Raw genomic sequence first — 72,089 nt, 5'->3', positions numbered from 1 at the left:
ATTGAATTTCGTGCTGTTTTACTTAATTTCCCGGGTCAGAACGTCTGCATTTGGTAGTTTCAGCAGTGTATAGTGTAAAGCAAAAATCGGATATGGGTCACTTTTAAAAGATGATGTAAGCGGTTCGTCAAAAAAATCGGATATAGTCAGAAAATCGGATTTGGGCATCAAGACCTGCAGGGTAAATGCAGCCTTAGTGAGTTAGGAGTCCTCTCGACTTCTTTTAAGCTGTCCCAGACTTGAAAAGTGAAAAAGACGCCCATTATTTTTAGGAGTTGCTCCTAAATTCGCCAGTTAGGAGCTACTTTTAGCCTTAAAATTCTTTGTGAATACGGCCCGAGGTCAATATACAACAAGTTAAATTTGAGTAACTTACATTTTTGAAACGATATTGGCAGTTATTTTTATTTCTGTTCTTGCTCTGCCAACGGAAATATTTCCAAACAATCAATGAATCTGTGTTTTTGAACAAATCGGGTGAGTGAGTGATTCAGTGACTCGCTAATCTTCACCACTAATGCACAAGCTGTCAGCGAGTGATACAAACATGTGAAAGCTCCAAATAATTGCAGTAAATTAATCAGCATTTCATGGAATTAATTTGTTTTACACTTTAATGGTCGCCCTGATTTAAAGCCAAGAGTGTTGTTGTTGTTGTTGATGAATTCAGTTAGTCTCATTGGTGACAATTTTACTGAGGTTTCATTATGCCAAGATAGCACTTATAAATCTGAGCACAAACATATGTAAGAGGAGTAGGTTGAGTGAGAGAGCGGAAGCAGATTTAAACAGCAGATAGAGATGAATGGATTGCGTGTGTGGTGAGAGAGGAGGGAGAGATGGATAGCAGCTGGAGAGGGAGGGAGATGACTTGAACTGAACTAAAGAGCGATTGAGGAAGAGAAATGGCCTGATGTAATTCACTTTATGTATCACTCCATCAAACCCTGCACTGCCGTCTAATCAGATCCAATCAAATTCTGTCAAGATGAGTTACATCCAATAAGAAGCTGTGTTTGGGCATCTTATGAAGTGCCAATGTCGTACATAACTAGAGAGGCTGTATAACTATGCATTTATTTTAGTGGTCAGCTGATATTGATTTTACAGTGGCAGATGCTGATATCTAGACTCAAGGGTTAGAGATGTATATATGAAGAGTTCAGATGCAAAAGTCTCTAAGTGCCATTTGAAATTTTGTTTTAGAATGACCATTTTTATCAAGCTTGTGTATTTAAGTTCAGTAATTTCACTTAAATGACAATTAATAGGTAATCTTCATTGCAATTTAAGTGAAATTACTGAACTTAAATATACAAGCTTGATAAAAATGATTATTTTAGAATAAAATTTCAAATGGCACTTAGAGGCTTTTGCATCTGAACTCTTCATATACAAATGTAAATATATACTATACTGCCATTAAAAGATTCGGAAACACTATTTTTATGTTGTAGACACAGAAACTAGCTTAAATAAACATAATTTCATACAGTTTAATGAACTCAGTTAAAGAAAAGAAACTATAAATGTTTAAAAACTGCCAATTAATCAGCTTGGACCTAGATATCAGTGAACAATTAATGTCTTAGCAGTTGTGTAGAATATGCAATGACATGTATGTTTCATAAAGTCCATTTCTTTTTGTTTTATACATTCACAGGTATTACTGTGCTACTCTCATTAACAGTCTTCATGTTGTTGGTGGCAGAGATCATGCCAGCAACCTCAGACTCCATCCCGCTAATAGGTAAAGCATGCATGTCCATTTTTTTGCATATCTTAACATATTTTTAATGCACATATTTTTCCTCGGTATATTTTCGAATGTCTGCCCCACTTAGTTCGTTTGCCAATAAAAACACCGTGCTTTGAATATATTAGTCTTTATGCGAGTCTTTGAACTTAATGATATGTAAAATTTAGTGCACAAGGATGTATAGTTTGTGTGTGCTCAGATCCACACACTGCACCACTGAATAATAAATTGATCACTACTCTGTATCATGGCCAAAAGCCCTGGTCTTGGCATCCGTATGCTTGGCTTCTCATAGTAATTTGCAACATGAATCGTAAAAGATTGTTAACTGGAAATGATGGGCAGGTCAGGGGAGAGAAGCAGGAGAAACATAAAAATGAAACAGACCTGGACATAGAGATGATCCTCCATGAAAAAAAAAAAAAGCAATTCACCCCACATTCTCTTTTCCCATCCTCTGGTTTATAGGCCCTCGGAAGCCGCAAAGATGTAATCTTCAGAAATGCGTTTGCTGGAAGAGTGTTCACCCACCGCGCTTTGTCTCTCCTGTCTGCTTCCCCCTCTCCTTTATGATTGAGTTTTTATGGTTCACTCATCTGTTCCTCATTCTCCCTTTCTTCCCTGCGCCACTGTTTTATAATCAATGCCCTTTTTTTGTTACATTTGCCCTGGTTTTTGCTAGTATGACTGGATGATAAAAGTTATAATAAATGAAAGGTTTATGCATACCATATTCCCTTCCTTTCTCTCTTTGTCTCTCTCTTAGGGCAGTATTTTGCCAGTATAATGATCATCGTTGGAATGTCAGTTATTGCGACTGTGGTCGTGCTCCAATATCATCATCATGACCCCAATGGAGGAAACATGCCAAAATGGGTATGTCTACACACACACACACAACAAACACATACTGTACATACACTGTGCCTGAATTCACAAATGCTTTTTTTCCCTTTAAGCAAGTATCAATGTCAGTTGCCCTGAAAGCAGTAATTTACTTATTCAGTGATAATAGAGATAAAGCCAACAGAAGGGGACTAAATGAGTAATTGGATGCAGATGGATATAGATCTGCAATCTGTCTGCGCTGATGAATGACCGTATTTGATCGTATTCTGGAAGCCAATTAGCAGCTCAGCTGATGTGCCCCGGTCCCACTGATCGAACCCCATTCACTTACAAAGCCAAATGCCACAACAAGAGGAAGCTGACAGGTGTATTTACTCGATGAGACTAACATCAATTCTGCATCAAAACTAGATTTTACATGTTTCTGAAGGAAATGTGAGTCTCAAGTGCCTATAAGCACCTACCGTTCAAAAGTTTGGGGTCGGTATATTTTTTAAATGTTTTTTTTTTAAAGTCTCTCATGTTCACCAAGGCTGCATTTATTTGATTAAAACAGCAATATAGTGAAATATTATTACAATATAAAAGTTTTATTTTAAAGGGGTGATGTAAAATAAATATCTGATGTTCCCAGAGTGTGTATGTGAAGTTTTATCTCAAAATACCCCACAAAGTTGTTAAAGTTGTTAAACCCTCACTTTTTGAGGGTTAGCAAAAACGCACCGTTTTTTGTCTGGCCCTTTAAATGCAAATGAGCTGCAGCTTCCGACACAGTGGGCGGAGCTTCAAGAGCTTGTGTGTGTTAGCAGCTCTGATTACATCACGCAGACACAAGCTAAAATGTCAAAAACTGTTCTGCCTTTTATGTTTAAACTGGGTCAGACAAAGATGGAGAGGCTAAGAAGAAGTGACAACATGTAGGATGCAACAGGGCATCTCTGAATGGTTAGTTGATGAATTTATGTTGCTTATATGGAGTTAACGTAGACTCACTGTATTCCGGACACTTTGCACAGTACAACGTACTTTAAAATATCAACCCACTAAAAGATAAACCTGATTGCTCGTCTGTCTCTGGGGACACGCCTTCCACATGTTTCAAAGTTTGTTTGACACATTTTAAGCTAATCATTTTAGAAAAATTTTGAAAAAACTGCCGGGAGACGCAGTGTCCGGACTACCATGAGGACTCACGGTGTTCCGGACAGCTGAAAATTACTACTCGCTGTGTTTCGGACAGTCATTTCTAATATAAAACGCATACATTTTAACAACTATAAGTTGGTAAAGTAATCATATTAATCTTCATAACTTTGTTGTATAAGCGGCTATACACTCTTTTAATCGACAATTGCTCATTTGAGCATTTATATTCTAAAGTTATATTTAATAATTTTAAATATGATTTTTTTAATCCCTTAAAAGTACAAATATTTGCAAATTGTAACTCATAATTATTTTATAAGACCATAATAATTTTCTGCAATTTTCTTGTGGGTGATCGTGTTTTAAGAGCCGTTTTCTATTGAGGTATATTATCCCCTCGTCCATTTGTCCTGCCGGAAAACCTTCCCCTCGTCATTTTCTGAACAGTCAATGGTATACGTTAGAAACTCGCGTTGATTTCTATGAAACGACTGGCTCTGGAAGCATAAGGTTGGTCGGAATCGAAAGAGGAGGAGGAAAAGATGACACGGATATGTATATATGCCGTGACCTGAAAGTGTTTATTTATAAAATTTGCGAAAAAATGTCAAGTGTCCGGAATACCGTGATGTCCAGAATACAGTGAGTCTACGTTAACTATCTTCAATTAGCATATTTTGTCAATTAGCATATGTTTGACTACAACAGCTCTTCCTCTTCTGAACATGGACTGCATGTTTCCGGGGGCGGGGTTTATGTAAATTGCAGGGTTAATGATGTCACTAACCCGGGATGAAGTTCGTGTAGTCCCTAGGAGCCGTTTGCTGTAGTCCTTATAAAATGATTTCTTTAAAAGCAAATATCTCCCTTTGCTTTGAACTTTGAGCGTTGTAACTTTGCAGATGTTGTTTATGCTCAAACAGCAACATTACACACTAACTCAAGTTAGAAAAGTGAAATCATAATCAACCACCCCTTTAATATATTTTAAACTGATTGCAAAGCTGATTTTTCAGCAGCTGTTACTCCAGTCCCTCCTGCGTAACACTATGCTTCAGATATCATTATAATATGCAAATTTGATGCTTAAGAAACAATGTTTTACTGCTTAATATTTTTTGTGGACACCATTATACTTTTTTTCAGGATTACAGGATGAACGGAAAGTTCAAAAGAACAGTTTGCAACATCTTTATTGTCACTTTCATGGCTCGTTTCCACCAAACGCGGTACAGTACAGTACTACAGTATACAATTATATCCATTTCAATTGTCAGAAGTTGTGAATGGTACGTACTAAAATACCTTACTGTACCGTACCTCTGTTTTTTTAACCCTTCTGTTGGGTCACCTTAGGTGTCCGGTACCTAAAGGGTGGAGCTAGACTCACTGCAGAACGTTGATTGTTTGACAGAGAATCCTAACTTGTGCGTGCTACAAGAGGTGCCATTTTTTTTAGCTGTGTTTTTCCTTGCAGCCTTTGCTCAAAGAAAGCTTGTCTTCTTGTGACAAACAGCCACATGCCGCGAAGCGAGAACAAGATCTGCTGTACGTCCTCTATTGTTGTTTACTGTGCCGCTTTCTTCTTCATGCGAAAATGATGTCGCTACTTTCGGGCATACACCACGCCTATCAAGTAAGGGTACTGTTGCCATTTGAAACGCAAGCTGGATCAGGGTTTACCGTCCCGAATCGTACTGTGCCTCTTGGTGGAAACGAGCCATTAAAAAAAAAATTATACCGACCTCAAACTCCCCAAAAGGCTATGGAATTTTTCCAGCAGCAGACAAAAATTACATGCCTCATTGCTTAGAAAAGTAATAGCACATTCTTTGCCACATGAGTTGAGGAGTAATACTGGAGATTAGAGGTTTATTTAAACCCTAACTCCAGGTATGAGCAATAATAATAGTGATGTGCTTTCCATAGCATAACTTCCCAGGATCCTCTCCTGGGATCAGCTTTTAACAATATTCACACCCAATACTTGTCATGTGTAGCTATTTAAAATATCCATACTTATATAAAATGCTTATATAACAGCAATGGTTTAATCTTACAATGTACAGAACTAAAAGAGATACAGTTCAGAAGAAGATGCTAATAAGGCTAAGGTGGATACTGATCGGGGAAAGATGTTTTTGATACACTTGTCAAACCCTCAAGGGCTTCTAGACTTATATTTATAGAAGAAAATAAAAGAGAAACTCATTCGAGACTGTCTAGACTTGAGTGTGTTAGTAATACCTGTTCTTTCATTACATATATTCTGCAAGGTATTTAATACTGCACGAGTGGCACTAATTTTGTTGATGTTGCCAAACATGCATTGGGTGATCTTTTAATACACCAAAATATGTGTGAAGATGCCAAAGAAGGACCTATTTGCTTAAAGTGCAGTTTTTATGCAAATGATAGCAGTGCCAACCCCTGTAGTTGTACATTTTGCCATGCTTAATGCATCACCTTAGCCAGGACTTGGCAGTACAACTGAATAATTCCAGCTTGTCACCTCTTTATCTCCCTCTGTGTCATAGACCTTGCTGTCATATGTTGCTGTTTTACTACAACTTTCTGTCCAAAACTTCTCTTCTCTTGACTCAGCAGACACTAAAAATTTGCATGGATTTGCTTTATTTTATGCGCAGACTGTGCTGTATTCTTTTGTTTAGACTGTACGTGTAGAGCATATGTAATATATAGTTAAAAATGGCTTGACGCACTGCTGTGAAATTCATGCTTTCTCATACATGCATAAAATTGCCAGCTTACAGTTTGCTGGAGGGGATTTTACTTTTAATATTCAAAGCTAATTTTGTTTACCGAGAAAAAAGGAAATGGGGGAAATCTGATTTGGTTTTAAAAGTTGGTACCATAGGGGAATAAGTAAGATTGGAGATTTATATAAAGATAATATTCTTTTAGCTTCAGGGAAAAAATGTGGTATCTCCCAATCACATTTTTTAAAAAATATCTCCAATTATAGTTGTATTAACTCAGCATTGATTAAATAATCCTTACAGTATCCACAACTAACAACAATGAAACTAGTAGCACTAAGAAACCCATATGGTAGATGGCTTTTATTTTATTTATTATCAATTTTAACGCATTAAACTCTTAAAAGGATACTCCACTTTTTTTGGAAATAGGCTCATTTCACCTCTCCCCCAGAGTTAAACAGTTTGGTTTTACCATTTTTTAATCCATTCAGCTGATTTTCTGATATTTAGAAGAATATCAGTAACCAGACAGTTTCTGGTCTCATTGACTTTCATTGTAGGAAAAAAATATACTATGGAAGTCAATGAGACCAGAAACTGTCTGGTTACTGATATTCTTCTAAATAGGGATGCACCGATATGAAAATTTTGGCCGATACCGATAACCGATAATTCTTTATATTCGAAAGCCGGTAACCGATATATCGGCCGATAAACTTAAATCCAAATTTTTATATAATTTTGAGAGCCTGATTACAAAAACAAAAGTCTCACAATTAAATTCATGTCCCAAGCGCACAATTATAGTGTTGTATAGCCGATATGACAGATTTGCGTTGCACATGTTGTCCCGAACCAGATTTTCATTTTTTGAAGAGATTTCAATCATATTTCAAGAAATTCATAAACAGTTCTCAACAAGTGTCTCAGCTGAAGGGAATAATAAATTATTTATCGGCTTTAATATATCGGCCAAATTTTCTTACCAGGCCGATAACGATAACATTAAAAATGAACATACTGTATATCGGCCGATACCGATATGCTGGCCGATATATCGTGCATCCCTACTTCTAAATATCAGAAAATCGGCTGAATGCATTCAAAAACGGTAAAACCAAAGTGTTTAACTCTGGGGGAGTGGTAAAATGAGCCTATTTCCAAAAAAAGTGGAGTATCCCTTTAATTGCATGCGGTAATGCGTTCATTTTGATAGCGCTAATAAATATATAAGAAAATGTGTTGTATGTTTGTATTTGTACAAATCAATGTACAAATGTGTGTAAAATGTTTATACAACACCATTCTCTTTTACACATTTCTTCATCTTCCTTCTCTTAGGTTCAGGTAGTTTTGCTCCAGTGGGTGGCCTGGTTTTTACGCATGAAGCGTCCAGGCGAGGGCGAAGACCCTGAGCGGCCTCCTTGTGCCCCCCACTTACGACGTTGCTCTTCAGGTTCCCAGAGCGGCAGCCTGCCAAACGCACCCGGTTCCGCCTCTGCAGATCTCCATCACCACCACACGTCCTCAACGCTCCACCCGCTCCATCCCCAGAGCCTCCTTCAAGCCGCTGCTGCCGCCGGGCACACCCACCATCTCCACAACCAGACCAACAGCGCCAACAACAACGGCAACCTGCTCTACATCGGATTCTCCAGTCTGGACGAAGCTTCGCCGCCATCCTTGCTCGTCGAGTCCGTGCAGAGAAACAGCATGTCAGGCGTCCCGCGATCTGCGGTGGTGTCGCCCCCAGCGGTAGGCTCCAGTCCGCCACCTCACCTGCCCTCGCAGTTCTGCAGCCCTCCACCGCCTCCCACGCCCAATCTGGAGGCCACGGGATGTCCGAGCACGGTGTCCGGCGGTGGCGGAGGCTGTTCTTGCTCGGGGACCAGTGGCGGAGGAGACCCACAGCTTCAGGCTATTTTAGAAGAGGTGCGCTTTGTTGCAGATAGGTTTCGCGGACAGGACGAGAACGACAGCGTGGCCGAACAGTGGAAGTTTGCTGCGGCTGTAATTGACCGACTTTGTCTGGTGGCGTTCAGCGTTTTCAACATCATCTGCACCATCTCCATTCTTATGTCGGCACCTAACTTTGTGGAGGCCGTTTCTAAGGACTTCATCTGATTGCTGTGTCGAAAGAGAGAACGTGCAATCGGGAAACTTGGGTTTGACCGTAATTGGGAAGTATTCTTCTCCTCAAAACAGTGACTGAGCTTTTTTTTCTTCCAAGACTGTGATTGGAATAATGCAAGATCCCAAGGTCTGAATTGAGAATGCTTCTGATTGGCTAATGTCCTGGAGATTTAAGGCCCACTCAGACATCTCAGACTGAACTTAGTTGTTGGAACGCTAACGATCTTCACCGAAAAGGTGTTTTGTAAATGACAAAGGGGTTGGTTCGCTGTATGGTAAAAAGTGTTCGGCTATGGAATGAATGAAAAACGAAACATAAAAAAGTCAAAATACTGCTTAATGACCTTTCAACTGTGTCAGACGCCTCATAACCGGACATGAACCGCTGAGGAATGGCCAGTCGTGTGACTCAAACTTGTGTGACATTGTACATCTAACATTAGCACAGTACAAAACTTCAAAATATATTTTGGTAACGCTCATCCATGAGTAGGCGAGGAGAGAGGGAGGAAAAGAGCAGACAAGACAGAGAGAAATATTGATACTAGTGGCAGACGTGCAGTGAATGAGTGTATGAACCCAGATCAAAAATTCTCTTGTTTCAAGGACAGATGAGAGATTTGGGGAACTGCTGGAGGATTTGAGTGGTTCAGTTAATGGAGAGATACAGAAGAAGTGAGAGATGGAATCCCCTCCTGACGTGGACAGAGATGTAGACCGATGGAGAGATTAGGGCCTCACAAGAAGATGAGGCACGAGCAGAACAAGGGTAATGAAAGACAAAATGAGACCGAGTGTATTAGAGAAAGAGACACAGTCAGCGCAAAACGAAAGAAGGATGGGCTGAAGAAGTGGATCTGACAAGTGGATAAGAAAATGAAAGAGTGATAGGGGAATTAGAGAGGGATGGACAGAAACAGACAGAGAAGGCGGTCGGTGGTAAGTGAGACTCAGCAACATTTACTGGCAAGAGAAAGTAAGGTTTCACTGTTGGAGAGAAATAGCACATCAAGCCCCAAAAAGCCAAACAGTGAGTGCATCTGTCACAAAACAGATAAGAGAAAAACACAATGCAGAAAGGAAGTGGGGGAGAGAGTGTGGGAAGAAAGAGTGATAATCCTCTGAGACATACCGGAGAAATGGCACAAAGACAGTGGAGACATGGGTAGAATCTTATACCTTCCTTCCTCTTTCCCATCGTCTCTGTGAAATGAGTTGACAGACGGTGTGAGGTGTTCTCAAACAGCAGAGATGATCTTCTGAATATCTAAGTGGGTGTAGAGCCACAACCATAGTAACTGTGCCCTGATTCTCCACTGTCCCTTAAAGATACAGTAAGCGATTTTTGAAAAACGCTGTTGAAAAGTGGATCGGCCTGAGCACCAAAACACACTTTTAGTCAATTAGCAATTAGCATACACACATAGGATGTGGGTGGACAGAGAGCACAGTATGTAAGACGACGACTTTAGAAAAAACATTATAGAGGAAAAGGCCAGGGCAATATAACTTTAAAAAGAAAGGTTACATTCAGGCAAGAGGAAAGACATATTAATATTGGATAAGCTTTCCAGCGCCGGAGAGATCTAAGGTGGAAGGCCTGAAAATGGAAGAAGAGTTTGCTTTATTTCTTCTCGATACGTAAGTAATGTTGGTTTTGCTGTGTTTCACAGAAGTACACTGTAAAAATATATTGTTGGTTTAACTTAAAAATGTAAGCTGGTTGATTGAACTGGAAAAAGTGAGTTAATACAATGAAGGAGATTGATTTAATAATCAGAAACTCAAAATAATAAGTTATCTGAACTAAATAAATTATTTAATTTGATTTGACAAAAGAAAAAAAAATTGTGATAATCTTGAAAATGTTTTTTTTGGTTGAATATACTCGTGTCATCTTCGCTGGTTTGTTTATTTGCATTAATATTATTATTATTATTTGCCTGGAACTTCCTCCACCGTCCGTTTCAAGCATCGGCTTCCAAAGTGTGTCTGAAAAGTGATATAACATACTCCTAATTTCTTTTGGTTTCCCTTTTAGTGATCGCTATAACCTGTTCATGAAAATGTTGTTTTTTGGGATGGAAGGGTTGACTTGGGATGGAGGGAAGAGCTAAATTACAATTAGACATTCGAGCTGAATTTTCATTACACAAAGCGTGTACGTGAATGTGGGGGTGGAGGCATCAAGTAAGGGGTGTGATCCTTTTGGGTAGGGGCGTGTTTGTTTTGCTGATTTCAGATATCAATAGCTTTTAATTACCAGAAATCGCTTGCTGCACCTTTAGAATAAGTGTGTGAGGTAAATCTATTCTTGCTTGTTGCTGCTTACACTTACAGTGTCCTACAAATGTTTCGAAATGTCTTGGGTAAAATGGGGGTTTGCACAATATTAGCGTAAATCTAGGTATAGGTATGTTAGGTATGTTTACAAGCTCTAATTTTTGGACTGAATCTTCATATCTGATGACATACCTGATTTCCAAAGTTCTTCAGTAAAAATTGACAGTGACTACATTTACATGCAGCCAATTTTCGGGTTATGGTCGGGTTAAGGTCACTATTCGGGTTTCTGAAACATTAGGAATAACCCGTTTACATGCGTGAGCAGAGAGAGTTTCTCCTGTATGGAACTGCAATATCCCGATGTAAACGGCGACGCGCGGTTAGCGCCTAGACGTACGGACAACCTTACGATTCTTCTTCCTGTATCCAAAAGACAACAAGAGCAGCAGCTGCACGCGGATAATGAATAGTTCAGGGCAGATTCGCCGATCGCCTTTGTTTGCGTTTTGATTTTTGTTTTGCTGGTAACGTTACTGAGCTCGCTCCAAAAGTATGCTGTGCTGTGTCTCGCCTGGTCTCGCTATGTTTACTTCCGGTATACTCTACTCGGATTTTTGTATGCGCCGAGAAGTTTCTCTACTCAAAAGACCAAGATTCCTTGCGAATAGAACATGCGCAGAACACAAATCACTATGGGGATATGCCGATACGCGTTTACATGACCAAAAATTCGGGTTAGAAAAGGGGTACCCCAGGTATAATATCCCGGTTTTTAAAATCCGGGATATGAGCATATTCAGGTTTTTGCCGGGGTTTACATGGCCGTTCGCGACCGGGTTATTGTGGAATTCTTGAGGTTTGGCTAACTGCTACAATGGCGGCTCCCACGAGGCTTCAACTTCCGGCTGATGGATTACCCCCTTGGTTAACCACCACAACCAATTATTGTAATGTGTAAATTAAAGTGCTCAACATGTATATATTTAAACATTTCTGTCTTAAAATGTGTCAAAATAACATTTATTGGGGTTTCTTCAAAGGTAGCATGTTTTCCCAAGGCGTCATATACTGACTCTTTTGCCAATGCGTATACATCCAACACACATGGCACCCTTTAGTCTCTGTGACCCCATGGGACCATTCACAGAGATGATGTTTTGAAACTTTTGGAGGGCACTGTATGAGGGCAAGGTGACTCAGTGGGTAGCACTGTTGGCTCACAGCAAGAAGGTCCCCAGATAGAGTCCAGACTGAGCCTTTTGTCTGGAGTTTGCATGTTCTCCCCGTGTCTGTGTGGACTTCCTCTGGATGCTCTGGTTTCTCCCACAATCCAAAAACAAACAGGATAGGTGGATTTAAATGTCCGTAGGTGTGAATGAGAGTTCAGATGTTTCTGTGTGAACCCTGTGATGGACTGGCCATCTCTCCAGGGTTTCATCACCCCGTAGCCATAGGTTCCAGCACAGGGGTTAAAAACCAAGAAAGCAGTTTAGAGAATTGATGGATGTATGAACAAGGCAGAATATTATTATTAGCTATATTAAGCTTTTAGTTGGTTTGTCAATATTTTTTGGCTATATTTACAACTTGACTATATTGCCATTACAGAGATGGGAAGAGCTAGGATATTTTTAATATAACTCTGATTGTGTTTGTATGAAAGAAGAAGTCATATACACCGAGGATGTCTGAGACAGTTTTAATTTTTGGGTGAACTATCCCTTCAGAGCTGTTGAGTGTAATTTCTGCAGCACCAAACACAACTGTAAAAAAGAGACTTGAGACTTGGTTTCTTGAACATTCCCCTCATCTGCCATTGTTTGGGTGAACAAGTAATGGGTTTGGGTAAAACCCATACCATTAAGCCATTCTTGATATTTGAGTCCTCTGCAAATGCATTTCAAAGTTAGCCCTAAGTTAGCACATACTAAATGGGCAAAGACCAAAATCTCCCAATTTTTTGGTCAAAATTATATTTAAATAAAAGTCTGGTTTAATAAATTGATCTTCTTTTGCTCAAATCATGCAAAACGTATTTTTTCAAATTTACAGGTTCGTATTCGAGAGTAATCAAACGGGAGATGCCCCTAAAAAACTGATCGGCTGTTTTAACTGTGAGGTAAGATGTGAGTACGTTCACACTCTGTCCAAATCTTTTGGGTTTTTGTGTATATCCATGAAATGTGATTTTTACAAGTCAGTTTCAAGCTACAGGCATACATATATGCTTTGAAATCCTATTCAAATTACATTTCTGGAAATCCTTTTCAGTCTGACCGCTCTGAGAGGATTTTGCGTGGTTTATGTGACTTTCCAACGCATTCTCATCCTTTAGCGTCATATAGAATGCTATATGACAAAACGACGCTATACTACGCACATGGCACCCTTTATCGTTAATATAACACGCGCTGTGATGGTTAGGTTTAGGTAAAGGATTTATGATGCCTTGGGTTCGCGTGAATATTAATGATAACGGGTGCCATGTGCGTAGTATAGCGCCGTTTTGTCATATAGCGTTCTATGTGACGCTAAAGGATGAGAACGGGCTGGACTTTCTCACGCCACGTAAAATGTAAACGTCAAACATTAAAGAAAATATGCTGAAAGTCGCTGCTGAAACAATGCTGTGTTGAAGCAAAGTGCTTGACAAGCAGAAAATGACAATATAACGGATAAATATTTTGAAACCGGCGGAGCTACAGCACGAAATAAAGCCACGCATACCAACCCCCTACGATTCTGTCGCTGCCTCATAAGACACAGTAGTCCAGCGCTACAGCTACACATCAGATTGTAAAATTTAACACAAAAAAAAGACTATCTCTATTGCAAACCCCTCCATGTTGCGCATGTTGTTGTTTGCCGTACCTACTAACGCAACGTCATTGCCATAGACACCAATGCAGATATTCCGCAAAACGAAAGAGCTGCATGGAAACACAAATTGGAAACAATTGCGATACACAGTGTGGACATCAATCATTTTAGATCAGATTCTAATAGGATACACAAATAATCGAATTTGGACTGGCAGTGTGAACATACTTTGATTCCTCCAGTACATTTGAAAGCAGTCTAAGATGCAGTACGTGTTTAGGGAAACCGTTTTTTTGCAATTGTGTTTGGTGATGCTGGTGGTGTAGAAATGACATTCTGCACCAAGTTGTAAATAAAGTGTCTATAGTTGAGTTTGATAGAAAAATGGCTATTTGAGACTTGTTAAGTGTTACTTATTCGGCCAGGAAATTTACAGAAAAATAGAAAAAGAGTTGCAGATAAACAATTCACAGTGAAGGTGAAGTAATGACTGAAGTATATTGTCATTTTTGCAGTGAACGGACTGTATACTGTTCCAAATCCGCCTCTGGGGCCCGTACATCTTTCAGGTACATTTTCCTGCTAAACATTTCTGGTGACTACACATATCTGGTCCTCACAAACACTTCTGTTTCTCATTGCAAGTACCACTAAGGTTTATTGCTAAAGTCATTATAGCAATTAGTGGTTCTTATGGAATTAATTAAAATTCATTCAAAAAACAAGCTGCCAAAAGATTGCTGCTGTTCGCTGTGCTCATGAAATGCCAGCCATCTCGTCTTAATGGGGGACCAAGCAAATTACTTTCAAATCTCTCTTTCTCTCTCTCTCTCTCTCTCTCTCTCTCTCTCTCAGATGCAGACACAAATCATTTCCCATCTTTGAATAAAGTATTCTTTAATAATATGCAGTCTGTGCTTCGTCATTTAATGGCTGGCTGTTGCTTACATTAGGAATAAGTGTGGGAAACGTGACGGCACTGATTAAGAATGAGAGACGAGTAGGGCTGTGCATGTACAGTCATTTTAAAGGGGTCCTATTATATTTTTTTTTTTTGTTACTTTTCCAACTTCCCTCAAATTTCTGTGTAATTTTACTGTTTGAGGAGCATGAACATGTCTACAAAGTTACAAAGCACAAAGTCCTTATGAACTCCTTTAAACACCGTCTTCAGTTCTTCTGGGAATATACACGTCACAATATTCCTAATTTAAATAATTCTCGCCCAAGTGTGGTGAGGCCTGGTTGAATTGCGTTAGCAGTAGCGATGGGTATCCATTTTAGAACCGGTAGTATATGTCCAAGAACCCTGTGATTCGATAAGAAACGCGCATTTCGATTCCGCTTATCCTGTGTTTCTGTGTGTGCATTTTAATGTGATTTTAAACCACTCAAGTGCAAAAGACTCATGCGCTGTTATCTTCTGCACACACATCCAAAGAAAAAGGGATTTGAATATGATTTTAAATCATTTAAGGCGCAAGAAGTTTTGTTTTCTGTGCTGCGCACACGTGTAAAAGTACATTGGGTCTGTGCAGCTCTTAAAGTGGCAGTAGCCTAATATTCCTGCTGCCGTCTCCATAATAACGTTAATCAAACAACAAAAGACAAAGAAAAAATTCAGGCATTGTTCTTGACCGAATAACCTTTGTAACTATATTTGTAATGTTTTTTTTTTTTTCATAAAGTGAAGTGTTATTTTACATTTGATTACAGTTTCTGTACCTGAATACCTGAAAATCTTTTAACACTGTTAAATTTCAATTTGTTCAGTTGTATTCATTTGAGCGATTGCTCATTTTTTTATTTTTTATTTTTAATGTTTACTTGTCTTATATAATGCTTGAAATTTATATTTGTTAGGCTAGTTGTTTTTGCGATAGTATTTTTAAGTGTGTGATGGTATTTTTAAGTGTGCGATGGTATTTTTTAAGTGTAAGTGTTCTTTAGCGTTTATTTTTGTTCATGGTATTCAGCCACAATGAAATGTTCTGCAATAAGACTTAGAATAAATTTGAATGATATCTACGTTTTTTTTTTTTACCTTATTGGAATCAAAATTAGGAATCGATAAGAATCTGAATCGATGAGCGGAATGGAAATTTTTCAAGTTTTAACAATACCCAACCCTAGTATGTTGTTGCCATGTCCAAGAAACACTGTTTTCTCCACCTCTGTACAATTTGTGCTTGCAAAGGTCGTTCGGCTTGATCAGTTTGTTCTTGACTGTCGGACTCGGGCTCAAACTGATACGGCAAAACTGATTCCATTGTTAGCATAGTTACAGTAGGGTTTACAGTGCCTCGGGAAGCTGATACTCACCAATTATGGCAAGCGCATTACAGTTCCCATACACTTTAAGCGGAAAACCAATCGGTCTAAAGGTCGGCTGACCAATCAGAGCAGAGCAGTTCCGATGAGGGTAAAAACTGGTGCTGCACAAAACGTATTCTAGTAGACCCCATAAACAAAATTCTGAACCTGTAAATGTGCATAATAATATGATCATTTGATGTATTTTTGTGTTCATATTTCCTACAATTCGATTACAGGTTCTCTAAGCGATCATGGGTGACGTCACTTCTTGTTGACGATCTCATCTCCAACCCCTCCCTTCTGTGCTTCCTGAAACAGTTGTGAACGTGCATTTCTTAAAGGGAAAGTAGCTCACGTGCTAATGCTACTGCTGTAATGATGGCTCAACCAACTCCTTCATGCTCTGTGTGAGTATTTGAATATGTTTTGTTCTTTAAAAATTTTAAGTCTTAATAAGGATAGATATGGGAACCACTGGGTTAGCAAGTGATTTCTGTGAGCATAAAGGAAAGTCTAAGTAGTCACTACAAACAAAGTAGAGTTTTATTGATACTTCAGTCAATGTGTAATGTCACCAAGTTAGCTAAGTGCTTTTATAAATTGCAGAACAGAATACAGAAAACGAGAAGGTACTTTCCTGTTATCCGGACCCCACCATATACCATTTCGGAACAATAGTCATCCCTGATTGGTCTTAACCCCAGTGACGGGTAGGTTTAGGGGCGGGGTTAGGGGTAGGCCATCGTCCCTGATTGGTCTTAACCCCAGTCACGGGTAGGTTTAGGGGCGGGGTTAGGGGTAGGCCATCGTCCCTGATTGGTCTCAACCCCAGTCACGGGTAGGTTTAGGGGCGGGGTTATGGGTAGGCCATCGTCCCTGATTGGTCTTAACCCCAGTGACGGGTAGGTTTAGGGGCGGGGGTTAGGGGTAGGCCATCGTGGGGTCCGGATAACAGGAAAGTACCGAAGAGAAACATTATTTGAAAATCGTTTCGCCACCAGAGGTTATAATTATAGCTTCCATACAAGGACACAATAATAGTAAGATAACGTTAGCTTCGCGTTTCCCAACAACGTGGGCATAAACAAATTTAGTCAAAGTTGTCAATACTCTATAAATTAACATTCAAATTCATAACAAACAATGGATGAAAACAATCAGTCACATAAATTGTCGCCCTACTATTAATTTGATTGATCATTTTCAATACAGATTGATCACTAGCTGCTACAAACATGTTGTATTCACCAAAGTTAACGCTGACTGCATATTTTTATCTAATTATATCCTTGTGTGGGTTTGGCGAACATAAGCGTCAATTTAGAAAAGAAAAAAAAAGAATTTAACGTTAATGTTACCCACCTGTCCAGCAAAAACAGAGCAACCTGAATGTCGAACTGGAAGCCCTTCTGCCGGCGGAGTTCTCGCCATCTTTCGAATGCTTTACCGATGTAAATTCGGTACTTTGTGCGTTCTTTATTCTTTTCCCTCTTCTTTGTTAGTTGATCATCGGAACGTCGTCTTTTGTCGGCCATTATTCAAACTTCCCTCTTGATGCTTCTCTCTCCTTCACGCACCCCCTTTATGTGGACGTGCACTAACCCCCCACACCCATCCTTAAATACGTCTTGCCAGTGATTGGCTGGAACACTGTTTGTTATGTTTCGTGGTGCGGGTGAGCCAAGTTTGTTCTTGTTGCCGTTTGTGGAGCCTGTGGTGTTTACAGAGACCACGTTTTTTTTACAGTGTGTTTAGGGGACAGCTATCGGTTAGTGAAGAGATGTTTGCTGTATGTGACAAAAAAAATATTTTGGCCTGACATCACTTAGAGCACCTTTAATATAATAGCAGGTCATTTAAAGAAGAAATTACAAAAAAACTTTTTCAGTTAGCTTTAACGAGATGCAGCACTAGACAAAAGTGAAGTGAACCTTATGCGAGAGATTGAATATACTAAATCCTGCGCCGATTGTAGTATGGTAGTGTGCTAGGGACTAAAGCAGACCGATAGGAAATCTACTCTGAACAGACAGAGATGGGGAAATGCTGACGTGTGGTCCCGGCTGGACAAAGTTTCAATTGATCACTCGTTCATGAAGGATGGATGGAGCAGTTAATGGTGGGGAGAGAGGACAGCGTCTCAGGCCTTGGGTGGATTTACCAGGGAAAGGAGCTGCTCATTGCGCATGCCAAAACACTACAAACAACACAAAATGTTATACTAACTACATTTGTTACTGACCTGTAATTTAATACGGGATTATTAGATTTAAAGGGCATATTGCAGGTTAGAGGACCCATGAGTCAATGTATAGAAAAATAATGTAGGAACTAGATTTTCTTTAAAATATACTTATAAATACGCTACAGAAGCATCTGGAGTCGTTTTTGTGAGAAAATCTTTACTTCCGCGTCTGAAAATGGGCGTGGCGGGCGTGACGTAACGGGCGGGAGAGCGGATGATTCAAACAACAGGAAAACAATGGATCGCAATGGCATTTCGGACGCTGAGGAAATACTCTGAATTAAAAATTATGAGCCTGCCATGCTAAAGAGAGCAGGACAGGCCAGGATAATGTTAGCCAGAACGGTCAGAGACAAATTGTGTTGTGGTGTGAGCAGAACCAGTGGAGAACAGGACAGGTGTCTTTTGGTGAGAGACGTGCTTATAGAAATACACGTTCGCTAACGATATACACTGTGCTCACAATATTGTTCAGATTATTATGATCCTATAAAAGGCCAGCAGACATTAGTATGTTTAGGGTAGATTTATACTATTAAATGTATAAAAACTATACTTGAATATATTTCTATTGTACTAATAACATACTAAGGTACATTTTAATGCATATTTTTCACCTGGGTTATAACATAAACACAACATTAACGATTTGAGTATTAACATGTGGACTCGATCTTGAAGTCTTTTTTGCAACCTCCACAAACACTATCATTTACCATGACTGTGAATACCAGCCTACTCTGCACTGAGCCGAGGCTGAGGCTCCCTAACGCGACGTAAAATGACGAGATGTTGAAAAAAAAAGCAGTTTTTACGAGCAGTCCAAGAAACGCTCACTTTATCTACTAAATTAGTGCCCTTATGTTGTTTTAAAACATTTTATATCCTGCATTAACTTTTCATATGTTATTTTCATGCAAGGTTATCTATTGATTTAGATTTTTTTTTTTACCTGCAATATGCTCATTAATGTAATTGTATTAAAATTCTACATATAAATCAAGTGCGATCAAGCAATACATTTTGATTGATTGAGTTCAAAGGTACACTATGTAACTTTTGGCCCTCTAGTGGTTAAAAAACAAAACTGCATACATTTTGCAGAAGAACATTGTTTCGGTTGTGCTTCGGCTCTGCGTGACTTTGTGAATGAATATGGTTCTTATAACAAAAAAATCTGAGATTATCCAACGCAATCTCACGACCAATTCATATACGAATTCGTACAAGTGATTAAAAAGTGGCTAATTCGTACTAATTCATACGACATCACTCGTACGAAGTTTAGGGGCGGGGTCAGGGGTAGGTCATTCATACGAATTGGCCAACTCGTAAAATATGTACAATTTAGCAAAAATCGTACGAGTGAGGTCGTATGAATTGTTACGAATTAGCCACCTGGTAAAATTGCCGTGAGATCGGGTTGGATTATCCTACTGCTCTTAAAACATTTACTACAAGGCTTAAGAGACATAACCAGTTCAGATGAGATGGAAACGATCTAAACCCATTAATAGACACAGTACTTCCTTTCCTGAAAATAAATTCCAGCACAGAGCTACAACAACTCTGTTGAACTCTGTTAGAGAGCTACATATGGCAATTTATCTGTTCAATATAATACCTTTCTCACCTGAGTAATACAAATGCCACATCCGGATCGCTTTACAACATTTCAAATCCCTCAGTTCTTCGCCATCCCTAGAAACCCAAGCCAATGTTGATTCTCATTTTATCACGAGCTTTGTCATGTTCTCTTTTTGTTAGATCCTCCTCTGTTTGCTCAATGTAGCACTCCCACATCTCACATCGCGAGTGACGCATGCAAAATTTTCCAGAAAAAAACAAAAAACATCCAAATATAAACACTTATAATATGGCTTAGACCATAGTGAATAAGGGTAAGACAAAAACATGTTTGGGAAACATTGATGATATATTATTTAAATGAGTCAATACAAAAAAGTTACATATTGTACCTTTAATATTTTATGAAAGCTTTAGAACATCCTTATTTGATGACAATATTCATACAATAATTAAAATGTTAATTTATGAATGAATTATAGTAAAGTGTTAAAGAATCTCTTTAATCACTAAATTAACTTTAAGATTATCACATTGGGAATTTCAATTAAACTTGCTTTGTGACAGTAGAAGTAAAATTAAGTTAGTAAATTAAGCTCTAGTATGATTTGGCCACTTTTCATCCACAAATGTCTATTTAGTACAGCTTCTAACTCCAAAATTCTTATGCTTTGACACCATTTTCAGGATGTTGGGCCAAAAAATGCCAGGTTAGATAAGTGAATGTCCACTTTGATTGCTATTATTGACAACATTATGATGATGCAAGCCACAATATCCCCACAGAGTTCAGCATTTAAGAAATTCTATATAGCTCAATTTCCTATCCCAACATGCACTATGGCACTCAGTCAATGCATCAATGAATAAAGATTGCGTGTGTCTACCATTACTGCGGCAGCCATGGCTCGTCTGCCAGAGTAATTCACTCGCCTCTCTCCGTGAATGTGCTGTGCTGGCACATTGACTTGTCCAGATTTACCGTGCTCACTCAGATGGAGAAAAAGAGGATATAGGGGAATAAGAGTGGGTGTGTGTGTGGCAAATAAAGGTGATCATGGCACACATGTTTTTGCAGAGATATGGCTGAGATGATGCTGGAACTAGGATTGTGTGAAGGTGAAACTTATGTGTGGATTTGAGCATGAATGAGGGAACTGTGGGTAGAAGATTGATAGATTGGTCTCTCAGTGTGTGAAAAAGATAAAGACAGGAATGTAACAGTAAAGATTGATATGATTTATGAATGTATAAGATGTGTTAATGGCAATGAAGGTACAACTAAGTGTGAAATTACATCTTGAGACTCCTTAATGAAGTCAGTTTAAAATCCGATTGATAGGCAAGAGAACAAGCTGATAACAAGGATTCTGGTCCTATGAAAGGATATTTGAAGGTGCACTAACATTTAGACTCTAAATGACTCTTTTTTTTTCCCAGTTGTCATTCAACGTCCCTCTTAAAGTCACTGACATACAAACACATATCGGCTGATCTCTGAATGACTCCTGTGACGCCGTCCACGATATTGCTGGCATGTAGCCGGCGATCAATGGCTTTTAATTAACAGGGTAAGATGGGCATGATCGATAATAATGACGAGGGAGAGAGTGATTGAGGTAAAGGGATGGGCTGTTTTGGGATATAAAGATGCAGGTCTGTAAATGAAATTGGAAGAAATGCATAAAGATAGAGATGTAGAAAGACAGAAATTAAGTGTACTGTAAATCAAGGGGTTTCAAGATTTTTAATGTCCAAATATGACATATGATTGACACATTTTAAAATTTATGATATAAATATATCCACTCTTGCATTGTGTGATTATGCATTTTTGGGGCAAAGCAAGGTGAAACTATATTTTTGGTCTTAAATAAAATAATAGAATATAGAATACATATTTATTTTATTCATTTAATAGAATAAAATGCCACAATGATGAGTAAAAAAAACAACATTAATGACAAATTTGGTAGTTTAAATTTTAAGCGTATTTTTGTATTTTATTTTACATTTATTATTAAAAATACTTAAATCCTTTTACATGTTATTTATTATTATTTTATACTACAATATTATATTGTTATTACGGATGTCAAACCATTAATCGTGATTAATTGCATCCAAAATAAAAGTTTGTGTTTACATAATATATGTGGGTGCACGGTGTATAATTATTTTATATATATAAATACACACACATGCTTGTATATATTTAAGAAATATTTTCATGTATATAGATTTATATATATTTTATTTATTTATTGTATATATATATATATATATTATTTATTAAATATTTTATATATAAATAATATTTTTTTCTTAAATATGTATGCATGTGTGTGTGTTTATATATATATATATATATACATACAAAATAATTATACAAAGTGCACTCACATATATTATGTAAACACTTTTATTTTGGATGTGATTAATCGTTTGACAGCCCTAATTGTTATTAATTTACAGTTTCATTATATTAACAATAGTATTAATACTATAAAATGTAAACCTTGTACTTATTTTATTATTATTAATGTTTATCATATAAAAACAAACACCACTACTGTAGCAGGCAAAAGTAATAGAATAAAGATGCTGTCAGAATGCTTCTTGGATCAGATTGATGAGTGTTTTCTCATGGGAGCATTCGTTAGCACTGATTTGGCTCACTGAGACACCTTCACCGGATTGACCACAAGTGGCCCTCTGAGACCACTGAGGTCTCTCAAACAGAGTCCCCTACTCTTTAAGCATCAACCACTTACAGGCATAGACGCACAAGCACTCTTCAGACAGCTGAGATCTGAGGTAAAGTGGTCTGACACTTCATCCAGTTTGACCTCTGCAGATCGTTGCAGTTTAGAGCGGTATTGATTGCCTCTAACCCCATGGACAGCTTCATCCTCTGAGCCTGCAATCGCAATTTATTACATTCTCGATCCCTCTAAGCTTTACAGTGCTTTTATGATGATGTAATTATGTATGTAAATAGAGGGCGGAGCGTGCTAAAACTTTTAAGCGCCTATGTTTATGTGCAGACCATGGGTTACAGTGTAAAAAGTCATGTAATGCTGAAGATGCAGCTATTTACTCCATACTAGTATCACTGTGACTGACTATATTGTCAATAAACTTTATACCAGTGTTGTAGTCGAGACCACCTCACTCAAGTCCGAGTCGAAACCGAGACCAGAGAGAGTCGAGTCCGAGTCAAGACCGAGTCCATAGAGAGTCGAGTCCGAGACCAGAGACCAGTGAGGGTTGATTACCTAATTTACTTTTATTTACTTAGAGAAATCCTTTATTTTTACTGAATTTACTTAGAGTTTAAAAAATATGATCAGTTTAGGGTAAAAAGGCCACATAGTAGGTGGTGTTAAAAGTAATTTTATTACAATTTGTCATGCGCAGTTGTGCACTAGAAAATCACCAATCACTGGGCGTGTCAATCAATTTAAAGAAATATTTTATTAACATACATTAATAATCATGAAAAATATTTTGAATTGAACTCGAGTGGACTCGGGAATAAGTCCGAGTCCTAAAAAAAAAATGTTCGAGTACGAGTCAATTCCGAGTCCAAATGCACACGAGTCCATGACAAGACCAAGACCATTAAAATATGGTCTCGAGACCGAGACGAGTCCGAGTCTTGAGTACTACAACACTGCTTTATACAGTTGTAATTGAAATAGCTCAACACAACAAATGTTTCCCCCAAATTTGGTTCGCCCAAATTCAACTGAAACTGCACCTTTTAACGACTTGTGCAGTCTTAGAATCGTTCAACCCCTTGGCAAGCATGGCAAGAATCTTCAATACTTAGTAGAGCACCCTTTTTCTGTTATGGCCTTCGGCAAACGAGATGTATAACCAGACACCAGCTTCTGGCAGCGTTTCTGAGGAATCTTAACCCATTCCTCATGAGCAATGGCCTCCAGTTCAGCAATATTCTTGGGTTTGCTTGCTGCAAACACCTTCTTTAAAACCCACCAGAGATTTTCTATGGGGTTCAAGTCAGGGGACTGAAGAATCTTTCAGGACTTCTTCTGCAACCAAGCCTTGGTGGAATTTGAGGTATGATTGGGATCATTATCCTGTTGGAAGGTCCAATGTTGCCAAAGCTTCAGCTTCCTCACTGATGATGGCATAACGTTTTCTTCTAGAATTTCCTGATCCTTCCACACGCTGCAGGTTTCCAGTGCCAGAGGATGCAAAGCAGCCCCTGAGGATCACCGAGCCCCACCATGGTTAAAGGATTAGTTCACTTTTGAAAAAACTTTTGCTGATAATTTACTCACAGCCATGTCATCCAAGATGTCCATGTCTTTCTTTCCTCAGTCGAAAAGAAATTTAGGTTTTTGATGAAAGCATTCCAGGATTTTTCTCCATATAATGGACTTCAATGGGAACCGGATGGTTCAAGTATCAAAAGACGGTTAATAACAGTTTCAGATGCAGCTTCAAATGTCTTTAAACGACACCAGAAGATGAATAAGGGTCTTATCATGCAAAACGATCGGTTATTTCAAAACTTATTCCAAAAATGTAACTTTTATAAGGACAAATGCTAGCCTTGCTATGTTCTCTGAGGCGCGTTTGTAACGTCACGTAGTACGTAATTACGTTCAAAAGGTCACGGGCGACGTAGCCGGAAGTACAGAATCAAAATCGTCCGACATCGTTGTTTTTCCTTTTAATTCCTTTTTTTGTAAACGTGTTTGAGCTAGTTTGCACGTTCAACCTATGCGTTCAACTTGTAAACACTGACTCTGTACTTTCGGCTACGTCGCCCGTGACCTTTTGAACGTAATTACGTATTACGTGACGTTGCAAACGCGCCTCACAGAATATAGCAAGGCTAGCATTTGTCCTTATAAAAGTTACATTTTTGGAATAAGTTTTGAAATAACCGATCGTTTCGCAAGATAAGACCCTTATTCATCGTCTGATATTGTTTAAAGACATTTGAAGCTGCATCTGAAACAGTTTTTAACCATCTTTTGATACTTGAACCATCCGGTTCCCATTGAAGTCCATTATATGGAGAAAAATCCTGGAATGTTTTCATCAAAAACCTAAATTTCTTTTCGACTGAGGAAAGAAAGACATGGACATCTTGGATGACATGGGGGTGAGTAAATTATCAGCAAAAGTTTTTTTCAAAAGTGAACTAATCCTTTAACTGTTGGCAGAGCGTTCTTTTCAGTATTCCTCAGACATACCGCTGATCCATAGGAAGTTCTAGAAGTTCTGAATCAACTGAATCCCAAAACTTCTGTGGCTCATTTATATGATTTTGAGCACTTGTCATGTGCTTTTGGGTTAGTAATGGTGTACGTCGGGGTGCCCAACCCTGCTCCTGCCAATCGACTGTCCTGCACAGTTCATTTCCAACCTTAATCAAACACACCTGCCTTTAATTTTCAAGTGACCCTGAAGACCTTAATTGGTTGCTTCAGGTGTGTTTGATTAGGGTTGGAGATAAACTGTGTAGGACAGGTTTGGGCACCCCTGGTGTATGTCTTGGAGTTCTGGCCTGGAAACTGCATGCGTTTAGTACACCACTTGCCACCAAGTCTTGCCGCAGGTCTTTTCCAGTCACTCGAGAGATTTTCTGAACCTGCCTTCTCAGAAATCTGGTTGCAGCCATTCATAGCTTCATGTTCTGCACCATCCAGGTAGTGTAACCACTGTTCCTTTAACTTTGAACTTGCAAACTTCCATTGTCAGTGTCTTTAGGAACATGCTGTTCCTTGTTTGTGAAGGGCAATGATATCTTAAGCATTGCACGTTCTGACCTTGTGGTGATTTTCCTGGGACGTCCACTGCTGTGAAGATTTGCAACTGTCTTGAATGTTTTCCACTTTTGAATAATTTTCCGTGTTCAAATTGTTTGGAAATGGTCGTTAAACCCTTCTCAGATTGATGGACAGCAACAATTGCTTCTCTAAGGTCATTGCTTATGTTTTTTCTCCTTGGCAGTGTGTTAACAACACACCCGCAAACTGACAACACTTATGCTTTTATAGAGGTTATCAGTGGTGAAGACATTTGATTAGCGGTGTATGACTGCTCTTGATGTTAAGTATGTAAGTAAGGGTGACTTTGTCACCAAAGGCTTCTATATTTTGTGCTAGTTTTGGTTAAATATATAATGACAGTGTATTATGTGTTGTTCTTCATCTGAGGGTGAATTTAACTAATTTTAAGACGGCAAAAAGGACCAGATGATTTTTTTATGTTCTTACATAAAACCATAGAATTCAATTTGACTGTACTAGTATAGTTTAATGATATTTTGAATTAGAATTTAATTTTAGATCTTAAAGTTGTTTTTGGTGGCTTGCTTCATGACTGACGTATCAGGGTTAAATATCCAGTTAATTTCGTGAATCATAGCTTCTGTGCTTTATCAGCTCAAATCTGAAATTTATGACTGAAAATAAATCTGCTAGCTGAAGCCTCGGCTTAATTTGTCATTCAGCAGGCTTGTGCTTTAGTTTATATGTGGCTAATTCTCTTGTGAAATCCCCGGAGTCCTTGAGTTAGTAAATAAATGAAATTCATTTAAGTATTTAGCTGGCTTGAGGCAAATTATTTCCCGAGTGGTTGCGTATGAGAGATATGGTTCAAGTTGGTACTATTTAATTCCAGAGGCAATTCTACAGCAGGATCAAAGGAACGAGATTTATTCTTATTATGAATACCGGATAATTTCTGCTTTCTTTCATGGTTTCATCATATTTATTTTAAATAATCATCTAAGGTGGTCAGGTTGTCTTGAAACATTCTAATATTCTCAGGCCATCTGATTTCAAAAAACATCTTTGAGAGGGTACAGTGTGAAGCGTATAAGCCAAAAATGAAAATTCGGTCATTTATTACTCATCTTCATGCCGTTTCAAACCCATAGGGTTTTTTGATATTTTTGATGAAATCTGATTGACAGCTATGCAACTACCACTTTTGATGTTTCAAATAGTTCAAAGATCATAATACTAATCCATATGAAGCGAGCGATTTAGTCCGAAATAAATGAAGAGACATGATCACTTTATACGCTGAACACATTTTACTTAGGCTTTTATTCACATTTTCGGAACGACATGGGGGTGATAACATCATTTTCACTATCCCTTTAAATAACAAATCAGTTTGACATACCTTACGATAATCCTTTTCTGTTTTTAAGTCTTCCAAGTTTTGTCGAGATGATAATAGTAAACTGTTTCTAAACTTTTTTTTCATTATATTCGAGCCAACCTACAGTACTGGTCAGAATTATTTGCCCCCTTGGTAAATTTGATCAAAGATGGCTGTAAAAAATAAATCTTCATTGTTTATCCTTTTGATATTTTATTTAAAAAAGAAATGCAAAAATCGAACCTTTTATTTAATTAAAAGAGTTGAAAGCCTCCAGATACCAACAGATAAAAAAAAAATAATAATAATAAAAAAAAAAATCAAAACATGACAACCTCTGATAGAAATCTTATAATGGGCCATGTTTGGATCTTCCCACAGGACAATGATCCAAAAATAAAATGTATTACTGAGCACAAAACTAAGCATCTGCAATGGCCTTTTGTCCCTCGCGATGTTAAAAAATGAAGCTGCATACTTCTCGCGTAAGAACATTGTTTTGGTCGTGCTTCGGCTCTGCGGACTGTGCGGATGTACTAGACTTAAGTGATATAACCAGTTTAGATGGAAAGAATCTCAAGCTAACTAGCCGAATACATTACTGATACATATTAGACACATTACTTCCTTGAAAATAAATTCCAGCACAGCGTTCAATAAAATGACTTAGATTATATTTCAAATAAATCCTGTTCTTTTGAACTTCTATTCATCAAAAAATCCTGAAAAAAATCAACATTGATAATAATTAATGTTTTCTGTAGGATTTTGTGACACTGAAGACTGGACTAATGATGTTGAAAATTCAGCTTTGATCAGAGACAGGAATATAAAAAAAAATCTAAAATATATAAATAGAAAATAGTCAATTTAAATAAGGGTAGGCCCTATCGGGGCATACGATTGCTGGCCACTTGGACATGTTCTGAAATAGCGCAGGGATCAGGTAATGTCTCACTATTACTGAGAGTTATCACCCGAGTCCACGCTGTAATAGATGCTACCAATTTCCTGACAACAAACAGATCCTACTCTAAAATGGCAGTTTAATATTGAGTCAACAATAATTTATAACCAATGCGAAATCTACGTTAATTGCAGAGTTCTGCATAACAGTACATGCCAAGAACGGCATCTCCGAGTACTGTTTAAAAACGATATACTATTCTTTGTGGGGTTCATTAAAGGGACATGAACTGGCTTTCAGTGTTGTAGTACTCAAGACTCGGACTCGTCTCGGACTCGGTCTCGAGACCATATTTTAATGGTCTTGGTCTTGTCATGGACTCGTGTCCATTTGGACTCGGAATTGACTCGTACTCGAACATTTTTTTTTTAGGACTCTGACTTATTCCCGAGTCCACTCGAGTTCAATTAAAAATATTTTTCATGATTATTAATGTATGTTAATAAAATATTTCTTTAAATTGATTGACACGCCCAGTGATTGGTGATTTTCTAGTGCGCAACTGCGCATGAAAAATTGTAATAAAATTACTTTTAACACCACCTACTATGTGGCCTTTTTACCCTAAACTGATCATATTTTTTAAACTCTAAGTAAATTCAGTAAAAAAAAAAAAAAAAAAGGATTTCTCTAAGTAAATAAAAGTAAATTAGGTAATCAACCCTCACTGGTCTCGGTCTCGACTCGGACTCGACCGTCTCTAGTCTCGGACTCGACTCGGACTCGACTCTCTATGGACTCGGTCTTGATTTGGAATCGACTCTCTCTGGTCTCGGTGTCGACTCGGACTCGAGTGAGGTGGTCTCGACTACAGCACTGCTGGCTTTTTAAATTTTATTATATTGTTGTCTGAGGTCAACTTAAGATGTTCGCTTGGTTTTTGCATTCAAAAACATCCAAATGAATAAGTAATGGGCTATTTTGTTACCTAGTTTTGAGCCTACCTGAAAAACGCTGGGTTTTTATGGGCGTCTCGCACTGAAGACTTGGAAGTAAACGCCCACTGCTGTGAGTGGATAACAGTTTTGCATATTATAATGAGTTTCAACTCACCCGTCGATGCACTTCCCAGATAACACAAGTCTATTTGAAGTGATATTTACATGTGGAAGACGTATTTTTAAGAGTGTTTGCTCATCTGCATTACTTCTATAGGACGTTTAGGACGTTTGTCTAGAATGCATGTTAAACTGACATCTTCTAAACGTCTATTAGACATCTGACAGGAAACGTCCTATAGACGTATTGCAGATGAGCAAACACTCTTAAAAATGTCTTCCAGATGTAAAAATCACATCAAATAGACTTGTACTATCTTAGTGTAAGACAAAAAACACGTTTGGAAGAAGTATTGACTCATTTTGATATGATTTTTAAACAAACAAAAAAGTTAGCCCATATAGTGTACCTTTAATGCAGTTTGGTTACTTAGGATGCATTAGGAATGTCACATGAGACATCCACATTAACCTGCTAAGTGATATCAGTCATGTTGCAAAAAAGGCCTGCACATTTAAGAGAAATCAAACAATAAATAATGTTTTTTTTTTCCCAATAGGTCATTTTATTTAAAATAGTATGTTACAATGTTTCAACCTACATGATGTTTCTCAAAGTTTAATTTTTTTTTTATAACTCTGGTTAGTTTAACCCTCACACATTTCAGATATAAAACTATTGTATATCCGGTTATTGTTAATTTATGCCATTATCTAGGCTACATGAAATAATGCACGCCTGTTTATCTCCTTCACGTATGCATTATATCTTTTGTCATACAAAGCCCCTTCCTGAACCCACCACAGCACAGGCCTCGTTTCAATCCCCTCGATTCAGCAGAAAAATAAATTAACGTTTTCAGTCAGAAAAGCTACAAAGACTCTGTCAGTACTACACACAAGCAGTAAGATTTACAGATGAAGCACAGAACACAAACAAATAGCCGTTAAACTTGACAGTATTCATCCCAACATAGGCCTACCAATTTTGGGGAAAACACTCAAAACATGATTAATACTTTCAAGGTGGGTCAAAAGTTAAGAAAACACTCAGTGGAAGGATACGAGTATGTTAGTGTCTTAAGTTTTAAAACTGAAGAGTTATGATGATAGGCTATTTAATGGTTGAAATTCAAGTTAATGACACAAAACAAACAAATAATCATCCATGTTATAAATACATTCTGGTACATTCATAATCTTCCCTCCCGGCATATTGACACGAAATAAGAAACACTGACCAAACAATTAATAGTATAGCGCTGGTGAACATTACAAGGCGGAACACTTTTGACATTTTCCAGACAATACAAAGTGTCGCACCTGCTGCACTCCTGACGAAAGGACAAAATTACACGACTGTAAAACACACAAGTCGAACTTTTTTTTTTCATTCACATTGTTAAACTGTATGAACTAATCAAATATGGAAATAATCAAGACTGAAGACAAATCAAGTTTTTGTAAATACGCTTAGACCACAGATGCTACCGTGCCGTCGTGATAGGAACCTTTACTCTAACCAGAGAGCAATCTGATGTAGCACACACACACTATACAAACTCACTTATTGATCAAGGTATCGTAGCCAAGGTGGCTAAAGCATTTGGATGAGGATAAGCTCATTTATCACAGTATTGTGCTGGAATGGAATGGTGAAAGCTTCTGACTTGCATTGAACATGCATGTCTGTTAAGAAAATGTTAAGCTGTGCCTTGTCCTGTGATGAGGGGGGCAACCAAGGTCCTTTATGGTATATATTTTTTTGCTATACCATTTTTTAAGCTCTAGTTCTCTACTATGCATTAAAAGAAGAAGGTTACAACAAGAGAAAAAGCTTGAAAAAAAATTCTAGCACACTATGGGGAATTTGCACACGAGTTTGAGACTAATTAGTTGCCTTTTGCTTTCTAAGTTCGTATTCTAGGAAACACATGAGAGGACTAAACACCACAGTATTCTCAGTCGGGTCCGACGTGGTGCTGTCTCTCTGTGAGGAAAACCTCTGCAGTCTCGAACAATAAATAACACAAAAACAAACTCTGACGAGGACTCGCTCGATGATGTTCCCTCAGAGGCCAACACAGAAATAAACGCTATCTTGAGCGCAGCTGCTACTGTGTTTGATGCTGAGGCCCCCTACAGGTCGCTTGTGCGAACTACACTTAACCTTAAAGGGATAGTTGCCTCAGAAATGAACATTCGGTCTTTTCGTCATTTACTCACCCCAAAGTTGTTCCAAACCTGTATGAATTTCTTTTTTCTGCTGAACACACACACACACACACACACACAAAGATATTTCGAAGAATGTCAGTAAGCAAAAATAGTGGGGCCCCATTGACTTTCATTTTATCAATGGGGTCCATCGACTGTTGTTAGGTTTGGAACAACTTAAGGGTGAGTAAATGGTGACAGAATGTTCATTTTTGGTTAAACAATCCCTATAATGCCAGTTCATAAACAATCCTGTCATTAATTACAGAATCACACACACACACTTCTCATGTCACTGCTCCTACAGACTTGTTTACTCCTCATTTAATTGAAATAAAATTAATAAGAGCTCATTTTAGTCAGCAATACTGGGAAAATCAAGCAATAATGCCATCACAATATTATTTTAGAGATCCCACACTAATTGTTTGTATGGTGACCTTGCTACACAAATTCTTATTTCGTTTTGTTAAGGCATGACGTCCCCCTCCCATATATATATAGTTTCGTCAAACAACTGTAATAGCGGCAGCCATTCCAAATCACAAAGTGGTCATTTGTTACTACGCTGCCCTGATAACAGTGCCGATTCAGTTCTACCTTAGCTAATGCTCTCCAAAATCCAGCCAGTAGACTTAAAGAATAGCTTGTCTCCTAAACCAATGACGTGGAAGATCTTTCGATCTCGTCCTATGTGGTATTTTACATGTACTTGAGCAAGTTCAAAGTATCTATAGATGAAATGACAGCAGAACCCATTGGTGCTCTTGATCTGGGGTGAAACATCCCTGCAGCCTCTACTTCACCATGATAATGGCATTTTGCGTTGCTGTGGTTGCCACATGGAAAGCTCTGCATCTGAAAGGCACACTTTTGTCTCCGTGGAAACATGGTTGTTATGGTGTCACTGGGATGTTGCCGTGGTAACATGGTCATTATGGTGGTCTGCTCATGTGTGATGATCCAGCGCAATTTATAATTCCACAGGGGTCTAGAGAGGGGTTTTAGGAAGTGGCAATCTCACCCCCTAGGTGGCGCCATCCCTTCTGTTGCTCCAGCGGCGAGATGTAATCTACAATACAGAAGTGTTTCATTCGATTTGCTAAACATTTAAAAGGGTTTGAAAAGCTTTTAAAAAAAATCTTAAATCCCCTATACCAATTGATTTATAAATTCTGCTTTCTTTTTTACAGGTTCACTAAATTTAAAATCACATTTAGTGTTTTTAAGGGGAGAATTACATTCCCGTTAGGGTACACACCAGTCATTTTCAATGGCCTAGAATGGGGAAACTTGGGCTCACGACAATGAATTCTACTCGCCTTATCTAGTAAAGTTCAGTATAAAATTAAAGACTAGTGCGGTCAAATCGATTAATCATGATTAATCACATCTAACATAAAAGTGTGAAACAATTTATGTGTATGTACAGTATATATACACATACGCAAACTTTTATGTTAGATGCGATTAATCGCAAATAATTGATTTGACAGCACTAAAAAAATGTGTATATATATATATATATATATATATATGTGTATATATACACACACACACGCATATATTTATATATATATATATATATATATATATATACTATTTATATATATATATATATATATGAAGAGCTCTTTTCCAAAACGCGTTAAACGACATTTAAAAAAAAAATGAGTTTGTCGTGTCATTCTGCTGCTGACAGAACCCTTTCACTGCTCCATCAACGTTTCATGCCGAATCGCTATATTTCCTTGTTTAAAATGTACTGCAAGATACAGTTTCTTCCCAAGCCGCGATAAGCACCAGCCCTGTTTTTAGCCTAAACACGATAAATCCTCAAATTCAATGAGCGCTCTACACAATCCAGCACGGCGGCACTCCGAACAGAGGTTTATTATGTTCATTCATTCCTCAAAATGAGTCCTAGTTTTCTAGTCGACTAGTAGTAGATCATTTAAGCCATTTGTATTATCAGTAATCACATATATTGATTTAATTAAATGGGAGAGAAACCATATGAGCGTTTTTAATTGCATATTCCGCATCTCAACGTATGCATAAAGCTTGCCACAAAGAACCGGCAAAAGTAATGATTATGCATGAAACATTTAAATTGTTTATTAATAAACTAGTGTTTTCTGTCAGTGTCAGCAACAAAGATAAAGTTGATGATGCTTACTCGCCATCTTCGCAGTGAACGCGCATAGAGAAACGCATACTTCGAATTAGCCTACATACGCAGAGAGTTGCCAATTTATTTTAGTTTTTAATTGTTTTGTTTAAAAGTAGATATTTAAAGCTTTCTGTAGCTTAGTTCTCAGGCCTGTGTGAGGCAAGCATCGCGGTGTTTCGGTTCATATTATGAGACGCGCTCCGGTTCACCTGCGCGCCTCTGTGTCCTGATTATATTGTCTGATATTTACTTCTAATGTATTAATCCAGTCAATTTGTCGATGAAACATTTATTAAAATGAAGATACAATTTATATGAAACAAAATTTACAAGCTTTCTACAAAACAAAACTTAATAAGTGGTCAAAATCATGTCTGACGCACTCCAAATATTTTCCGATATTGGGCAGCTTTTGAATTTTGATCCTATCTTACTCATCTCATGCGGTTCCCTTTTCATAGTCTACTCAACATAGATGAAATAATAAAAATAAGTAATGTAATATTATTAAAAACAAATGTGAAATGTTTATTTTTTTTTTTGTTTGTTTTTTTAACTTATATTTAAGCGTCATGCTGCTCCGCTTTGCTCACATGTTATGTAGCCTGTGTGTGTGTGTGCATGTGCTGGAGGGGTGCCCATCCCTTTTTTGAATATCGTTATCATATATTGATCATTTTTAATAATTCGTTTTTTCATGCATATGTTGAAATTGGTACTATTTGTTTGAGGTTTATTTCGATTTATAGCGTTTTGGAAAAAAATAAAATTAACTTTTAAATTATCATTAACAATATTGTTGTTTGATTTAATAATTATTGTTCAAAATGTTCAGACTGAACCAATAAAACATTTAAACAGGATAATTTGAATATTCACAAAATGTGTGGGTCTAGGTAAAAAATTTAGTTTTCCTGAAAACTATTGAAATGGATTTATAGCGTTTTGGAAAAGAGCTCTTCATATATATATATATATATATATATATATATATAAAAGGTGCATGATTTTTGGTTAATTTTAAAGAATTTCAACACGCACACACAAACACATGTATATTTATTTGATATATTAAACATTATCATTTAAATGATAATTATAGCCTAAATTTTAAAATTATAAAATTAATTTTTACATTATTTTTTTTTTAAATCAATGAATATCAAACAATAAATTATTTATTTAATATTTTATAAAAACTGAAATGTGCAAGTATTTTATTTGCTCAATGAATAAAACAGTGTTCAATAATGAAAAGCACATTTGCTGGAGTATTTCCAATCTATTCTAGCCTACAGTGCACTGGAATCAATGGTTCCTGCATTTTGTTTTACATAATAAAGGAATACATTTCCATTCCTTGATCATCCAAGGAGGTTCAGGGTTCATTTCATGCACTGTTGGCTGAAATGAGCATCACACGCATGACATGTGACTTTGTCCTCATGCTAAAATGTAAGTGTGGCGAGTATGAACCTGTATTTTAGGTTTCTGTACGAGTATGATCATCACATGAGTATGATTGAAAAAAAAAAAAATCCCATTAAGTGATAAAATGAGGGCAAAAGGTTCTCTTACCATTATTACTACAGTTCTTATTGCCTTTGTCTGAGGCCTCCTCTTCAACCTTTAACATATCAGAGAGAAACTCATTAACAAATGCCAAAAAAAAGCAGAGAATTTTAAAACCGAAATGTGTGCAAGTTATTAATACCTCTTTCCTCCATTTGAGCTCACAGAAAATCCTCTCAAAGCACTCGTGCATGTAGTTAAACTAAAGAAGGGAACGCAAACACACTCAACCAGGGCTCATTTCTGTTCAAAATGATCTGAGAATCATAATTCAGCATTTTGGGGTGACTTACATAAGGAGTGAATATTTTGACCCAACGAGGTTTCTTTTCTCCCCGCACATATTCAAAGCAGAAGGCCATTCCCTCCTCATCTGTGTCCCATCTTTGCATCTCTGACCATTCGAACACAATCACCTGATTCTGTGAGTCAAAAATAAAGTGTTACAAATCAAACGTGTTCTCATACGGCTAATTCTACGCCTCTAGGAGGTTATGTCTGTACACTCTGAGCATCTTTCTCTCACCTCAAGAGTGCCGTCCTCAGTGCAGGCGTGTAGTTTGAAATGCTTCATGCTGATGGCCGTGATCACATGACCTTTCCTCCGCGAGTCACATGGACAGTGAGGGAAAGTCAGCTCGTTATATCCCTCACATGAGCGCAAAAGACTCAGATACTGCGAGAGAAAGATCCCAGAAAACGACAAAAAAGTGTCCAGGTTACATTTCACTCCAAAATTAAAATTGATGTTTAGTACCCAATGTTATTAAAAAAAAACTTTTCATTAATTGAAACAAAGCTGAAATAAAATATAAATATTACATAGAAAACTTTAAATGAAAAATGTTGCCTTGGGGGGGAAAAAAAGTTAAAATGCTAAAATGAGTAAATCACTATTAGTAAATATTTAAAAATCAAAATAATAGGGGAAAAAAACGAATTACTAAATTTAACTGAAGGATATAAAAATATAGAAAACTAATAGTATATAATACTATAACAACACTTTGAGCCATATATTAATTTTTGTATGATTTTAAAGTATGATTTTTTTTGCCTTACACTTATAAGAATTTGAATGTAATGGAAAGGTATTGAAAACTAAATGTTACAGTACAATAATTTTTTTTTAATGCCCCCCAAAATGTGCTTGATTTTATTATCATTAAAAATATTACTTTTAATTAGATTTTTAAGGTGACAAGTGACCTGGACGTGTTATTGACAGGGTTTCAATGAAAAGATAAATGGCATTTAAATGAAGCGTTCTATTAAAAAGTCTGTTTGGTGATCTATGACGGATAAAGTATGAGAGACCGTTGTCATCTTTCTCTGTTCTGCTAGTTTCTGGAGCTGGTACGCTTTATCCTCTGCTTTAATGAATCCCTTCTTCACATCATCCTGTGCCTGAAGAAAAGAGACCAAAACACAGAATGTAAGAGATGAACAACTCTGATATGAGTATATGAGAACCGTTTAAAAGCAAGTCATTAATGACTTTAGCTATAGAGTTTATGTAGCCCCGCCCCTTTTCAGCAATTTTGTTAACTCTACAATAAGCAAGTAAGATCTATACAAATATGCGGAATAAAATGTAAGGTAAAACAAAGCAAGCATGTGTGGTATTAGATTATGCATTAACCTGACACCTTGCAAGCTGTTCAAAGTCCATTTGCACGGTTTATGGTCCGCATTTCCCATAATGTGCGACGTGTTTATATTTATTGATGACATAATGACCATGTTATAGTATCTGGAGACACTATAAATGACTTAATCTCTGCGATAAGAGACTTGACAATAACCAGGACCGACCTGATGGAAGCAGTAGTGCAGGGCCAGTGGGTTGTCCCGCAGCAGTTCCTCTTCCTGTGTGCTGAAGAGCCACTTGCGCACCGTGAGACACGTCCCAGGGACAGCTGACGTGTAGTTCTGAACATACAGCTTGTGCGGAAACTCATTAGGAGCCAATTTGCGGACTTTAGGAAGATAAGTGCAAGTGACAAAACAGAAAAAGAGGACAAGAGAGAGATTTTCAGTAAACATTGCAAACAGTTTTTGCGTTTCTTGGTAATTTTAATATCTCTATATGAGGAAAATAATTCAATATTGTAATATACACTGCAAATCTGCCATAGGTACACTACTGTTCAAAGTTTAGGGTCAAGTAAATTTTTTTAAAATATAAATAAACTAACAAAAATAAAAGAAATTTGAAGAAATAAAAAAACCCTTCTATTTAAAAAAAAATGCTTTTGTTTTTATTCAAAGAATTTTGATAAAAAAAAAAAAAAAAAAAGGTTTTCACCACCAGACTGAACGAGTTCGATTTCCAAAAAGTTCTGTTATCAACCCCACAGTGAAACCAAACCCATACCGACTGGGTCGGATCGGCATGGAATTGAACGGTTTTTTGGAAATAGGCTCATTTTACAACTCCCCAAGAGTTAAACAGTTGAGTTTTACCATTTTTGAATCCATTGAGCCGATTTTCTGATATTTAGAAGAATGTCAGTAACCAGACAGTTTCTGGTCCCATTGACTTCCATAGTAGGAAAAAAATATATACTATGGATGTCAATGGGACCAGAAACTAACAATTGAATAACTGTAAATTATTAGTTTACGGAAGCAAAAGTCATAGTTAATAGTGTACATGTGTTCCCCAAACTAAAGTGTGACCAAACAATCCTTTTGCGAAGGATTTACACAGAAATTTGTTCTGTTCATATTTCATTAACAAGGCCCAAAGTCCTTATGAGCTCAGTAGCACCTTATCAGAGCTTGCCAGCTGGGGCAAAACATTGTTTGTTTGATTAAGAAAAGATCACGAAGCGCAGTTTAATCACTGTTAAAATGAATCATAAGCGCAATTACTTTTGACTTCATAACAAGGTCAGTGAAAATCTAAATGCTTTCTTCCCTTCCTGTTAGAGGTCAACTCAGAACACAGTAACGGGAAGGAAAATAGAGCCATTACTCACCAAATGAGTGGTTAATAACTTCGAAGAGAGCAAAGTAACTGGCCATCATGCTGTCCATCCCAACTTTCATGACAAGAGCCTGAAGCAGGGAAAATGATACTTGTTTATGACTAGGATGAGCTGTTGTTGAGGTCATTGAGTTGGTATTTAAAGGGGTCATGACATGAAATTTTTATATTTTAAAAATTATCCTTGGGAGGTTAACTATTTGCACAAAATAAATAAATAAATAAATGCCAAAAGAAATATTTTAAACCCAAATGATCTGTTTTTAGGCTCTTTTAACGAGTTCGTCAGTAAACGGTAGAGCCAGACCGATATATCGGCAGACCGATCTTATCGGCCGATATTAGGCATTTTCCAAACTATCGGTATCGGCAGTTATAATGGCCGATAAATGAATATTTCAAAAATAAAATAAAAACGGACGAAACACGCTTGAAACATGTCATGAGTGTTGGAGTTGTATAGTTTGTCCACCAGAGGGCACTCTACACCGTTCCTGTTGGCAACACTCGTTGAGTTGGTCACGAGACATACATTGCTTAAATAACAATTAAAAGAACATCCCCATCAGTTCTCTTAACTCAAATAAGCATGACAAAATTTGTGACTATCATGTCCAGTTTAAAATAAATAAATAAATAAATAAATAAAATATCGGCCGATATATCGGATTTTAAAACCCCCAAATATTTGCATCGGTATCGGCCTTCAAAATCCTTTATCGGTCGGGCTCTAGTAAACAGCCAGTGTTATGATTGGCTAACGTCACTGCATAAGAATTAGTAGGTGTGTTCGACTTCAAGCAGCGTTGCACAAAACTGAGGGACGTCTGAATTATAGCAGTGCATTGCAGTTAGAAAGTTTGTCCAACTTGAGATAGCGCAGATGCCACGTCACTGTGAAGTATGGCATCAAAATACAAGTTCAAGATTGGCTTTTCATGCAACGAACTATAATGTTATATTGTCATGTTTATCAAAGTTAAACTGATAAAAAATATATAATTGGCCCCCATTTAATGGTATTTAAGTAGTATAGGCTTATGTAAACTTTATTCTTGTACAGATGGCACTGTATTAAACAGTACATGAAAAGCGTTTCTGTTGCTTCATGAAAACATCTGAAACGTCTGTGTATTAATTGACTTTGTCAGTGTTTAAGTTCGTAAACACCACGCAAGCGTCACTACAGGAAGTGAAAGTGTCCAACTTTGAGGGCTATGTTTTCAATTCCACCTCAAACTACAAGCGGCAACTCTCCCCGATCGAGAGTTTTGAAAACATCGTCCATGTAAAAGTGTCATTTACAGACAGAGCATTATGAAATTGCTAACAGTTTGTGATGCAGTTTCTGTCACATCCATCCAATACAGCTGGCTAAAAGTTTCAAGAGAAACCTCGTTCACAAAACAATTTGCAGTCAAATGCTCTGAACAAACATATAATATAACATATAACCTTTTAGGTTTGAAAATATCAAGTAAAATTAGATTTAATGACCCCTTTACATAGTCATGTGTTGCATGAACATATGACATTTTACCTGGTAAACCTGGTCAGTGGTGCTATTCTTTCGGACTCTCACTGAAGCTGTAGTTTTATCAGGCAGCGCTATCCGTAACTCGACATCTGTTATGCTGTTGTGGTTCTGTAACACGAAGCGCATGTTAAAAAGTCCTTGAGCAAAACCACTTCCACACAGATCTACAATTTTTGCACACACGTGCTTACCTCGTTTGATTCAGACAGGAATTCTTGCATAATGTCACTCTCACCAATGATCCGCACTGAGCAGACTAAAAAGAGAAAGATGTCGAGAGACAGAGAGAGAGACAGGATATATATTTATATAGAGCTCAGCAGAAGTGTGTTTTATATCTCATGCATCTGTGAGCAACCGTACAAAACCACATCCAATGGTGGCTTACTGCAAAGATGACAATACAAAAACATCCTTGAACAAATATAAATCATCTGTAATAGAAGTAAAAAAAATAAGACAATAAAATCAGGACTTTCAAATCAGGGGCCAGATTCGCGTAAATCGTCTTGAGAAAGAAGTTAAGAAAATTCAATTCTTGAAAAAATTCTTAAGAAGAATATATATTTTTTTAAGAACTTTTTTTTGTGTGTGTTCTTTTGGCTCGCTGAAAGAAAAACACCTCAGAGCTTGTATTTTCAAAGCGCCAAGTTTTTAATGGACTGTGAAAAAAACAGAAATTTTAAAAGAGCCTATCTCAAGAAGATGCAGAACGTCTTTTTGCACTTTCTATAGAGTGAGTGTGTCCTGAATCTGGTTATCCTAACTGAACTAAGGCCTGTTAAACCGGGCTTTAAAGGTGTAGTTCACTTTAAAAAAAACTTTTGCTGATAATTTACTCACCCCCATGTCATCCAAGATGTCCATGTCTTTCTTTCTTCAGTCGAAAAGAAATTTAGGTTTTTGATGAAAACATTCCAGGATTTTTCTCCATATAATGCACTTTACTGGGACTCAAACGGTTCAAGGTCCAAATGACCGCTTCAGTGCAGCTTCAAAGGGCTTTAAACGATTCCAGACGATGAATAAGGGTCTTATCTAGCGAAACGATCGCTCATTTAAAAAATAAATACAAAAGTTTAAGTTTTATAAGCTCACATGCTCACCTTGCTCGACTCTCCTGTTCGAACTTGTTCATCAAAATGAACAAATCTTTTTTTTCGAGTCATTTGGTTCATTCATTGAACGAAATGACTCGAAAAGATTCGTTCATTTTGTTCGAACAGGAGAGTCACGAACGCTCATCACAGAACAGAGCAAGGCGAGCATTTGTGCTTATAAAACTTCTTTATTTTTGAAATTATCGATCGTTTCGCTAGATCAAACCCTTATTCATCGTCTGGAGTTGTTTAAAGCCTTTTGAAGCTGCACTGAAACGGTAATTTGAACCAGTAAAGTTCATTATAAAGAGAAAAATCCTGGAATATTTCATCAAAAACCTTAATTTCTTTTCGACTGAAGAAAGAAAGACGTGGACATCCTGGATGACATGGGGGTGAGTAAATTATCAGCAAAAGTTTTCTAAAAGTGAAGTACTCCTTTAATCTCTCACCTCTCTCCATGTATTCCTCCAATCCTCTCCTGCGAGCGTCCAGCTGTTGTTCAGACAGAGAGAAGGGCCACTTCCCTGGCAGTTTTGGGAAAGTGTAGCTGGAAAACTCTCTCTTCAGGTTCTGATGAAGTATTGCGAACTCCCGGTAACGCTTCGAGCACATCTGCCTGCCCGACATGTACACGTTATACACCTAAGACAGGAGGAAACAAAGATTATTAGCACTAAACAGCCAAAAAGAAAAAAGCGCTTATGCTTTTCTGCGCAACTCACCACAAACTTCTCGGAGTGCTGTTCCACATGTTTGTACGTGGGGACTGAAATGGGGACGGCCTGCTTGTCGCTGTAGTCGTAACTGGGCTGCACGGCACTTTCTTCTCCGGCATCGAGTCCGTCCCCTTCCTGTGCCGGGACAGAGAGCACGGTCAACACCAGCTCCCTCTCTCCGGCCCGGATCAGATCCACTACCTGCTTGTGCGTCGCCCCCTCCACGCTCACCCGGTTACTGCAGGAGAAATGGAAAAAGTGGGTCATGTTACAGGGGTGAAATATTACGATGGTTTGGGGCCGATTCATCTTTTTTTTTACTGCTTTTGAAAGAAGTCTCTCACCAAGGCTGCATATTTGACCAAAAATACAGTAAAAACACTGAAATACGCTACCCCTCGCTACCCTAGGAGGCCACGCTTACCAGCGCAGTAGTGGTTAAAACCACTTAACTGTCACCGTCCCACAGGTGGGACGCTTGCCATTATATATTTAAAACAATAATATCTTAGAAAAGACCTTAAGTAATATTGACAATATATCATTTGAAAGCTTACAATCTCTAGTTTCCATATTTGGTGACTGATTTTCAAAATAATTTACACCGTAATTTATCAATTTGCAACAAGAATATTTTCATACTCATAAAAAGTGTTCAGACCTTTATTTTGAAATAGCAATGAACATGAAAAATCATGAAAAAAAGTTAGAAACCTCAGTTTGATTTCATGCCAAGAGTTCAAAAGATAGCATCCATTCAATTATTTTAGAAAAAAAGTTTGTTTTAAATATTACGAAAAAAACAAAAAAACAAAATAGATTCACCATTTGTGTTATGGCAATAAGCTATAACGTTCATGCGTGTTCTTTGTATGTGATTCCTAGAGGTTGAATTCATATCAAAATCTGCCAAACTTCCCATACTACTTCTGAATAGGATTTCTACTTCATAAATTGTGTGAAATTTGTGAAAATAATGGTTCATATCACTCAAAACACATATGGAAATGGAGGCGCCCTAATATGGGCTGTAATGGAGTCTGGTTGTGCTTTAGTGAAAAAGTTTGGTACTGTGCCCAAACAAAATCTCACTGAAAGCTTATTTTTTGAGATATCAACCTAAAATTTGAAACACAATTTATTCCGATTTTTGGCTTTGATTTTTCTGCAGTTTTAGAGTAGCCCAGGTTTTGAAAATATATATTTTCTATAAAATATGAATAATTTTTTTTTTCATTGTACATTTCTATAAACTCAAACTTCTATAACTTTTTTTTTCTGTTTCACTTTCTTAATTTATTTCACTTCGGGAAAAATGTGCCAAATGTCTTCTTTAAAACGAGACCAATCTTACGTCTATAATCTATATTCCAAAACATTTTTGAATTACAACCATTTAAGTTTGAAATGAGCATTTCCATGTCTATTAAAAAAAAAAAAGGGGGGTGTGACAGTTAAGAGGTTAAACAACAAGTCTAGGCTACGAGTGAGACTCTGTGATGAGTCTGGCCAAATATAGAGACAGGAGCCATCTTTGGGAAACAGTCACGACAAGTCGAACCACGCTGAACGGTATGAATGGCGTTCGGGGATCGACTTATCGAAACTATTTTCTAAGGTGGCTCCTGTCTGTATACACGAAGTGAACTGTCTTTATAAAGTATCTTCTTCTTAAACCGTCTGTACACTTACACAGTTCTCAATGCTTCGTTTTGCATGTAGTGACCCTCATTATGTTACTGTGGTAGTGTGGGGCTATTTTGAGCCTTGTTAGTGGTATAAACTCTTTACATTCGATTATCATGAAAACAAACCTCAGAGAACGGTTGACTAGGTACCGATGTTTTATTAGACCAAATGTTTATTTTGCGCCGGAGTTCTCCTTTAAATGTACATTTTTTGTAACATTATTAATGTCTTTACTGCCACTTCTGATTAATTGAATGCATCTTTCAATGCGCCGGGCGGCAGTGGCTCGGTGGTTCATGTAGATTGTCTACAAACCGAAAGGTTGGTGGTTCAATCCCCGGTTCCCCCTGACCAATTGTCAAAGTGGTCAGGTGGAACCACTTTTCAAATTGGGTCTATGAAAAGCGCTATAAAAATGCAGTCCATTTACCATCTTTTCCTAACTAGAAAAAAATGAAGTCAAAATAAACCCCAAACTTTTTGAACGGCACTGTACTGTAAATATTCAAAACCTCATTGGTGTTGAGAGAACTCATTGGACCACACAAAGCAAAAATTGCCTTTATTTTAAACATTTAATTGTGATTTGAAAGCAAATCAGCCCTTTAGCAAAACGTTTTAATTGGTCATCTACATTAAGCATTGAGATACTCTTTAAACTGGTGTAATAAGCCATTTCATAATTGATGGAAATGAAACCCAGAGGTTTACATTTCAAGTAGGGAACTGCTGATGTCTTTTTTTTAAGAAGTCTGTTTTTTTTTTTTTTTGCAGCTGGAGGTTTATATTGTTTTTCAGCTAATAAAAGGTTGAGGATCACCAGGATCTCTCCATTAAATTATGAATTATTGTTTGCATATGAACATGATCCCACCAACAATGACACATATAGCAGATGCCACCTGTCCCCATCACTTATTATTATTATTACCACCATCACTTATTCATAAACCAGGTGACAGATGGAGGAAGACAGTGATGGGGAGGTGTATTTCATCATTACGCCATGCAAAAATTAATGTAGACAAAGCAGACAGACCAGCTTTATACACAACCACAGAACGAAATCCATTAGTGATTTGATTATATTAAAAGTGGAGGGAAATAAAAAAAGGCTCTTCTGGCATAGTTAATTTACATTCTCAATAGGAAAAAATAAATAAGTAAAATAAATTCATCCGTGGCATAAACAAAGACAGTGTCTCCAGTAATGGAAATAAATACTTTCCCTTTATAACAAAAATATATATACGTAACGCAGAAACATATGGTGCTTGTGTTCTCTGATATAACTTTAAATCACCAGAAATATTGATAGGGATTATAATGGGGTCTCTTTACTTATCCTAATGCCAACTGTCCATACCTCAAATCTATGCCTATGTCTCGTGCTTGAAAACTTGAAAACTTGAACATGCTGAACATTGAGTTTGAAACGGGAACAAACTGTTGTGTAACATGACATTCACATGACTGCAATGATTACCTGATACTTCCTCATTTCAGACGGAAGTACTGTTATAATTCTAAAGAAGATACCATATTGATTTTCTTTTCCTTGTTAAACATATTCATGTTTATATCACTGAAGTGAAGACAGGGACGACGCTCACCAAAGACTGTAAATGGAAAACAGCTCAGCTCATAAACAAACTCAGCATTGGTTTGTGAACCCACTCCTTCTTCCTTAAAGTAGTTCCTCAGGAAACCAGCCTTGGGCTAATGACTAATGAAACCTTTACGTACTAGGATTATTTCTCAAAAAAAAAAAAAAAAAGTCAAGACAAAAAGAAAAAAAACATCTTGAAAGTTCCAGTTCCCATATATTCATCACAAAAGGCCAGTAGATTCTTTAAAAGGGTCCAGACTTAGCATGTGAGAACATTCACATTGATTAACACAATAACAACTAGGGTTGGCACATTACAAACTAGAGCCCGATACAAATATTTATTGGTTTTAAAATCAGATATTCCGATATATCGGCCGATATTTTTTCTTAATTATTATTTCAGAAACGCGCAACAAATTGTAAAACATACATTTTCAACATAACAGGCCAAGGAGGGATGATACGTCTCATTGCTATAACTGTCACGCGCTATTAAAGAAATACTTCAGTCACATTGTCAAAAGTTAAAAGGACTACACTGTAACAACATAATGTAACAATTACTAGCCAATTCCGCTTCATTCTCGGCTTATTTAACAGCAGCAAAACTGGACAAGATAGTCACAAATTTTGTTAAAATATACATTATCAAAATATGATACAAAATATTCATTTATCGGCCATTATAACTGCCGATACCGATAATGCCTAATATCGGCCTGCCGATATATCGGTCTAGCTCTATTACAAACATTTCAGCTGATACAAATACTAGTAAAATTTTACATTATTGGTACCAATTTTCTGCTGATTTAAAAACTAACTTCAAAATATTTTGTCCCGTTTTGTCTCGTCCGTTGGTTATCATGGTCAATCATCGCGGTTTAGATCCAATCGCCCATTTAAATACAGTTGTCAATCCAGAAACTGTACAATGAATCTCTTATTTACATTGTGTTTTCATTTTGTCGGTTATAAGGATTCATTATTGAACAAAACAATTGCTCTTTTACAGTGGTGATTTGGGTGGATTGTGATTGGCTACAATGCTCAACGCGTGTAAAAAAAACAAGAAAACGCTATAAATAAAAACCTGATGCACAGGGTCACTGTGATTTTGAACAACATTCCTGTCCAAAAACATATCCCAATCCCTACACCTAACCCGACCCATAATTATCCCTAAAATCAAAGGGAAATAAGCCCCTAACCCTTGTTGTAAGTCTAAATTTGATATTAACTAAAACACTATCCCTCAAATTTGATTGGTTTATTGAAATGATGTTGATCCAGGAACAGTTCTACTTGGTAAAACAACCGGTGCTCAGACAGCGGTCAAACATCTATTCACCGTGTACTCATACTACTGGTACTGCGGAAATGCTGGTGCCATCAAATTTTGCTTTTTGGTAGAACCAGTACGTCTGACGACCTTAATAACCAATTTTTTAAAAAACGTTTTCAAAGCTGATTTGATTTTAAAGACTATTTAGCATCATTGCTTAACAACTGTTCTTAAAAAAACACTCCAACCAAAATATTTATCATGTTCCTAAAGACGTTCCTCAAGCATTTCCAGCGACTTACTAGAGGTAAAGAAATGTGTTTAAATGAACTTGTTAAAGTAAACTTGACCGATAACAACCTTCATGTCCCTAATAATAACCTTTTGAATTTCCTTCCTTTCAGGCCGGGGTAAATGCTTTCATGACATTTTTTAGTGGGATAAAATTAGCAAGATCGAATACATTACTGAAGCAGTTCGTCATTTTGAGTAAATGTGACGTTTTAAAGAGAACAATGACTGATAGAAATAACTATAGAGGAGTTTAGCATCATTTCTATTTAAAAATAGTCTCCTGACATTAGTGTGCAGTAGCCTACATGAATGATTTCTTTGTTTACACGTACACATGCCCGGAGTTTATCTAAAACACACAATTTAGATGGCCACAATGAGTTCAGACAGAGATAGACTGTCTGAAAAAAGTGGTTTGAGTGAAACCGACAGCAGCACACCACCAGCATGTGAGTTTATTGACTGAAACTGACATTGTGAAGAACAGCACCACACTCTGTGGCCCTTGAATCCTTAATTTCTGATTTTGTCATAAGATAAAACAGTGACCCCAATACGTCTCAGTTTTATAATGTGGATCATGTTACCTGTCACGCCTTCAAATAGGACCAGTGGCGTGGCTCTATACATAGGCTATATAACCTAGCTTATGAATTAACATGCAAAGCAGATCTGTAAAATATTCACCGAAGGAAGAAGATATTTTCTAAAAGCTGTTCTCAATGTTAACACGGTTGCTCATTGCAGTAAACGATCAAAATTAATTTTACCAGTAGTTACAAATACTATTATATAGTAAAATGCCAATTCATCTGTCAATATTTTGAAATAAAAATCATTAGCATTGGCTTATTAATAAGATGATCTTTCTGCCGAATGTCAAACTTACTGAAAGCCTTGTCAACAGTGCACATTTTCAAATATTTTACATAATATTATTGCCGGTTAACATGTTTTTAGTGTTAAAAACTAGAGCACAGCAGCCAATATAATACTGATATATGTAATATTGGCCAATGCATCTTAATTAAGGCAGCTGACATGTACCGTAATAGGCTGGCATATGCATTACTTTTTAAAAGTTTGGGTTCAGTAAGATTTAAAAAAAAAATTAATTTATACTTTTATTCAAGGAGTCAAGGGCACATTAAATTGATCAAAAGTGAAAGTAAAGACGTTTATAATGTTACAAAAGATTTCTATTTTAAATAAATGCTGTTCTTTCAGATCTTGCTATTCATCGAAGAATCCTGAAAAAAGATGCATTACAGTTTGCATACAAATATTAAGGAACTCAACTGTTTTCAATAGTGATTGATAATAGTAAGAAATGTTGGGCATCAAATCAGCATATTAGAATGATTTCTGAAGGATAATGTGACGCTGAAAATTTACCGTTGCCATCACAAGAATATATGACAGTTTAAAACATGTTAAAATAGAAAACTTTTATTTTAAATTGTAATAATATTTCACAATATTACAGTTTTCACTGCATTTTTTTATCAAATAAATGCAGCTTTGGTGAGCATAAGTGACTTACCGGCTGAAACATTTGAACACACACACGTATATGATGTAAAATATGTGTTTCTTTAAATTTGTTAGTTTTATGTAATCTTATTTGCTACTTTATGTGCATTATATCGACCTCATAGAATAGAATAATAGGTATTAGCCATTTTAAAAACACTTATCGGTTGACCACAGCACTTTTTAAAATGGTCAATAATATGCACCTCCCAGGCCAGGATTGTAACGCTCAGATCAAGCACAATTTAGGATGCTAACTTGTCAAGAACTACATATATCAGCTGCATCGATGATAATAGATCAATATGACTGACAGCATGTGATCATGAAACTGTCATGCATTAACAAGTCACTGAATGAGCGACTCTTCTGGATTTCTATGACACATAAACATACGCTGGCTATATAGTAGCACACACGAATAATTGAATACACGCCGATGATGACCCTGTTGCTCAACAACCGTTTTGCGTTTGAGAACTTCCAGTGCGTGTTACCTGCTCAAGCCTTACATAATAACGATCTGTTTATTGCATTAGCAGGGATGTATTGGCATGCACGGCCACGAAAGCTTAAACAAGTCCAATGCTAATGTGTAAAAATAACGCAAAGCCACCAGTGACTGTGTGTCAGACAGATTGACAGTAGAGCAAAGCTTATTCCAAGGTTAAAATGAGAAGTAATGTGCAAAATAAAAGACTTACACCTCTAGTATTCTGTCTCCTTTCACGATACCGGCCCGGTCCGCCGCACCCCCGGGTAGCACGGCGCTTACATGCTGGAGAGGAGCGTACAGCTCCCCGTTAATGCTCCGCAGTTGGCCGCCTTCACTCACTTGACCGCGGACGTTGAATCCGTATCCAGATTCTGACTTTATTATCCGAACCACGCGCGGACCCGAAGTCACCAAGGTCGGGGTCTGGCTACCAGAACCGAGCATCCCCGACCCGTTAACGCGGGGCGCTGTGGGGAGCAGTGACGGAGGAGCGGGCCGAGCAGTCTCATCTCCTTCGCTTTCCGCCATCTTTGACTCGCTTTTCACCCCCTCTCCTCTCGGAGGCCTTCAAAACAACAAGCCAAAATTACGCGTGACCCGCCCAACCATCACAAGACTTCTTTCACTTTCACAGACTGTGTCCAGTGTGTTTAGAAGAGGACGGAGACTCTTCTGGAGGTTGTCCGTTTGTTTTGGTGAATTATGTAAGAGGATATACTGTAACAGGCTAACAGTATGAGGCACAGCTGAAGGATGGTTACAATGTTTTTACCATGCTAGCAAGTAAAAAGTGACATGATGATACCAACTAAAATATTAGTACCAGGGCAAGTTGCCAAAATACAATTTCTATACATTTCTTTTGTTGTTGCTACAGCTGAATAAAACCACATTGACATTCTGACAAGAGTCAACTTAAAGTTTCAGGTCTTTTCAGATTTTAGAATATTTTTTATATATTGGGGCAAGTTGTCATATTTTTGGCCAGAACATTAATATTTTATATGTTGTTTATTATTTAAATTTGTCAAAATTTATCTCTTTATTATATTGTCAAATTAGACATTTAGCCTACTGGACTAAAGTGAAACAACTAGCACTAGTGTTCCTTGTACTTTATGCCCAGTCATATTAGTGAGAAGAATAAGTGGTGTGTTTTGACAATTTAGATGACAATAGCCTATGTATGATCTTACATCCATTTTGAAAAAAAACATAACCTACATTTGGATAAAACCACAATATCCAATGACAATCATCCACTGAGTTGTTTGTTAGAGCATCATCTTTTATTTGTAACCACAGTTCGAATAGTATAAACACTTTATTCTATTATTTTTTTCTATACATGTCTGAAAGGTGTATGCCAATGGATGTAGTTTGGATCTTGTACAGGTCTTTTCTGCCCTCTTGTGGAATTAAAGAAAACATACAAACCATGACCATTTGGAGAAGGAAATGTGTTTGCTCACAAGATGGTTAGCTGCAAACAAGGTGGCTAACTGTCAGAATTTCAGCAACACTGTCAAAGCCCAGTGTAAGTAAACAAGTGTATAATATTATGGCGATGAGAACAACCAGAATGCAGAATAAGATCTTATACATATTTGTCTTGGTTAACCCCAGTTATTTATCTTTATTATTATTATTGTTGCCACCAATGTGGTTGCAAAAGAGCACAAACATGAAGGGAAGAGCTGGAGGCTCGCATGACTGAGGTGTCAGGTGCTCAACAGCCCGGACAGAGCTTGTACAAATAACGAGGTCATATGAGACACAGCCATCTTTTAACCATATAAATATTATAACTATATTCTCAGAAGGCAAAGCACTACTACTTGGGTGGAGTGAAATCAGAGTGAAACCTTGCTAATGAATCAGATTTTTTTTTCTCCAGTACGGGTAGGCTACTACTGTGGGTTCATTGTGCAAAAACCATTTGCCTTGTGCTATTACTTTCCCCTTATTCTAGCCTATTATAATGCAATTATCTAACATTAGCCTACTGTATTATACGCTGTTGAATACATTTGGTTCAACTGTAATAAATTGCATTTAAAATATATCGATTACTGCAATAATAATTATTTATTCATGTTCTGTGATATTTATTAGCCAGGATGCGTTATTGGTTGGAATTCTAGGAAACATCATGGTATTATCTTTACAATACGTAAACTAGGCTTTTACTATCTAGTAATTTGTGACTCTATTACTCCTACTCTGAAAGAGCTCTCTGCTCCTCACCACGGTGCATCTCAGGTGCTCACTCCGCTAATCACTCCGCCTAAGTATAATATTGTTCTAAGTGAGAATATTTCCCAATATCTATACAGTTAAAAGATGGCTGTGTCTCATATGACCTAGTTATTTGTACACTCTGTGACCATACAACTCACAACATGTAAATAGGAAAATGTTTGCGTCATTTTGTCACTTATTTGGGATTATAATGCTAGCTGTATCCATTAACATCCAGTCTTTGTGCTAAGCTAGGCTAGCAATGGGTGCGTGAGTTTTAACTTCCATAACTTTCTTTACAACTAAGCAGCCTTGTGTTCGCATTAACCATTAACAGTGGGTTTGATACAACGCTGGACACACCTTAAAGGGATACTCCACTTTTTTTGGAAATAGGCTCATTTTACCACTCCCCCAGAGTTAAACAGTTTAGCTTTTCCGTTTTCGAATGTATGCAGCCGTTTTTGTTTTGTTTGTTTTTTGGGGTTTTTTTTATATTTAGAAGAATATCAGTAACCAGACAGTTTCTGGTCTCATTGATTTCTATAGTAGGAAAAAAATATATGGAAGTCAATGAGACTAGAAACTAAAAAAAACAACAACAAAAAAACAAAAACGGCTGAATACATTCGAAAACGGAAAAACTAAACTGCTTAACTCTGGGGGAGAGGTAAAATGAGCCTATTTCCAAAAAAAGTGGAGTATCCCTTTAAGAGTAGTGACAATGAGGTTAAGACAGAGAGAGAGAGAGAGAGAGTACAATAAACAGTGATGTACAGTATGTGTAGCAGCCTACATAATAATAAACTTCAGCACATGATGACTTTAGAAAGCTTTATTTTAAACAAAAACATTTAGCTTTTAGCACAGACAAGTTTAAAGCTCAAAGAATACTGTTTGTAGGCCAAAGAGCGTTAAGTCCTGTCACACACACCCACTGTACTTTAACCTTGCAGCAAAAGTTTTAATGGTTTTTCATTGGATACAAACATACACACATGCATAAACACAAACTCATAGGTTCCAGCTCTGTGTGTTTGTTAACTGCTCCCTGTAGCAGGCCTCACAGGCGATAGACAAACCCACAACCAAAGACACAAACTCCTCAAAGTTCACCTCTCCGTCCCTATTGGCATCCAAGTCCTTCATGATTCGGTCTATGGTGGTTGGGTCCTTCTGAGACTGTAGGAAAAGAAAAGAGAGTGAAATGGTCTGCATTTCCTATAGAAAATGAAGTTTGTGAAAGCGAATGACAGAAGATCTTCACCTTGAGAAACCCAGAGAGCTCGTTCTCCATCAGGAGTCTGAGCTCACGGCGGGTCAGGGTGCCGCTCCTGCCCTCTTTTCCAGCGTACCGGTGGAATACCATGATGAGGGATTCCATGGCAGTCTCTAGTTGGGAAGGCATGGCTGCGAACTGCTCGGGTCCAGCACTATAGAAGGGCGATATGAATCTAATATTAACACAACTGATCTTGACAATGCAGTTAAACGCACATAATGCGGAGCTTACCGTTCGGGTGTCTGAGTGAAGAATTTGAGAAGTGCTAGATATCTGTCTCAAGAATTTATAGGCTCCGGCCGAGCCCATGGGCAGGAGAAGTTCTTATCAGGGAAGTTGAGCAATTCATTACAGCACAGCATACCAATGTGTGTGAGTTAAGCGGACTTTGTGTGTTCAATATCTATTAATTAACTCAAGGTGCACAACAATGGTAGTATTGAAACACCAGAAATCACACATACCGGTATACATTTTTTATTAGCTGACATTGACGTATATTCATATCGGCCAAGCTTTATAAATTAGTCGTGCCTGCCACATCGCTAACTAGTATCCACTTAGCAGTATATATGCTGATGTCTTAGCAACTGCAACACCCTCGCCCACAACATTCCAACATCATGAATTGGACCAATGATTTGTTTTTTTTTTTGTCCCTGAAGTAAAGCAGAACACATTTCTACATAGAGTTAAACAATAAAAATGCTTATACTATTTGGAAAAGATATCACATACATAGAGTAAAATATATATCAGTTTACCAAATATTAGGTTTCCACTGACTGGTTTTTTTATGATTCTTTAATTTCTATGAAGAACAACAGTCAAGTTAAGAAGACTTCTCTATAATTAAACAGTTATGTAATAGATATGACTGATTTTTGTTGTAAAATGGAAGAGCTTTAGGCATATAGCATATTATTGATTTTTTATCTTAAATATAATCTGTATATAATATATTAATGTATAATCTATACAGATACAGTATATCTATCTATAAAATATATATTCTAAAAATATCACTCTATTTATAATATAGGCTATAGTAAAAAAGTTGCTGCCTTAAAATTTTAAGTACAATAAACTTGGATGTTTAAGTTCAACTTAAATTACATTAAACTGATTTAATAAAAAATAGTTGAATTTTGTGTAACTTTTTGCTGATTTTTTTAAATTGCTTAACTTATTTTGGGGGAGTACAAGCAACGTTAAAAACATATGTTCAAAACATATTGATCATATGATTTTTTACAGTGTATATAGGCCTATATACTTGTTTTTTAGGATGTTAAATACTGCTGGAAAATTACAAGTAAATACAATGAATGAATGAATGAATGAATGAATGAATGAATGAAAGAGATGCACATAGTAGCCTACTGATGAATCATTTAAAATATTATTTTATCAAATTAAATTAATTAAATTAAATTATTAAATTAAATCAAACAAAATGTATTCATTTGAGTTTTGGTCACCTTCTGAAAATGAAAAGCGTTTCGAAACTTTGAATAAATTGAAGTCACTGGCTGTCGACACCTGCTGGTCAAGACAGTTAAGTGCATGAAAACTAAAAAAAAAAAAAAATTCAAATGTTTTCAAGAAAGTGTAATCTATTAAATGATATCTACAAATAAATAAATACAATTAAATTAATTAAGGACGTTCTGTAAAATTCGCGTTATTTTATCAATGTGTATTGTTTGTTTTGTGTGTTAGCTATTAAAGGGATAGTAGCCTAAAAAAAAATCTTTTGTAGTTTACTAACCCTCAAGTTGCTATAAACCTGTATGACTTTCTTTATTCTGCTTAACACAAACGAAGATATTTTGAAGAATGTCGGTAAACAGTTGATGGACCCCATTGACTTCCATAGTATTTTTTTCCCCTACTATGGAAGTAGGGTTCATCAACTGTCTGGTATAATCTTCCTTTCAGAAGAAGAAATAAATTCATACAGTTTTAAAACAATTTGAGGGTGAGCAGGCTAAATGATAACAGAATTTTAATTTTAAGTGAGCTATAGGCCTTTAACTAACATCTGCACAGTTTCACTTTTTACAGTGCTTGCGTTTTACATTGTTTCAAAACGACAGGAAGAGACTGGTTTGACTAAAATACATTGATAATACCAAGAAAAGCAAAATCTAAGTTGTGACATTGCATTGGCCGTCCTGACTCCTGAGGACGGTAGGCTGGTCTCAGTAGCTAATCTCGCTGCTGATGGAGGACGTGCTCGTTGCCACGGAAACGGGATGCGTGCAGGAGACGAGCGCGTTGGAAAGCATCTCCAGTTGCGTGCTGATGTAGCGACATCCTACTAACCTACATTTCAACCTGAAAGAGGCAATGGCGGCCAAAGGAAGATTTCCCCATTGACATACGATGGTCTACTGCGACGAACCGAAACATAAACGGTACATTTTCAAGATTTATATCCGCAACCCGCATCGTGCATGTGGATGCTTCGATGGCATGCGGTGTTTTCCTGATTTAGCCTAATGCATTTACCTGGCAGGAAACTGCAAGTAGGGTTTTCATTCATTGCACTAAAATATGTGCATGACGGTAAGTCTCACAGATTTGCGACATCAGTGCTCTCTCTCATATGAAGTAAAGACAGCAGGATCCCGTAATGGCGCCCAGATTTCAGGTGAAGGTAAGGGCGCTGCCGAATACAGCTCGAGCAAACCGCACATACACTAGTCTATTACAGACATATCTGTAGGGCAAACCTCAGTCGCGTTTGTTTTGTACTGTGGTAAAATCACGTTAAATCTTTCGTATACAGGATGGAGTGACGTATATGGCCTGTTGACATTGCTGAATGACCGCGTGATGATAAAGAATAGTGTCTTTAAGCTGTTGTAGGCCTTTCTAACGCATGCGTTTTGGCTTTTAAATTACGATTTAAAGGGAAAATGTTTGTCTAATGCAAATATATAAGGATAAATATACTATATTTTAAGATGACATTGGTTGACATAAGGCCTGTGGTTAACTGCTAGTTTACGATGATAACCTGTATTGTAGTATTTGCACTGTGGTGATTTGATTATATCAATAAACTAAAAAGAATGTCTTTTTCATGGTGGTTCCTAGAGTTCAAACATATTTGTAACATCTAATTGTTACAAATATGTGTTATATGTGGTTGTGGAGAGGCAAATTCGGTATACGTGCATGTTTAGAAAAAGCAGAACCGTTTCAAAGTCACTAGAAATATGTCTATGCTGTGTGTTTTGATGGACAAGGTCATTCTTAAGCTGATGTGGCTTTACAGAGCATCCAATGCCACACAGCTGTCTGGTTTAATCATTAACATCAGGTCACTACTATCCATTTTTAAAGAGCATTGCACACTAGCAGTGCACCAGAGACAGCTATTTATAAAGGTGTACATGTCTCTCTCAGCAACCAGTCAGCATGAAAATCTAGTCTCCTTACTCATTTTATTTGCCTCTTTCAGTGTGCAACAGAGAGAGAGAGACATCATAATTCTTCATGGAGATCAATAGTTATGCCCCAAATATGACTTCAGCACCTATATTTAGCAATTACCTGGCTGTACCATGCTCTGAATTTTCAGTTTATCATCATGGAACGGGCTATCATTATAGTGCATGAAGATATATGTTTGATCCCAGAGAATTCACATACTGATACAATTTGTAATATTTTTTGGGGTGTAACAATATACGTGCCACACTATATTGTGAAACAAAAATGCAACAATATGTATTGTGTACAGTTGACTCTAAATTAAAGTTTTTAGAAGCAAATATGATACAGGTGCATTAAGTAAAAAGGTAAACACAGAAGGGATCACATTTGAGCTTTCATGATTATTAATTAAATATGAAGGGGTTTTGGCCCTTGGAGAAGTTTTGACATGCTCTGACATTTGTGCTTTTTTTCAGTTGCTTATAAACATATTATAGGCTAAAGTCTGTATTCAGCACAGACTGGGCTACAATAATATTTGAGCAACATGTACAAGTTTAGGGAACATTCCCGTTAACCATTTGTCTCTGAATTTAGAAGGACATTCAGGGTTATTAGGAATGTTGATCCAATCCAGGAGCATATGGTACTTGGATAAATAATGTTTTAATGTAAAGTTTTGCATTGTTCTGCCTAAATTACTGCATATTCAGAAAATATTTGGAAATGTTCTGATTAGTTTGATTGCACCATCACAACAAAACACATTCCTGGACATACACTATTATTCAAAACTTTGGGTCGGGTTAGTACGTTTTTTGAAAGACTTTAAAACTTTTATACAGCAAGGGAACATTAGATCAGTTGAGTTGACATTTGCATTGTTACAAAATAATTCTATTTCGAGTAAATGTTGTTCCTTTGACCTTCCTATTCATCAAATAATCCTAAAAATGTTTTCCACAAAAATATTATCCAGCACAAACGTTTACAACATTGCTAGTTATACAAAATGTTTCTTAAGTACAAAATCATATTAGAGTTATATATTCCCCATGTCTTGTTAGGACTTTTGTGTTACTTCCTGTCCTTAGTGCCATGTTTGTAGTTCATTGTAGTTTTCCATGTTGATGAGTCTGATTATTCCCATGCAGTGGCCTGTTACATGAAGCTATAACTGAACAAACTCTGAGTTTCGCGATTGGTCCAGTTTTGGTTTAGTTTTGGTTTGTAAGTTAAAATGGCGAAAGATGAACACTGCTAAAATACAATCCACCTTCTTGAGCCTGAAAAAACAGAGTTTGTTTAAACTAATCTCAAACTTGGGTTGCAATTGAAACCGTCTTCATGCAAGTGGCCTCAGGTGTGTCTTGTTAGCGTTGTTCCTTGTAAATAGTTGTTTGCAGTGGATGGTGCATGTTTCAGTTCCATGGTTTCTGGTTCTTGTGTTTGTTTTAATAAAAAAACATTGCAATTACATCCACATCTCTGCCTGCCATCTCTTCCGCTCCTGCTCATCTTTCTCCTTTTTTCCCCACCCTCTATTCCTTTTTCAGTCCAATATGAAGAGTATGGAGCTGGAATTGCAGTGTCCTGTGTGCAAGGACATTGTTAAGCAGCCAATTGTACTTCCCTGCCTGCACAGCGTGTGTCTCATGTGTGCCTCTGAGGTGCTGGTTCAGAGCGGGTATCCCCAGCCCGAGCTCCCCCCGGAGCCCAACTCACCCGCTTCCACCCCCAACATGCGATCCCCGCGGCAGATGCGGAGACCCTTGCCCAAGTCTGACCGTGTGGACCGCCTGTTGCGCTCAGGTGCGTAAAGACAATGTAAACAGGTTGATATATTCATCTATTCAGTTTATCTCACCGTCTGCATGTATTTGTTTAGGCTCTGGGACGTATCCGGGTCGCAGGCGAAAGGAAGGCCCTGGACCTCTCATGCTTTTCCCTTGCGCCCCCTGTGGGCGAGATGTAGAACTAGGTGAGAGAGGATTGGCTGAGTGCATGAGGAACCTTACACTGGAGAGAATTGTAGAAAGGTAATACACACATTCAAATACATTCAAGTAAAAATTATATTTAATGTAATACAATAGATGATTTTGTAATGAAATATGATATAATTTCAGAAATTTATTATTTATTTAATTTATTTTGCTTTTAAACGGAACAAAAAATGCAGTTATACAAAGGAAAAAAACCAAAGACAAATATACGCACGCACACAAAAAAAGAAGAATAAAGCATATAGTGTGTATAGTTACAATGATAAATTTAAGAAATAGATTAATATAGAACATTATCCCGGTAATGTTGTGATCCAGAAAAAAAAAAAGAATATTTATGCAAATGCACTAAATGACCAACAAATAATAATAATAATAATAATATCTGGGGATTATAAGATATGGGCTACAATTAAAATTGAATTTAATTTGAGCAGTTTAATTTTATAATGATTTACGTATTTGTGATCTAGTAATCTTAAACAGAATCTTAAATACACAATTCAGTATTGTGTTATATTACATAACTGTAATGACATTTTAACATAATATGATAGTATATTTAATGCATTTATTATACTTATTTACTTTTTTGATTAGTGACCGAGTAACCTTAAAGGGACAGTTCACCCAAGAATTTACTCATCCTCAGGTTGTTCCAAACCTGTATGTTTTTTTTTTTGGGGGTGTATAATCCCTTTAAAAATCCCATTTAATAAATTACTAATACTTATTTTTATATTTTAATATTATATCAAATTAATATTATATTTGTTATGAAATATAGTATAATTTAAGCATTTACACTCATTTACTTATTTGATTGATGATTAGTGACCTATTAATCTTAGAATAGAATAGAATTTCAGTGTTTAAACTTATAAATTTATTTGATTAGTGACCTAGTAATCTTAAATCGAATCTTTAGTAAGCAACTTACCCAGTGTGATTACTATATCTGCACACAGGCAAACAAAGAAACGCTCACTGTAGAATCTGCCTCTTTCTCTAGGTACAGACACACAGTGAGTCTGGGCAGTGTGGCTGTGATGTGTCAGTTCTGTAAACCCCCACAGGCCCTGGAGGCCACTAAAGGCTGTTCAGACTGCCGAGCCAGCTTCTGTAACGAGTGCTTCAAACTCTACCACCCCTGGGGGACTCCCCGCGCCCAGCACGAACACGTGCAGCCCACCCTGAACTTCAGGCCAAAGGTGAGACGCTGATTACCTCTCATACCTTGAGGTCCAGGATCTGATAACAAATAATTTAACATGAAACTGCATTCGCAAGCCATTTTACTTTCCTACAATGACGCATTACCAAGCGAAACAGAATATACAGATGCAAATTTTATTCATAGTGCATCATAAAGTTTCTTTCCATATCTCTAGGTGTTGACATGTCCAGAACATGATCAGGAGAGGCTGCAGTTTTACTGTAAGTCCTGTCAGATGCTTCTTTGTTCACTTTGTAAACTGCGCCGAGTCCATACGGGTCACAAGATCGCGCCCGTCACCCAAGCCTACCAGAGTCTCAAGGTATGTTTTCAATTCACCTCTGTGGAATAACTGATTGCATCTTATTAATTTGCCATGTTTTTTTTTCTTCTAAAAAATTGATTGAATACATTTTTAAAATCTAAAGATTGGCAACTAAACAAACAAATGTAGAACAGCTGTTTTGTCATTTTTTTAAATGAAACAACAGTGACCCATAATGGCAGTGCCAATGCAGTACCACAGTTAATTGTATACTATAGAGTAATGAGCACCTTTAAAAAGCCAGAACAATGGAGAAAAGTCATGTGATCAGATGAGTTTATCCCTCACAAACATTTTGCACAATGTGTTCAGTTTGCAAATCTATTTATCGCATGTCTTAGATCTATGGTTTATAAACTCTTGAAAGCCAGGAAATTACCAGTAAACACACTCCATTGTGGGTGATTCTTCTGTAGTGAGGTATGCTTACTCTAACAGGGCTGCTTTTTCTTTAGCATGACAATATTCACAAGATTTAAAGAACATAATAGACAGGTCCTAAAACTAACTTTTTGCCACACCTATCAATGGCCAGTGACTAGAGAAAATTTACTAGCCATAAATACTTTTTCCAGCCATGAAACAGATTAACCCTCATTAAAGTTACAGATGTTATTAAGTCAATAGCAATGAGTCATTTTTTTGTTATATTTTATATTTGTTATATTTTGTAAAAATTTTTTGTTCGATTAACATTACAAACAGGACAGGAGTAGGAATATTATGCTGCTGTCACTTTAAGAGCTAATGCACAGATCCTATATACTGTTGCACGTACTGTTTAATTTCTCAATTAAGTTCAGTTAAGACATACAGAACCTGACTACGCTATGTTACAATGGTACTTTCCAAGATGGGCATTTTGACATATTTTGTTTTTTGGCTGTTCAAGTACAAGAAGACTTGAATTTTGTCATTCAAGTTTATGTTCTCACCTTTTTGCATTGTTAAAATTAATTAAACTGCCAATTGACACTGTTTCATATACTCGCCAACACCAATTTTTGCTTGCATTTGGCACTTGGCGAGTGTTAATTATAGACCCTGATGATTGAATCATCCATTGAGCATAAAACAATAAATGTTGTGAAAGCTTTTGAAAATCTGAACAAAAACGGAATCCATTGCGATGTAATTCTGCATTTTCCTTGCCAATAAAACATTCCAGGGATGAAAGTGTTTTATATTTTATATACAGTAAATGTACCATGAATGATTATCAATCCATGAATAAAACACACGTCTGGTTTTCCATGCGTATTTGTTTAAATATATCAGCATCTTGTCAGATTATTAAATGAATCTCTTAATTTTGGAAAGAGAAAGTTGAAAATCATTTGTGTTTTTGCAAACCCTAGGACAAGATCACCAAGGAGCTGAACTACATTCTGTCCAATCAGGACATGGTGTTGACTCAGATCACGCAACTGGAGAATGCTGTCACTCAAACTGAGGTATGCTCATCTCTTCCATCTCTGTCACAAAAGGAACACAGGTGTTTGATGCGCTGAGCTATTGTCTGTGTGTGCATGAACGCAGGTGAACAACGTATCAGCCAAAGAGCAGCTCTCTCACTGCGTGAAGGAGATAATGGCGTTGCTAACCGAGCGACAGACAATGCTGGCTCAGGCTCTGGAAAGCTCGCGGCAGAGAAGGGCAGAGGCCTTGGCCAATCAGGTGGCTGAAAAACGCAGCCTGCTGGAGCACGCCGGCTTGATGGCTTTCACTCAAGAGCTGCTCAAAGAAAACGACCCATCGAGTTTTGTGCACGCAGCCAGATTAACACACAACAGGTGGGACAACTTGCTGATATTACTGATGTCTGTTGCCAAAATGTGAAAACACTGGAATGTTACTTGTCCTTTTCTCAGATTGGCCCAGTCTATTGAATCTATGCAGCGTTTCTCTCTCTCTGCTGATCCCTCGTTCCGTCACTTCCAGCTTGATGTTTCCAGAGAGCTCAAACTCCTCACAGAATTGAACTTCATTCAGGGTAGGAAAACTTTAATAATCAGACACATAAATGTGTAGATACAACTGTGCTAAATTATTATGGGGTTTCCTTAATAAAAAGGTGCAATGTGTAATATTTAGGAGGAAATATTAAATTTGAATTTTTTGTATATTTAAATTTTATTTTTTTTTAAATTTCTTTTAAATTTTTATTATTTTTTGTTTTAATTTTTAATTTTATTTAATTAAAAAAATGTAAAAATATTTACACATTTTAAAATTTATTTATTTTTAAAAAATTTTACAATTTTTTTTAAATGTTTATATATATATATATATATATATATATAATTTAAATTTTTTTACAATTTTTTTTAAATGTTTATATATATATATATATAATGTTAAATATAAAATATTAAATACAGAAATGCAATATCATATACATAACTATGTTTTTAGTGGTGTATAAAGACCTTACATTATGAACCGTTATGTATTTATTACCTTGAGCCATTTCTATCTAGATACCCGTTGGGTCCCCTTACATTGAAATAGCCATTTTGCGCCTACATCTTTCTACAGTAGCCCTGAACGGACAAACGCGTTTCGTTACTATGTTGTTATTTGTTCAAAGAAGCTAGCTAAAGTCAGCGAATAAAATACTGCCACAATGATGAACAAGTAACAATAATATTCGCAAATAACATATATTTTACTGAAAAATTAAGTAAATCAACATCTTTTCCTGTCGGCCACCGTAACTTCTGTTGGTTGCCATTCGCAATATCACCTCTAGATGCTGCTAAAATTTACACACTGCACCTTTAAGCTTTCTGAATCTTCATTTTTTTATAAAATGTTTCTGTATTTTTTATAAATGAACACATTTTAATGACAGAACACAGTCTGAAGTGTCACACAATCTAACCCTAACCGAAAGTGACCTATCCCATCAGCCCCTCTCGCTCCTGTGATTGACACCCAGCGAACCCTTGCCTACGACCAGCTGTTCCTCTGTTGGCGTTTGCCTCAAGACTCCTCTCCTGCCTGGCATTTTTCTGTGGAGTTCCGGCGGCGTGGGGTGGTGCCAGGGGGCGGGGCTAGAGGAGGGATTCACGGGGGATTGGCTGCCGCTCGCTGGGGCTGGCAGAGATTGGAAGAGGTGACCGGGACCTGCGCTGTGATTGACAGGCTGGAGATGGACAGTGTGTATGTGCTGAGGGTGAGAGGCTGCAATAAGGCCGGCTTCGGAGAATACAGTGAGGAAGTATATTTACACACACCACCAGCTCCAGGTACGAAGTGTTTTTCGACACAAGACATAGATAGCACAAACAGAATTCATTCCCAAATGGTACTCATCTACTCATCTATTCTCTTTATCTTTTTCCTTTTTTATCCATTCCCATCTCTCTTTGTCTCTACAATCTTTGGTTTTTTGATGTTTTTTTCCCCAGCTTTATTGATAACAGCTCTAAACTGCCATCTTCCCTGTTCCCTTTTTATAGCCCTTAAAACTCTTTCTGTTATTGGATCTTTATTCTTATTTTTATTTCCCTCATGTTTTTATTATTTGAGCCATTTATTCTTTAATCCACCAGTATGTTTATTTTCCACCCAAAACCCCCGATGTTATGAAATATTTTATATTATATGTGAATGTTGACCCATCTGCTTTGTAAATGTGGCCACAAGCTAACTTTAATAATGTGTAATGTTTATTAATATATACACATTAAATGGAGGCCCATGTTACAAATAATAATCCAAGATTTGCAACATCCAAACAGAAGGCGTTCATGTTGTTCACAACAAAATAGTAACATTATCTTCTGAGTGTTTATAGCTAATTATTAATATTATTGGTCATTAGGGGGAAAAAATCCCCAATTTTGTCCTTATTTTAAACAGTTTGTTTGTATCTCAAAGCAGAGATAAAAAAAAACACAGATCGCTGAGCCTGACACATTTGCCTCATGAACAGTAAAAGTTGAAAAATAAATATATAAATAATTTATTAATAAAACATAAAAACTTTTATTCAGCAAGGACAAACAAATGTGAGGACATCTCTAATGTTACATATGATTTCTATTGCATATAAAAGCTTTTTATTTTTTTTAAGTTTTCACAAATATTGAGCAGCATATCTGTTTTCAACATTGATAATAATAAAAAATGTTACATGAGCAGCAAATCAGCATATTAGAATGAAATTTGAAGGATCATGTGACACTGAAGACTGGAGTAATAATACTGAATATTCAGCTTTTAAAACTAATTAAAATAGGAAATACACTTTTTCTTCTCTGCCTGTCTGCTGGAACGCAAATCTTCCTCCTTTTTGCAGTCTTGATTTCACCCTGCTATTCCCAGAGTGCATTTCTATGTCTTTTTTCCTTGTTTACTGTTTTCCTGATTGCTGTTTTTATGCTATGTCCTCCTTTTGCATATATTCTCCCTTTTCCACCCACTCTTACCTCCCTCCGTTTGGTGTTTAATTCTGTGTCCCTCTTTCCCCTCTTCTTCTATCCTCCTCAAAATATCTCCCGCATTCCCTCGCTGTTGTCTCCCTCCGCCTCTTCGGCAGTGTTGAATTTTTACCTGGACTCTCGTTGGGGTCTGCACACGGACAGACTGGTGGTGAGTAAGGAGCAGCGTTGTGCCCGCAGTGTGCCCGGTCTGTCCCTGCTGCAGGCCGCCGATCGAGCCCTCACTTCCTGTCACCTGACAGCTGATCTGCTCGTGGGGGACGTGGCCATAACCCAGGGCCGACACTACTGGGCATGTTCAGTGGAGCCAGGCTCATATCTGGTCAAGGCAAGTTTTGCAAAGAAGGAGAACTATATTAACCGTTTCTCCCGTACCTCCTTCTAAATCACTTTTCTCTCTATATTCTACAGGTTGGAGTTGGCCTAGAGTCTAAACTTCAAGAGTGGTTTCATCTGCCTCAAGACATGGCTAGTCCAAGGTACGTTACTGAATCTCTGAAATGAACAACGGATGAATAAACATGAAGTAGATATGTTAAAATTAAGATATGACACTTATTACCTTCAGGTTTGGTTTTATTATGACCATAACTATTGAAATTATGACTACAATAGAAATGAAAATCATTATAAAGCATAAACCCGAATCTGAATTCAAAATGATAGAAAATATCTATTCTTTCACTTATTTATATCTTTATACGCAACAAAATGTAAAAGCATGAATGATTAATACCATATCATACAGACTTGCTTTCTGTTAACTGATCTCTATATGAAGAGTTCAGATGCAAAAGCCTCTAAATGCCATTTGAAATTTTCTTCTTTAATGATGATTTTTTATCAAACTTCAGTAATTTCACTTAAATAACAATCAATAGGTAATTATCATTGCCATTTAAGTGAAATCACTGAACTTAAATATACAAGCTTGATAAAAATGATCATTCTAGAAGAAAATTTCAAATGGCACTTAGAGGCTTTTGCATCTGAACTCTTCATATATAGATTATACATATGATATTATCTATATCAGGGGTTTTCAATCTTTTAGATGCCATGGACCCCCAAATATGATCTCATGTGAGGGACTCCCATCCAAAAATGTAAATTTAACTATGACTTTTTATGTATAAAGACCAAATTCATACTGTGAAATGAATAAATATGTGTACAATCTTATTTAGAAAATATTTTTTCTTATATTTTTCCCTTACACACTGTAGTACTATTTTATTTTTAGTTTAAGTTTATTTTAATATTCCTTTTATTATTTATTTATTATCCATTACTTTTAAAATCTTATTTTAACATTTTTTTTTTCTCGAAACATTCCCACGGACTTCCTATCACTTCCTTATGCTGCGTTCACACCGGACGCGAATAGCGCGTCAAATTCGCGACTGCCGCGTCTAGTTTGTCGTTTGACCACTTTGTGTTAATTCGCGTGTCAAGAGTGAAAGTGACGCACGTAAAAACAAAAGTTTGAAGCGAAATTTACGTGCGTCAAGCGTGTCAGAATCGAAACCCGTTGGCGGCCATCTTTTTTATGTTGATCGAGCATTCTTCGAGAGAATCATTGCTCTGTATTTTCTTCGGAGAGCAGAACAACAGCGTGGGGATCATCGTCGCCGTATTTGTGTCCACCGGACCCTTCAGAGGCGAACCACTTGGCGAGTTTCACCATTTGCTCGCTCCAGGAGCTGCGCTGGATGAAGGCCGTTGTCAGCGGTACTTCCGCCTGTCCCGCGCCCAGTTTGATGACCTGTTGTCCCGCATCAGAGCGAGGATCACCCTCGCCCTCATCCATTTAATCTGTTATTTGTTTTGATGATAAATAGAGCAAGCCTCCAAAAGTTATTAAAGAACCACATCAGGCATTTAGTCATATTACAAAATAATTTTTTGAAGCATCCAGATCCTTCACCACGTGAGAAAGCAGCAGGCTCCTGGTTGGTTAATGTGGTGCAAATTGACGCCAAAGTTCAGATTTTTCAACTCGGGCGGCAGACGCGAATTCGCGTCAAATGCACAATGCACAAATAGCACTAACTAAATCATTCGCGAGTAATGCACTTAACGCGTCAGACGCTCAATTCACGCCATTCGCGCGAACTTTACGCGCAAATGAGGCATATTCGCGTCTGCCGCGCTCTACGCCTCATTCGCGCCGCAGGAATTTTGTACGCGCGTAATGCGTCTTTGCATTGACTTAACATTGAAATCATTCGCGCCTGATGCGCTATTCGCGTCCGGTGTGAACGCACCATTATGGCCCCCTAGAAGTCCCCGGACCCTAGTTTGAAAGGGTCACATGTCCAAATGAAACGCATATTTAAACACATTGATTTCAACCATTTTTCATGCTGACTTCAACCTCATCTTCTCCGTCTGATAGATATGATCCAGATAGCGGCCACGACAGTGGAGCCGAGGATTCGTCAGATTCCCCTCCCCCCTTCGCTTTCCTCACAATGGGCATGGGTAAGATCTACCTGCCCTCCTCCGCCAACTCCCATCACGGCAGGGAATCTGGCTTCACTAATGGCAACAGCCCTTCTTCGCCAACCGGCGTGACCTATCCATTGCCTCCGAGACTAGGTGTTTGTCTCGACTTTGAGAAGGGCCGTGTCACGTTTTACGATGCCCACTCTCTCCGCCCTCTATGGGAGGGACCTGTGGATTGCTCCGCCCCCGTGTGCCCTGCATTCTGTTTCATTGGAGGCGGGGCTCTGCAGCTACAGGAGCTTGTAGCCAATCGCAACGCAAATCAAACCCCTGTAAGACGAGTCACCATTCAGTCACGTGTTACCAAACTGAACTGAACTATGATTGAGTATTGTTTTTATAATTCGATTTTAAGAGACGGTTGTTTTTAATCGCACCTAACATAAACCCTCTTTTCGTTTTGAGAGGCCTTTATTGTTGCATTGCTTGCTGAATTAAAATTGAATTATGAATTTGGTGATGCCACATATATGAAAACTTTAAAGTGCATATTCACCTATATACACACAATATGCAAAAATATGTATTTCCCAACCAATCTCTCTGTAGGAAATGTGCCTCAAAGGTTTTTTTTAATACTAGATTTCCCCCCACATTGAGTATATTATAGTGATAAAATGTACCTTGTATTAAAGTGCTTTTGTTTATTAAGCTCCAAACAGAGCAGAAATTCCAGACTGTTACACAAGGCCTCGTTTTATAACCCACAATACTATCGTAAACATCTGCTCTTTCAACCTCTAGCCATATGCTGTCAAGACAGGTCTGTCAAACTCTTTCAGCTGTCAACTCGAGCATTTACAAAGATATTTACTCAACATACGTCTAATGCCAGACCAAATGCTTCTCGCTGCTGTTTTGCCTTAGATAGTTAAGAAGAATTTTGATTTGTTGAAATATAGACTTCTAGACTGCAGTCGGTATATTTCTGAGCAATTTGCTAGGACACACACACCTTGTAGCTTACACAAATTGTTGTTTTGAGTACCCATATGCTATTGGACAATTGGAAAATATTTAAAGCTTAAATGAAGTAAGTGAAGCTTATTCTTAAGAATGAAAATCTTCCATGCAATAGATTGGAATTGCACTGTTTTACTCAAAATTTATGTGATTAAAAGATTATGTGTGTGATGCACTAACCCCACCATTATAAATCACATTATACGAGCCTGTAGAGAATATTTTTTAAGAGTCTGAATCATGTGCTTGATTTCAGTCCAGCTTAAAGCTTTAGAGTGTAGTTTGAACCATGCTGGAGAGAATGGTGGCTTTTGCCTGCTGGTAATAAATAATTCTCTGAAAATGAACCTTATTCTATTCTTGATATCCCATATCTCATAGAACGATTGGTGTATTACTGTTTTTTGATCAGCTGGGGGCAGCAGTTTCTTCAAATATACTCTACATGAGTGTCAGTTTTCTTGCAAGATGGACTAGACTTGGACTGTTGCAAATGCCTCCATTTAGCCAGTCTCTTAGTTAACAAAGGAATTCAGGACACGTCTATATCTTCAAAATATAGTAGGCTTTCCATTTGCATTGGTGCATGGCTGGATTTTTTTTTTTATCATGCATATAGAGTGATAAAGTCAGCTTCATTAACAAATGACTGTAATGAACCAGTTGAGTCAAAACAACCACTGTTGCCCAATTCATGAACAAATGGACTGTTTTTTTTTTTCCATTTGGTTGAGAATTGGAAAATTACTGCTTTGTGGCTAACTCAGGTTCTTTGAAATTGAATCCCGTCCGGATAGGACAGGATGGGATAAGACCACCCAGAGGAAATTGCAGACAGAGATTTATGAATGTATTTATTCTGTTTGCATATAGCTATACATATATGCACACATATACAGTAGTATTGCCATATATTGAATGACATAAAATGCACTATTGAGGGAATATGGTGCAATTTTAGACAAAGTGAGAGACTTACTTCCACTGCCACCTCAGGAGGATGCTGGACTTGTATGATAGTGATGATTTTTTCCAATGAAAATAATACATGATGTTAACATTCTCATACCAATTCTTCAACATTTTTCACTTTGATGAAATTTGTACACTCTAAAAATCGCTAGGGTTGTTTTAACCCAAATTTGGGTCAAACATGGTCAAGCCCAGCCATTGGGTTAAACTTTTTAATTACATTTTTAACCTAATGTTTGGGTTTGTCCATATTTGACCCAAAGTTGGGTTTAAACAACAGCATTTTTAGAGTGAAGGGGGGTAAAAGGTTCACTCAAAAAATGCTGGGTTGTTTTAACCCAAATTTGGGTCAAATATGGACAAACCCAGCCATTGGGTTAAATTTTTTAATTCCATTTTTAACCCAACGTTTGGGTTTGTCCATATTTGACCCAAAGTCGGGTTAAAACAACAGCATTTTTTTGAGTGAAGGGGGGTGAAAGGTTCACTCAAAAAAATGCTGGGTTGTTTTAACCCAACATTGGGTCAAATATTGACAAACCCAGCCATTAGGTTAAATTTTTTAATTCCATTTTTAACCCAACGTTTGGGTTTGTCCATATTTGACCCAAAGTTGGGTTAAAACAACAGCATTTTTAGAGTGAAGGGGGATGCTGGGTTGTTTTAACCCAACTTTGGGTCAAATATGGACAAACCCAGCCATTGGGTTAAATTTTTAATTCCATTTTTAGCCCAGCGTTTGGGTTTGTCCATATTTGACCCAAAGTTGGGTTAAAACAACACAGCATTTTTAAAGTGTATGAATTTGCATGATTTCATTTGTAGTTTTTTGATAGGATCTGCTTGCGCCCCGGTGATGGGTTTACTATAAAAAATGCTGGGTTGTTTTAATCCAATTTTGGGTAAAATACGGACAAACCCAAACGTTGGGTTAAAAATGTAATTAAAAAAATTAACCCAATGGCTGGGTTTTATTTTACCCAAAATTGGGTTAAAACAACCCAGCATTTTTTAGAGTGTTTGTTTAGGGGTGCGGACCTTCATGCATACTTTTTTTCCCTAACAATCGTATGCTTTTGTGCTATTCACATTGTACAAAATCATACAGAAATCACCTCCTTGTAACATAGTTGCGTTTTCCCGTGAGATCAGGTTGGATACCTGCACCATATTTTCCTTTCAGTATTATTGGTTCGAATTCAAATGAACCAAATAGGCCAAATAAGTTTTGATGCTATGCAGATATGCATGACTTAAGAAAGCTTCTTATATGAAAATCCACATATGTCTTTAATTGTTGCCACATTGGTTAGAAACCAGAAAGTCGAGTGGTTAGGTATGTTTCAGCTTAGACAGACCCTTTGAGAGACTATGAGCCAAATGAGGGGTTAGCCAATGTTTTCCTCTCATGGAATGTAATGTTTCAGAAATGTAAAGCTTTAAAAGCACAGATTTCTCTTTTGGCTTATGTTTCTGGTGAGAGAAATCCAAGACTATACGTCGTCTCTCTCTCTCTCTCTCTCTCACACACACACTCGACTCGCACACACCTTCTCGGCCCTCCCTGAAACCACTGCTCTAGGGAGTGTGATGGCCCAATAAGAGCTGAGGGCGATATTTCTTAAAGATTGTGTGTCATAGGTTGATTTTCTTTTTCTTTCATCTCAGTGAACTGTGCTTTCATCTAAACGCCCGATCTATCCCGTCTCCCCCATCACTCTCTCCCGTTTTTCCACAAGACGTTTTTCATCTCCAGCAAAGTTTTGCTCACTTTATCTTCATATTGATCTCTTTCTTTTTCTCCTTTCCGTTCCCTGTCTCCATCATCCACTTTGCTTTTGCCGATTCTCGGCCTGGGGAGAGGGAAAACTCAGCACCAGATTGGGTTTTGACTGACTGAAGGTATGTAGCCACAACACCACATGTAGCTGCAGCCTCTAATCCATACCAGGAAGTCTTTTGCACAGTCAGGGGTGGGGGGGGGGGGGGGGATTTTTTTAAATACCTCAGAAGCTTTGCAGCTGCTTAACCTTCTGTGATTTTCGTTTAATAAGACCAGTCATTTCCCGAAGCACCACGGACTAAAATATCCGTAGTCCCGGTGGCTTGTCGTATTGCTGCGGCCGTTGATCCATTTTGTTACGAGCTTATAGACTTATACCAGCTGTTGTAGGTCTACCCTGGTTGTTGCCATCTGCGTCAAGTCTCTAGCTGACTAGACTAGAAGGGAGGGCTAGACAGTGGTAGTCCGTTATTGTAGGGTAAAGACTTTGGACAGACCACCGCACGCTCATATTTTGATTTTTTTTTTTTTCACCGCAATGTCTATTGACTAATTGTAGGATTGAGTTTCATGGAGTTTGCAGATGTATCTAAAAATGCTTCGTACAAAATAGTCATTTCAAAGAAATGTCAAACTGTTTGCTTTTCAACAAAAGTAAGCTTGTTTCCCCTTCCTGGGGGTTGTTGTCACACTGGGAAAATCTATCTTAGTAACTATTAAGGTTGAAGGCAAAAATCCAATTTTCCAATTTGTTTTGCAAACACATAGTTCAACTATTGGGGCATGTTGTCACAGAATTGGACACTTTCTGCTTCCCATAGTGACCTGAAATAGGCCTATAATATTTGTCAAATACAAAGACGTTTCAGATACGTTTCCATTTAATATCCAGCATGCATGTACTGCTTAATACAGCACCTGTTTGTACAAGAATAAAGTTCAATAAGCCTATACTATTTAAATACCAATGTAGTGGAGTCTACGTTTTTAATTCACTTTTATTTTGATAAACATGACAATGTTGCTTAAAATAAGAGCAACATTGATCAGTCTGCACAGAGCTGCATAAAGTCCATATGAAGTTCAACAAGCCTACTGTACGTTTACACCGCCGCCGACTTGAGCGTCAAAGAAGCTCTGGCCGCTCTGTCGGGGACGCTTGTCCAAAAGTACGGGGAAGCTTGTTGACGCTTTGGACACTTTGAACGCTCTGACGTTGCAGGGTGAATAGAAGTGTCACAACATGTAATAAACAGAAAAAAAACAAGCAATACATTGAAGAAACCTTTTATAATGACAGCATTTTTATAACCGTTTTGGTCAGATTTGGTCGGGAAAAATTTAGTTAGCTATTATTATTATTATTATTATTACTTCAATCGGTCAAATCAGTGTCACCGTGAGCAAATTAACTGCATTCCCGCTTTAAAACGAGCGTTCGTAAATATTTCAAATAAAAGTTGCGCTCATGCGGTCCCTATAAGCAAACAACGTCATGTCATAAATGATACGAAACCTGTAGGAAACAGCAACGGCGATGATTAGCTTCTCTTCCATTTTCTTCGAACTAATGTTTTGGTTGGAACGAAAGTTTACATTGAATTTTTCTCCGGAATCTGCCAGTGCGAAGGACTTCTATAAAGCCGCCCCTTGCCGCTGAACCGTGTCACAGCTCATTACCATAAAGTTGAGCTTCTTTCAACTTTCTGATTGACGCTCAAAACGCCCAAAACGTGACGCCGATGGATTTGACGCTGAGGAAAGCCAGCTTCCATTGAAAATGAATGACTTCTGGCCGCTTTGGAAGCTCAAGTCGGCAGCGGTGTGAACGTACAGTAACGTCTCAAAAATGCGTTTTGAAATCGCTGGTGTTTCTGCGTGCGGAAATCACATCAACGTGCGGGCGGCTTTAGCATATCATTAACCTACCCTATCTCACGACCAATTCGTAAGAATTCGTACAAGTGATTAAAAAGTGGCTAATTCGTACGACCTCACTCGTCACTTGTCTAAACCCACGTGATGGTTAGGTTTAGGGGCGGGGTCAGGGGTAAGTCATTCGTACGAATTCATACGAATTGACCAATTCGTAAAATATGTTCGATTTAGCAAAATCGTACTAATTTGTACGAGTGAGGTCGTATGAATTGTTACGAATTAGCCACCAAGCAGGGGAGTGAGAGATGCCAGGTTATCCCCGTATGTTTTTCTGATGATATGAAAAATCGGGTAGATTTAGCAATATAGCGGGTGTACGATGTATATTACGATATTATGATGAACTATGTCTTTCTCCACTGGCGTTATGAGTTAAACAAACAAAGCGTTTCTGATGATTAGAAGGCAGCTGCCTGAACCTCTGACTGAGATGCGAATGGGAGCATGTTTTGTGTAACATTATTAGCAACATATTATTAGCGGTTTTGCATTGTCAAGCAAAAGGCTAATCACATTAATTACCGTTATGTGTCTGACGTTGTAAAGAGCGATACCATTGTGCAGCGTTTTCCTCAGTTGGCCAGTGGATTTTTGAGTTGATGTGAGTGGGGGCGGGGCTAATTTGCATATTCATTGACCTTCGTATAATAAATGAGGCAAGGGTATAGAGTTGCATTCAAGCTATTTTAAGGCATGAATACTTTTTTCACAGAAAAAAAATGTTTAAATATGTAATGTTGGTTATCAAAGATTAATT

The 72,089-nt window shown here is 37.4% G+C and overlaps 4 protein-coding genes across 8 annotated transcripts in view; 2 read left to right on the top strand and 2 right to left on the bottom strand.

The window, feature by feature from the left end:
- The window catches only part of chrna11 (cholinergic receptor, nicotinic, alpha 11), a 34,474-nt gene extending 24,611 nt beyond the window's left edge, over nucleotides 1–9,863 (top strand). For all 3 annotated transcript variants that reach the window (XM_089122708.1, XM_089122709.1, XM_039678815.2), the window contains 3 exons: nucleotides 1,664–1,750; nucleotides 2,526–2,635; nucleotides 7,819–9,863. In XM_089122708.1, the coding sequence (XP_088978834.1) occupies nucleotides 1,664–1,750; nucleotides 2,526–2,635; nucleotides 7,819–8,601 (980 nt within the window). In that variant the 3' untranslated portion in view covers nucleotides 8,602–9,863. The remainder of the gene's footprint in view (nucleotides 1–1,663; nucleotides 1,751–2,525; nucleotides 2,636–7,818) is intronic.
- Nucleotides 9,864–16,350: 6,487 nt separating this feature from the next.
- trim46b (tripartite motif containing 46b) lies at nucleotides 16,351–66,982 on the top strand. Of its 3 annotated transcripts, none has more exons than XM_089122719.1 (12): nucleotides 16,351–16,439; nucleotides 56,730–56,985; nucleotides 57,062–57,212; nucleotides 58,192–58,390; nucleotides 58,571–58,717; nucleotides 60,079–60,174; nucleotides 60,260–60,513; nucleotides 60,592–60,713; nucleotides 61,633–61,971; nucleotides 63,267–63,496; nucleotides 63,580–63,647; nucleotides 65,567–66,982. In XM_089122719.1, exons 1-12 carry the CDS (start codon nucleotides 16,431–16,433, stop codon nucleotides 65,991–65,993), a joined length of 2,298 nt encoding a protein of 765 aa, XP_088978845.1. In that variant the 5' UTR covers nucleotides 16,351–16,430; the 3' UTR covers nucleotides 65,994–66,982. The 3 variants fall into 3 exon arrangements, with proteins under 3 accessions (XP_088978845.1, XP_039534793.2, XP_039534792.2); XM_039678859.2 differs by lacking the exon at nucleotides 16,351–16,439 and adding an exon at nucleotides 53,926–54,146; XM_039678858.2 differs by lacking the exon at nucleotides 16,351–16,439 and adding an exon at nucleotides 54,198–54,388.
- Nucleotides 32,204–48,854, bottom strand: snx27a (sorting nexin 27a). The gene is made up of 13 exons (XM_039678604.2): nucleotides 48,412–48,854; nucleotides 41,301–41,532; nucleotides 41,028–41,220; nucleotides 39,667–39,731; nucleotides 39,479–39,583; nucleotides 37,931–38,009; nucleotides 36,762–36,925; nucleotides 36,264–36,353; nucleotides 35,473–35,622; nucleotides 35,240–35,368; nucleotides 35,089–35,148; nucleotides 34,953–35,001; nucleotides 32,204–32,273 (listed from the first exon to the last, which is right to left on the bottom strand). Exons 1-13 carry the CDS (start codon nucleotides 48,729–48,731, stop codon nucleotides 32,206–32,208), a joined length of 1,704 nt encoding a protein of 567 aa, XP_039534538.1. The 5' UTR covers nucleotides 48,732–48,854; the 3' UTR covers nucleotides 32,204–32,205.
- s100a10a (S100 calcium binding protein A10a) lies at nucleotides 51,265–52,053 on the bottom strand. The gene is made up of 3 exons (XM_039678862.2): nucleotides 51,958–52,053; nucleotides 51,712–51,877; nucleotides 51,265–51,626 (listed from the first exon to the last, which is right to left on the bottom strand). Exons 2-3 carry the CDS (start codon nucleotides 51,850–51,852, stop codon nucleotides 51,459–51,461), a joined length of 309 nt encoding a protein of 102 aa, XP_039534796.1. The 5' UTR covers nucleotides 51,853–51,877; nucleotides 51,958–52,053; the 3' UTR covers nucleotides 51,265–51,458.
- Nucleotides 66,983–72,089: the final 5,107 nt, after the last annotated feature.

This window comes from Pimephales promelas, chromosome 18 (genome assembly GCF_988280905.1).
Source record: "Pimephales promelas chromosome 18, fPimPro1.hap1.1, whole genome shotgun sequence".
In the NCBI taxonomy this organism is placed as follows: Eukaryota; Metazoa; Chordata; class Actinopteri; order Cypriniformes; family Leuciscidae; genus Pimephales; species Pimephales promelas.
This window is presented reverse-complemented; position numbering and strand designations above follow the sequence as displayed.

Bases quoted from the DNA above. Each gene is read 5' to 3' on its own strand.
- snx27a (XM_039678604.2), bottom strand. From the start codon at position 48,731: ATGGCGGAAAGCGAAGGAGATGAGACTGCTCGGCCCGCTCCTCCGTCA. The intron at 36,354-36,761 runs GTCGGTCCTGGT...TCTTTTCTTCAG, and splicing joins TGCACTACTGCTTCCATCAG to GCACAGGATGATGTGAAGAA. The intron at 35,149-35,239 runs GTAAGTCACCCC...TCCCTTCTTTAG, and splicing joins TCAAAATATTCACTCCTTAT to TTTAACTACATGCACGAGTG.
- s100a10a (XM_039678862.2), bottom strand. From the start codon at position 51,852: ATGCCTTCCCAACTAGAGACTGCCATGGAATCCCTCATCATGGTATTC. The intron at 51,627-51,711 runs GTGAAGATCTTC...CTTTTCCTACAG, and splicing joins AGCTCTCTGGGTTTCTCAAG to TCTCAGAAGGACCCAACCAC.
- trim46b (XM_039678858.2), top strand. From the start codon at position 54,365: ATGGCGCCCAGATTTCAGGTGAAG. The intron at 57,213-58,191 runs GTAATACACACA...CTCTTTCTCTAG, and splicing joins CTGGAGAGAATTGTAGAAAG to GTACAGACACACAGTGAGTC. The intron at 60,714-61,632 runs GTAGGAAAACTT...CTATCCCATCAG, and splicing joins AGAATTGAACTTCATTCAGG to CCCCTCTCGCTCCTGTGATT.